At 35.2% G+C, this 72,089-nt stretch overlaps 1 protein-coding gene and 1 pseudogene across 1 annotated transcript; one reads left to right on the top strand and one right to left on the bottom strand.

Moving 5' to 3' along the window:
• Nucleotides 1-25,649: 25,649 nt before the first annotated feature.
• Nucleotides 25,650-44,499, bottom strand: LOC101262391 (hexanoyl-CoA synthase-like). Its single transcript, XM_004252196.5, has 15 exons — nt 44,316-44,499; nt 43,932-44,197; nt 43,246-43,375; nt 42,869-43,116; nt 37,004-37,208; nt 35,762-35,802; nt 35,491-35,616; nt 33,408-33,481; nt 30,089-30,309; nt 29,447-29,541; nt 28,938-29,154; nt 26,590-26,715; nt 26,414-26,512; nt 26,048-26,260; nt 25,650-25,974 (listed from the first exon to the last, which is right to left on the bottom strand). Exons 2-15 carry the CDS (start codon nt 44,192-44,194, stop codon nt 25,864-25,866), a joined length of 2,169 nt encoding a protein of 722 aa, XP_004252244.1. The 5' UTR covers nt 44,195-44,197; nt 44,316-44,499; the 3' UTR covers nt 25,650-25,863.
• Nucleotides 44,500-47,047: 2,548 nt separating this feature from the next.
• LOC101244848 (protein Dr1 homolog) lies at nt 47,048-57,108 on the top strand (annotated as a pseudogene).
• Nucleotides 57,109-72,089: the final 14,981 nt, after the last annotated feature.

Raw genomic sequence — 72,089 nt, 5'->3', positions numbered from 1 at the left:
ATGAAACTTTTTTATTATTTTGAGATTGGACTCCACCTAGACAAAAGGTTACCCTCATTTATTTGGTTTTATACAAAAACTATACATCTAAGTAAATTAGGATTAAATATCCTTAACTATATAACAAAAAAAAATCAAGAAACATTTAAGTTAAACTCAATAAAATCTAAAATAAAAAAATTTGAAGTCTAAAAAACAGGTATGTGGTTCCTATCTCCATATAAATAAGTTGTTAGCCCTTGAAATGTATGCTAACAATATGCGGTTATCCGACAAATCATTTGTTTGGATAAAACTTGATGTTTTTTTATTTTTATTTGAACTCGTGAGAAGTAAATCTTGAATTAATTATTTCAAGAAACTTTGAGTTCATATTTAAGGAATTGAACAAGTCATGAACAAAAATTGATAAGTGAAATAATTTGACAAAGTACAAAGAATTTGAAACCCACATATGAAAGCTTTACTAGAGGATCCATTCGAGTTCAACTAATAGAATTCAAATCAAATAAATATAACTGTAAACTACCTTTGCAATAAAAACAAATCTAACTAAAGTATCCAATGGAAATAATTAACTACAATGGAAAATGAAGAAATATGTTGAAGAGGGGTTATAAAAATACAGATTGGATACTCAATTTTTTTGGGGTTTTGCCCATTTAATTTGTAGCTTTAAATTTCTTGGTCTTACGCCACAGTATTTTATTTCTGATCCTTTCATAGTAGACTCAATCAAAAGAATTTGGGCCTCTACGGCCCAACAATGAAATGTCAAGGAAATATTGATTCAAGTGGAATGAATTCATGAAAAAATATGGTAAAGATGAGGCAAAGAAGGAAACTTAAATAATCATGAATTATAGATTGCACGACCCGATTTCTAATGTCATGATTGCACCTACTACACCCTGGTATTAGGTAATCCTAACCCATAGTCCGGATCTATAAGCGACGGACTACCAAGCGAAAGACAACAATAAGAAGAGAATAGAGCAATGCGGATAAAAAAAATCATCCCAAGACCCGACATCAGTTAGTAGTTTATCATCTAATCTAAAATATGAGTACAATGCTTTCACAAGTATATGTTGTCTCTAAATACAACATAAAGACTAAACCTAGCCAACATAGATGTAAATCGGTAGCTCTATATGCCAAGAGCTCACCCTAATCTTTGACATCCAAAATTCTCCGCATGACTAAAAATAAACGGAGATAACTTAACTACAATCAGCAGGGGGTAAAAGTGTAGTATGAGTACCAAAAAGAGTACTCATGAAGAAATGACCGACTGAGCTAAAAAGATAGCAAAAGCATAAGCACCAAGTAATAAGATAGAATAACACAAGTAACTAAACATGAGATAATAAAGTATGCGAGAAATAAATAATGGAAATAGGAAACAAGGGGTAAAATTAAGGGTCAATAATGCACATGGATCGAAAGCCTAATGACACAAACTCTCACCAGAAGTCTCGGGGCCAAAACAAACCATTCCCCTTGCCAAATGGTCCTTCAAGAGATTCTGAAACCGTCTTATTTGCATGTTCATACTGTACTTTTAAACTTTTGTCCGAATTCAACCGTCCAAGTACAAAGTCTCAAAAATATGTAAACTTGCACAAAAATCCAAATGAATGGCCCAATGATCAAATTGTCAGTCCAATCAAGTCACAAAAATGACTACAGGAAATCACTAATCACTAAAAAGATGGAAAAACAAAGAGAATGCCCTATAGGGTCATTACAATAGACAAACTATCAATTGGAATCTAAACCCACCTATATGAGACAAGAACTAATCTAAGATCAAACAACAGCAGAAAAAAAAACAAATCTCAAAGATGAATCAAGACACATTGCATACTCCATAACAACAAGAGAAACATAATACTCGTACTAGAAAAATAACAAGTTACTCTATAAGCTAAACGATAGAATAGAAATAACTAAAGGAAATAATTAGGACTAAATCAAATCAACAACGAAGCAAAAAATCTACTTACAAGCATAGTTTGACAAAAGAAAAACCAACAACGGAAAGAGTTTAGCTTCTTCAAAGCAACTAGCAAGAGTAATTCACCACCTTCAAAAGATGAGCTTCGGCGATCTCCTGCGAAACATCAATGAACAATAAGAGTAAAATTTCTAGTCTAAACATATGTTGTTTATTTGTGAGAACATTGTCCTCTTCCCCAAAACTAGCAACTTCGATTTGCTTAATATCTCATAATTTTTTTATAACTCTATTTATAAATACTTGAATTGCTTTTTGTCGAATTCCCGCACCCTTATCCATACAAGGATCTATATCCATGAATGTTAAATTTTTGTATTTTAGAGGATCGAACCTCTAGAACTACATATTTATTGGACATCTGCACCCGAGTCTGAGCAACATTGGATCTTACTATGGAGTGAAATATCCCATGACAGCCTCTTATATGAATACGCTCTGGAGTGGAAATCTCCTAAAAGGTGGCGATAGTTATGGGATCAACAAGAACGGAAAAACTAAAACTTCCCATTGATCTAGCCAACCATTTTCCAATAGAAGTTGTGAATAGGGGAAAAATAAACATGCACAAAATTACTTAATATATAGTAAAAAAAATAAGGAGATTGCGGATGTGATACTCTTTTCCTACAAAATGTCATATCGTGACCCTATATCAGGGCCTCTATTGAAAATGAATCAACTAATAGATCTATGGAAAGACGAGATCTTCCCGTATTGTTGGACCCATTACAGTCTTCACTTTATATTTTTGTGAAGGCATCCGTATATAGTTAAATTTCTAAGAATAACTAACAATATTAATTGTGTAAAGTGTTATTAAATATGTGAGCAAGAAGTTATACTTCAAGTTTTCAATGTGTTGTTTCATTCTTTTTTTGTAGAGGCAATGTTTTTTTTATGCATGTATATCTCTATATATTGTAAAAAAAAAATCTTTCAATTGTCCAAGACAAGCGTTTTAGAACACTTGGCAGCTTTTGATTAGATTTTATTTTACTCAGAGTTGCCACGACATTTAAACACATGGCATCTTCTTGTTGGCCTTGAATTTGCGTGAAATGTCGGGTCATTACATATGCGGCATAATTTGGGCCATATTTGGTTTAAAAAGTAAAAATGGAACTGCATAATAAATAGCAAAAATTGACGTATTTATTAATTTGTATTGTTGTCGTATAATGTACTGTATTGTTAGTTTAAATATCATGTGTATTTTGATTGTTAATTAAATTATTTTTTATCATATAATGATTCAATTAATCGTTAGATAACGACATAAATTCAATTTTAGATAATGAGCAATTTGGTAAGATCATATAATGTAATGACTAGGAACACTGCAAACCAAGTCGTCTATTTTTCTTGTAGTGTAAACATTCAATATTTTTTATATATCATATAATGTAATGACTGGGAACACTGCAAATCATCCAAATGTGGTATTCAACAAAATACAATACAATATCTCCCTCTTATTTAATTATTTTAGGTCGGTCCTTTTTTTTTATAAAGATCATACTTTTGGAGTTTGCTTCAGAAATTAAAGTAACAAAAAAAATATTTTGTTAATATATTGCGTAGTTTCCGGAATATTTTGTATTTATTACTCCAAAAAAATAAAGTAAAAAAATTCATACTCATTTGAGTTGAATCTTTCGGCAAATGTGATTTTTGTGTTATTATATTTAAAATCATGTTTTTTTAAGTTAAAAAATAGTTAAGTGACTTTGGCATAAATGAATATATAGATATTAAAATGATCACCCAAGAAATTACTTGTGCCTTTCCACTCCTTTCAAAATTGATGTTTTTTTTAATGTTTTTCATCGATTTTTGAGAAAGCTAATTTATGCTCCAACTAAATCTGAATTCACGTTGTAAAGTTTGATAGTGGGGAAAAAATACTGTATAAACATGACGAGTTCATATCTAGTGACATTTAAACACGAGATAATACTTATCACTCCACCACAATCATTAATTGTTAGTAAAATTGATTTGTGTTTTATTTAAGTGTATGCAAAAAGATTATAAATTAGAATACTGCTAATTGTCTTTATAAGTTATATAATTTCAAGACGTACAACAAGTTCCCATCTAATTTTCTAGAAAACATAGTTGCTTAAAGTCTCAAATTTAACACAATAAAGAGTCATACGTTAAGGAAATAAAATCTTCAGTTGTCTATCTAAAAATTAAAATTCATTTCCCAAATAGTCGGTCAAATATTTTAAACTGTATGCTAAAGTCATCTTCTCCCCTGTTTTTTTAAACGAAAAATATCACTTTTCTATGTTATTATATTTCACTTATCACCTAGCAAGATTTATTTCAAGTTTTGACAACTAAAAAGAAATGTAGAAACCTGATTGAAACTAAAAATAAAATAAAACTAAAATAAACTCACACCTGGAAGCCTGTTTGAAATTTAAATTAACCCTAACAACAATGTTGTTTTATAAAAGGAAAACAACAGTTTTGGCCCCAATCTGTCACTTGCTCGTCCCTCTCTGGCCCGCGAGTTTGGATGTTATCCTATACCTTTGATTCTTGTAGTATTCACATATAACTATTAATATATCCATAGTGTATATTTGGTCCTTAAATTTAACAGAAGTTGAGTGCTTAAAAAAAATTATCATAAAATAGCAAAATGGCCAAAAAGAACGTTGAACTGTTGGTAAGTTTTGGTCTAACAATACACTTGAACTATTAACAATAGGATAAAATTCCTTTCTTGTTAGCAAACTTGGCCCCAAATTAGGACCTTTACGTGTCATAATTCCCCTATGAGAAATCTTTTATTATTATTGAGATTGGACTCCACATTGACAAAAGGTTGTCCTAATTTATTTGGTTTTATGGACAAAAACCATGTATATAAGTAAATTAGGATTAAATATGCTTAGTTGTATAATAAAGGAAAATAACGGAACATTTTAATAATCTCAAAAAAATCTCAAACAGAAAAATATTTTGAAGAGGTGTCACACCCGGACCCTATACCCATGACATGGTCGGAACTCGAAGACCATTACTGGCTACAAGAAAACCCTTGGCTTGGCTTATTTAACTCAGTAGAAGACTTTTTCATCTCCGCGAATTTAAAAGCATTCTAATCAAATACCTCAAATAACTGTCTTGGATAAAATGGCACTTAAGTCTCAACGCTTAAATATATGAAGTTATAAAACAAAAGATACTCTAAAATTGACTACTAATTGTCCAACTATATATGAAGACTCTAATCACATAGATGGATGTTGGGACAGACCTCACAACATCCTAATGACTAATCTAGAAAAACAAATAAAGGGATGTCCTCCAGAACGCAAGGAGGCTCACCAAGTGACTATGTAGTGCTCAAATGGATCAACGGTGCGCTACGTGCTGATCCTGGTTACCTGCATGTGCATCATATAACGATGTGGGCAAACTGACATCACTACATTGAATGTATGATTATGCGAGTTGGAGATCTAAATGACAACTTAAGCTTGAGGGGATTAAGATGAACTTACCTTGGCTCTGCTTAACTCAAGAATATACTTTATTCAAAGTATGTATATAAAGCAATTTAAAACACATGTGATATATATAAAGCTTGTAAAACAATAAATCAACTTATTTCGTTAAATAAATGTTATAACAAACTCAACGTTAATTATATATGAAAGTAATATGACTTTTGTTGGAGATTCTCAAACCAAAAGCCATCACTTTGAGCTTAAGTGATGATACAACAGTTTATTTCACGTTGCCCAACGACCATCCTAAATATTGCCATCAGTATCGGACCTTACTTAACTTAGTGAATCCACTAGCTCAACTTACGTGATCATCTAAAAAGTATGACCCATCAACTCCCATGATGTATTCATGGTTTCCATGGAGACACGAATTAATATGAACTCTTATCCACACATTGGTGCTCAATACTACTCCCGAAATATATTTTAGCTCATACTTTTTATAGAAATTCATTCCTTTGGGTTGAGATAATTTACTGAACCCTTTATCATTAAAAAGCTTTTTTTGGAATCAATGTTCCCCTTTTAGCTCAAAACTCTATTGGAACTCTTCGTTTCCTTTTTACTTAAATGTGAAACATTTGTTAAACCTTTATGGAATACTTAGTTCCCTTATAACTATTGAGAAGTGAACTCAACTCTTACTCTTTACTTAACTTGAACTCTAAGTCTTAAATCAACCGAACACGTTTGTGAAAGACTTTAACATTTACTCTTTCTTTAATTCGAAACTTGAGCCTTAAATCGAAGTTAAAACATTTGGACAAGAATCTTGAAAACTTTAAGAAACTTTACTTTAACTTACTTCATAGCTTTAGACTTGACTCCTTAACTCCCTTGACATTGATCTTAACTTTTCTTGAACGGATAATGGGTTCAAGGTTTAGATTTGAGTTCTTTGGATGATTTCCAGATATTTAGAAATCTTTTGAAGTAATTAGAATCATTAGGAGATGTTAATGTACGTTGGAAGAACTTACAAGAGCTAAACTATGAAAACAAGACGAAAAATGTCGGGTTAGGCATACTAGTGGCGCGGTAGCAACCTCAGTTAACAGAGGCCTACTCAGGCGCACCATTGCCGGGCATTTATTGACTGAGGCCAATTTCTTGCACACTGCATGCGCACCACCGCTAACCTTATCGAGGTACGCCTGACGAATTCTTCAACACGTTTTTCATCTCCAAACACCCCAAAATTTCCTAGTTCTTTCACTAAATTATTGGGACTATTGGTACTAATAATAACCACTGAAGTCAACTCAAAATATTCTAATAAACAAGAATCAAATCAACAATCGCATCCAACAATTCAATCAACAAAAAATCACACTTCCCGTCAAGGATTTAACTTGACATGAAATCAATCCATAAAATCGATGAATTGAAACAAATTGGTGTGTGGTGAATTAACCCAACAAAAACATTCCACATACCTCGATAGGGATCACCCTTGAAGAAATCCACTCAACGATCTTGGCGTTCTTGGACAATTCTTGATCTTCCTCTTCTTTTCTCTTTTCTCCCAAGCCCTAAGCGTTCTCAACTTAGCTAAAACTGTTTGGGACTTGGTTTTACCTCTAATAAACCCTTAAAATTATTTAGGAATTACTGAGGTGAAAAGACAAATTTTCCCTTACTAAATTCCAGATTGGACTTTCCTCAATCCAAAAGACTAAATTCCAAAAACCATATCTCCCTCTTACAATGTCGGATTTTCTCAAACTTGGCGGCATTGGAAAAATATTCCAAAGATATTTCTAACCATATAAAGCACTCATTTAAACTCTTCCTGAGATGAAGTTATGGACGGTTGAAAATGACCAAACTCACTTTTGAAAGCTGGAAATTTCCAGATTTCCCTATTTATTTCAAAAAATGATTTTTCTTGGTTTCTTAGCTTATTCTTAGTTATTTCAAGTTACAAATATTACAATATATCCCCCTTGGAAACATTTTTCTTCGAATGATTATTCTTTCAATAAGCTAAGGGTAGTAACATCATTTCAGCACTCAACAACCAAAAGCAAGTAATAACATGCTTACACATAGTCTTATAAAGTGTTAAGAGTATAATTCAGTACCTTGATCTACATTCTTTCCAGATAGGAAGAGATGTGGATATATCTTCTTCATATCCTCCTCAGCTTCCCAAGTTGCTTCCTCAACGAATTGGTTCCTCCACAGGACCTTGACTAAAGCAACTTCCTTTGTCCTCATCTTGCAAACTTGACGATCCAAAATCTAAACAGAAACTTCTTCATAGGATACGTTATCCTTAATCCCAACATTATCAATTTTTACTATCAATGAAGGATCACCCAAGCACTTCTTCAGCATAAAAATGTAGAATACCGGATGAACCGCTGCTAACTCTTGGGGTAACTCCAACTCATAGGCCACATTGCCCACTCTTTTGAAGATTCAATAAGTTTAAATACACCGGGGACTATGTTTCCCCTTCTTACCAAACCTCATAACAGCTTTCATGGGTGAAACCTTAATATACACCTAATAATCTACCTCAGACTCTAATGTTCTTCTTCTAACATTGGTGTAGAACTTTTGGAAACTTTGTGTCGTCTTCAATCTTTATTAAATAACTTTCACCTTCTCCATATCTTGGTGAACCAGATATGGTCTTATCAACCCTGCTTCACTAACTTCGAACCACCCAATAGGAGATTTGCATCTTTACCCATAAAGAGCCTCATATGGAGTTATTTGGATGCTCGTATGGTAGATGTTGTGGTAAGAGAACTCAGTGAGAGGTATGTGATCATCACAATTCCCTTTGAAATTGGTGACTCAAGATATCAACATATCCTTTAATATCTGAATAGTATGTTATTCTTGTACATTCGTTCAAGGATGAAAAGCAGTACTTAGGTTCACCTTTATACCCAAACCTTTTTGGAAAGATTTTCGGAAGGGTATAGTAAATTATGCATCTCTATCTGATATAATGGAGACCAAAACTCCATGAAGTCTTACCACCTCTTGAAGGTACAACTTAGCATAATCCTCGGCCCAATAGGTACTCTTTATCGGAAAGAAATGGGTTGATTTTGTCATTCTATCAACAAACTCCCAAATAGAATCATGTTGCCTTCGAGATCTTGGCAAGCCTATGATGAAGTTTATAATAATCATCTCCCACTTCCATTCCAGAAGTTCAATATTCTAAGGTAAACCTTCAGAGCTTAGGTGTTCTACTTTCACTTGCTGAAAATTTGTGCACTTGGCGACAAACTCAACAATGTCTTTCTTCATGCCTTCCCACCAATATACCTTTATCAAATTGCGGTACATCTTGGTGGAACCCGTATGTATGGAATATATGGACCTATGAGCCTCCTCAAAGATCCTCTCTTGGAGTCCATCCACCTTAGGTACAAATAATCTGTCTTGGTACTTCAGCACACCATCTCCCCTTTGTTAGACAACACACTTTGCTTATGGAAATTTGCCTTCAAATCAAGCAAAATGGGATCTTAGTCTTGCTTTTCTTTCACCTCTCACAATAATGAAGACTTAGCTACATTGATCACCACTATTTCTCGTTCTGTAGAATCCATAAGTTTGACTCCCAAACGTGTCAGTCTATGCACATATTTTGCTAACTCCCTCTTTCCTTCTTCAACATGGGAAGTTCTTCCTATAGACAACCAGCTTAAGACATCAGCAACCATATTAGCCGTACCTGCGTGGTATAGAATACTCATGTCATAATCATTGAGTAATTCTAAGCACCTCTTTTGTCTAAGATTGAGTTCTTTCTGAGTGAACACATATTGGAGGATCTTGTGGTCATTTAATATGTCAACATGAACTCAATACAAGTAGTGGTTCCATATCTTCAAAGCAAACACTATTGCAGTCAATTCTAAGTCATGGGTCCGATAATCCTTCTCATGAATCTTCAATTGTCTACAGGCATGAGCTATAACCTTGTCATTTCGCATCAATACACAACCAAGAGAACTCTTGATGCATCAGAATACACCACAAAACCTTGAGTACCCTTTGGTAAGGTCAAAACCGGAGGTAGTCAACTCTTGAAAATTTTTCTCATAAGCTTCAGACCATTGAAACATGACTGTCTTTTGTGTTAGCTTGGTCAAAGGACAGAAAATAGATGAAAATCCTTCAACAAATATCCTACAATAGGTAGCCAAACCCAAGAACTCCTTATGTCTGTTGGAGATATGGGTCTAGGCCAACTCTGAATTGCCTCTATCTTCTGAGTGTCGACTCTAATTTCATCACCAAAAACTATGTGGACAAAGAATGCCATAGACTTAATACAAAACTCTCACTTGGAGAACTTGGCATATATCTCCTTGTCTTTCAAGGTCTGAAGAACAGTCCTTAGGTGACTAACATGATCTTATTCATTCCTTGAATTAAAAAATATGTCATCAATGAAGACGATGACAAACATATCTAAATAAGGTTTGAAAAAAATTCATAAGATCCATGAATGTTGCAGATGCATTTGTCAAACAAAAGGATATAACCAAAATTTCATAATGCCCATACCTTAATCTAAATGTTTTCTTGGAAATATCACATTCCCTTACTTTCAACTGATGATAATCTGATCTAAGCTCAATCTTGGAAAAAAGAAACACCTTCAAATTGATCAAAAAGATCATCTATTCTTGTAAGAGGATACTTATTATTAATGATCACCTTATTCAATTTGAGGTAGTCTATACACATTCTAAGGGACCCATCTTTCTTCCTTACAAACAAGACCGGAGCACCCCGAGATGAGACACTTGCCTAACAAATATTTAAATTGTTCTTTTAGCTCTTTCAACTCTGCTAGTGTGATTCTGTATGGAGGAATAGAGATAGGACGAGTATATGGGATGATGTTTATGCTGAATTCTATCTCTTTTTCGGGAAGGTTTCCAGGTAGATCATCCGGAAAGACTTCTGCAAACTCACTGATTATAGGTATTGTCTGAAGAAAATGTACATCAACACTAGAGTTATTAACTCAAACTAAGTGATACATACAACCCTTTGAAACTAACTTCCTCTCCTTAAGGTACGAAATGAAACAACCCTTAGTCAATTCCGAACTACTAGTACAGTTTATGGCTGGCTTTTCACGAATTTGAAACATGACAACTCGAGTTCTACAGTCTATGGATGCATAACAGTCATAGATCCAAACCATACAGAATGCCATCAAAATCTACTATATTTAACTCTACTAGTTCAGCCATGGTGCTCTTGTGATTGATAGAAACAGCACAATCATGGTAGACTCTTTCCGTTATAGTAGACTCCCCAACAGGTGTAGAAACACAAAAGGGTTCACAAAGTTCTTTAGGAAGAATCTCAGAATGATTTACAACATAAGGAGTAACAAAGAGTAAACTTGCTCCTGGTTCTAACAAAGCATAAACATCAAAAGTAAAGACTTAATCACAGCCATAATAACAACTGAAAAGTTCTCTATCTCTTGGCGAATAGTGAATGCATAAAGACGGTTTGCCCCTCCGCTAGTACCAGAAGTGTCTCCTCTAGGTACAGCTCTGTCTGGTGGAGCGACTGATGAAGATTGAGCTTTATTTCCTGAATTTCCACCACCTTGCTTATTCTTAGGGCACTCCCTCATGAAGTGACCCTCTTGACCACATTTGAAACAACATGTCTGGCCATCATGACATTTACCTGGGTAGGTTCTACCACATTTATCACATGCAAAAATCCTACTACTTCCTTGTGCCACACCACCTTGGTATTGGGCTGGTCTAGCCTTGAAGTTCTGTGAATTCTGGCAATTATACTCCCCTCTAATTTCGGCTGCAAGTGCACTAGCAGATGATGGTGCATGCCTAGTTGCTTTCTGAAATTATGGTCAACTTGAACCACCTTTCTGCTACACAAACTCATAACCAGTCTTTGCTTTCTTGTTTCTATATTCCTCTATGTCCCTCAGTTTATCCTTTTCAACTTGGTGCACATAAACCATAAGCCTTGATATGTCCATGTCACCAATCAACATTGCAGCCATACCTTCCTTGCTTGAAGCATGACACAAATCGGCGACAAACAAGTTGGGTGAACTTCAACCCATACCCATGAACACTCATAGAGTCCCATTTCAAACTGAGGAACTCCCGAACCTTTGCTTCCTTCAGTTCTCAAGGAAAGAACCTCCCTGACAAGTCTTCTTCAAAGCAATCCCAACTTGGATGTGGTGCGTCCTAAGCTCTTACCTCTTTCCATTGGTCAAACCAGGTTATGGCCACACCCTTTGGTTGATATGCAGCTAATTTAACCATCTCAGTATTAACCCACGCATCACCTCAAACACTTTCTTCCATTCTTCCACAAAGTTCTCTGGGTCCTCAGTAGTGCTTGATCCGGCGAAGCTAGGAGGATTCATTCTCAGAAACTCACGAACCCACAAGGTGTCAGCCCCTTTCTATCGAGCTCCTTACTATTTACCTACTTGTTTGGTTACTACTTGACTTAGCATCTATATAGTTTTACATAATTCGATGTTGGTAACCTATGCAGAAGGGAAAGGTTATAGCTTATGCCTGCACACATTTGAAAGTACATTAGAACAATTATCCAACCCGTGACTTAGAATTGGTTGTTATAGTTTTTTATTTAAATATATGGCGGCACTACTTGTATGGTGTTAAATTTGATAAACTTAATGACTACAAAACCTTACAATATGTGTTCACCTCGAAAGACCAATAACTCAAAGATTATGACTTGAGTATTCTTTACCACCCAGGTAAGGCTAATGTTGTTGCTAATGTTTTAAGTAGGTTATCTATGAAGAGTACCGCCAATGTTAAGGGAGAAAAGAGGGAGTAAGCCGAAGATGTGCACAGACATGCACGCCTGGGAGTCAGACTTATGGATTTCACAAAAAGAGGAATAGTGGTACCAAATGGGGATGAATCATCTCTAGTGTTACAGGTTAAAGTAAAACTATACCACGACCCTATTTTGCTTGAATTGTAGTAAAATGTTCATAAGCAAAGATAATTATCTTTCAATATGGTAGAGATGGTGTGATTAAGTATCAGGTTAGGTTCTGTGTACCTATGGTGGATGGGCTGCAAGAGAGGATCAGGGATGTATCTCATAGCTCTAATAATTCTATTCATCCGGGCTCCACAAACGATTTGAGAGAAATATATTAGTGGGAAGGCAACAACGGGGGCATTCCTGAGTTTGTTGCCAAGTGCCTGAATTGTGAGCAAGTGAAAGTGGAGCACTAAAGGCCTGGAGGGTTGGCTCAAAATATAAAACTTCTGGAATAGAAGTGGGAGATAATTAATATGGACTTCATCACAAGATTACTGAGGTCTCATGGGCAACATGATTCCATTTGGGAGATCATCGGTAGAATGACAAAATCAACCCATTTTTCGATAAAGACTACCCATTTGGCAGAAGATTATGCTAAGTTGTACATTCAAGAAGTGGTAAGACTTTATGGAGTTCTATTATCCATCATTTCAGATTGAGATGCACAATTTACTGCATGATTCTGGAAATTTTTCCACAAAGGTCTGGGTTCAAAGGTGAACTTATGTACTGATTTTCATTCGCAAATGGATGGGCAATCTAAGCGTACTATCCAAACCTTAGAAGATATGTTGAGGGCTTGCGTGACTGATTTTAAGGGGAATTGGTATGATCAACTACCTCTCATTGAGTTTGCTTGCAACAACAGGTATCACTATAAAATCCAAATGGCTCTATATAAAGCTCTTTATGTGAGAAGATGCAGATCTTCTATTGGATGGTTTGAGGTTGGTGAAGTAGGTTGATAGGACCAGATATTGTTCACCAAGCTATGGATAAGGTGAAGGTGATTCAAGAGAGATTGAAAATGGCACATTGTCATCAAAAATCCTACACATATGTTAGGAGAAGGCCGTTAGAGTTCAAAGTAGATGATTGGGTATATCTGAAAGTTTCACCGATAAAGGGTGTTATGAGGTTTGGTAAAAGGGAAACTTAGTCCCCGGTATAGTGGACCTTATAGAATATCCTAGAGAATTGGCAATGTAGCTTATGAGTTGGAGCTACCACAAGAGTTAGCAGCGGTTCATTCGTTTTTCATATCTCCATGTTTAAGAATTACATGGGTGATACTTCGTTGATCATTTAAACTAAGAATGTTGGGATCAAAGATAGATTGTCTAATGAGAAGATTCTAATTGAGATTCTAGATTGTCTAGTTTGCAAGTTGAGAACAAAACAGGTAGCCTCGGTCAAGTTCCTTTGGAGTAACCAATTTTTTTAACACGCTACTTGGGAATCTGAAGAGGATATGAAGAAAAGATATTCACATCTCTTTGAATTCAGAGGCAATGTGTAACACTCCGAAAGTCCAAGACCTAATATAGAGCCACAGATATTTGTGTAAGGTTGGTAACACTATTTTAGGACCTGAAATAATGGTTATAAGTCATTTAGGAAGTTTTAGATTGAAGAAGTCAAGAAATGGTTCGTGATGTCCAGAGACTAGTGAAGTAGGTGCTAGTGTGCTTTAGCCTCTTTCACGGGGTTTTAAGAGTTAGAATTTGATGAAATTTGGTGGAAAGTTGTTAAACATGTACTAGAGTGTGTTTAGGGTCGAAACATCTGGGTACGACTCCCCAAGGACCATCCTAAGGGTCCTTGGAGAGGACCCTTGCATGTGACCAAAATCTGCAAAATTAGGCAGTGTTGGCAGTGGCTACCTACGATTGTAGGTGAAGGACCATTGGATAAGTGATGGGTAATTGATTCCTACGTAGTTCTATACTTATAAATTTTCCAAAAATGTCCAAAATACATACTCTCTGAACTCACCTACGGATGTGAAGCACAAGGGTGAAGGAGGCGTCAGCTGACCTAAGGATCGTATGTCGGGGTCTCGTAGGTCAGGCTTGTAATTTCATTGTCCCATTCTAATTTAAGTAAATTTATTAGGGGTTTAATCAGGGGTTAAGGGGTGGTTAATTAAGTTAGTTAAGTGATTTTATAAGGAACCTTTAGTCTACACCCAACTTAACACCCCACAATTCCCAAACTTAAATCACTCTACTTTCTCTCTCCCAAAGAAACTCCATAGAAGACCAAGGTCAAAGGGTTCTAGGGCAGAAAGACTTCACTTTCCTGCTTCAATATTCAAGGTTTAACAAGCTATGGGAACCTTTCACCTTTGATATTTCTTTCCCCAAATGATTCTTTCAAGATTGATTTCAAATAGATGAATTGCATGTGGGTTTCTTTATATTCCAAAATTGATCTTCCAAATTGTATTGTTCTTGATTTAAAATGATTATAATGGTTATATTTTGATGTATTATTATTCAATTGTGGTAGTTACTGATGTTAAACCTAGTATGCGGAAAAGGTGATGAATTGACCCCAATTCCCTAACCTTAGGTTATGTTGATTTGATTAGAATTGATGCAATTGACTTGATGCTTGTGTTAATTACAATTATAATGATGATATCACACCTATGGATGGATGAGTTTAGTTGGTTTATTGTAATACCCTGGTTTATGGTTTTTGAAGGATAATTGGTAAGACTTTGTGATCTCCAACCTTTACTTCAATTGTGATGGCTTGGACTTGGTGATAAAGTTCAATTGAAGTGTATTTTGTGATGAGATTAAGTAGTTTTTGGTATCATGATGCAATTTAAATTTCTTTATTATGTGAATTATGAGATTATAAATAAGATGTAACAATATAAGGTTGGTTGTGAATTACCTATGTGCCTTATTATGACATTCTGTTAATCTCACATATGAGGGTTGTATTGAAAGGATAATATCATGCAATTCCTAATGAGCTAATGAATATGACTATACAAAGGCTTAGTCTCCTATGACGTAATCTAAGTTATGATTGTTAAAAGATGATCTAAAGACATTTCAAAAGGGACTCTAGCTTAGCACTGATTTTACTAGTAGTGAGAGTGTCCCTTCCCAATGTGGGAAGGTAGGTTCACTATTGTACTCATGATATGGAGACTATAATAAATGACTTAAAGAGGGTCCCAAACATATCTCCTAATTCTTGAACTATATTGTCTTCATAGGAATACTAGCTAGTGGATCCACCTAGAATGTTATGTTCAAGTTTTGGTACTACCTTAGCAAGTAGACCACCTTCTTTCGGTGTATGGTTTCATGACACCAGATTCAACATTTAGCTCATGTGGTCTATGTCGGTTAAGTCAAGTGTTCCCGAAAGTAAAATGAAGTAGTGAACACTAACTAGGGTGACTTAAGGGGTTTGACTTAGTCAAGGTAGGGGTATGGGACTCTACCTATACATTGCACTAGTTGTCCTTGAGGGGAGTCCTAGAAGGTTGTTATTATGTCTAAAGTAAATGGTATGCATATATTTACTTTACATGTTGATGATCTTATATGATGTTTGTTTCATTTATGAACATGCCATTGGTCTATATAATTAAATATGACCATGACTACTCTTAATGCTATGTTATGTGAGGTTAGGCATAGCTTATGTTCTTTTGTTTGGTTTACTTGTTTGATTAAGGTTATGGGTCTTTACTTAGTCATTTCACTTAAAGACTTGATGGCGGGTTATGAGTAAGGGTCTTTCATATGTTGTAATGTTATGAACTCTTGTACATTTTTTATTGTTATAACATCATATTGGAGTTGTTTTTATTATGTACTCAAATATGTTGTGATACATGTTCACTTGGTTATATTTGATGATGTTGGTCTTGTTTTGTATATGGTCTTGTCTTAAGGAATATGTGATTATTATCTTATATGGGTTCTTGGTTCTGCATGAGGCTTTTCAAAGTAACTTAGCATGGTTTTGAACAAATGTCTCCTTTAGAATGATTTCAAATATTTTATGTGTATGTTTCCATACTTAGTACAATTGGTGTACTAACCCATATTTCTATGTTTCTATAGTTATGTAGGTTCCAGTTTTTGAGCTTCTAAAGGTCCATTTGAAGATAACTTGGATTCTCATTCTCCAAGTTTGGTAGGTCCTCACCTTCCGAGGACGATGTCACTATCTAGGTATTTGATGTTGTTATAGCGTAAGAAATTTCATTCTTTCTCTTTCATTTAAAGACTTATTATATAAGACTATATGTGGCTATTGTTGCAATAAAGCTTGGGTTATGGCCAAATGTTGTACTTGTTCTAGATGGTTTAAATGTGAGACATTCCTATTACGCTATCTTTGTATATTGTGTATGTAGCTTAAAAGTAGAATACTATGTAAGCTCCCAATGTGAGGAGTCTATGTAAACTCCCTATGTATATTTAATGTGTAAGGGAGAGGTCTATATAAACCTCACTATATCAATCTATACTAAAAGTTTTAATTTTTCCACATTTTAACCTGTGATATGCAATGACTAATGCTAAGAGGTCAGTCTTAGTCCTCTCTGAGGATGATGACGCTGGTTACGTCTAGGGGGTGCTCTCCGGATGTGAAACGATGCAGATCAAGGTATTAATTCTCTTCATAGTACTATATAAGCTATAAGTAATCATGTTGTTACTTGTTTTTTATTGTTGAGTGTTCAACTTAAGGTTACTATTCTTCGCTTACCGAAAGAAATCTCATTCACGGATGAATTTTCCAAAGAAGAGATATTGTAACATCTTGCAACTTGAAATAGCTAAAAATATGCTAAGAAACTAAAATTATCCTTCTAAAAAGAAAAGTGAAAATCTCAAAAAGTTTCTACATTAAGAAAGTGAGTTTTGGTTATTTTAAAATGTCCATAACTTCTAGATCAGGATGAGTTAGAGTTGCTTTTGGATATAGGTGGAAAGATGTTGGAATAATATTTCCAACTCTGCATATTTTGTGCAATTTTGATATCGTATGAGTGAGTTATACCTTTTGTAAGTTGGATTGTTGGATTGAGCAAATTTCCTATCCGGATTTAGGGAAGGGCAAACTAGTCTTTTCACCAATTTATTTCCTATTTCATTTTAGGGGTAAAAACAAGTCTTAGAACAGTTTGGAAAAGTTAGAATTATGTTTTGGGCTTGGAGAAGAAATAAAAGAAGAAAGAAAGAGAGAGAAGTGAAGGATTCGGCAAGAACGTCAAGCTTTGTAAATGGAATTCATTGGAGGTGATCCCTATCAAGATATGTGAGATCATTCACCCACACATGAAAATTGTTTCGATCTATTGATTTTCGAGTTGGTTGAATGATAAAAAGTGAAGTTCTTGAAGAACATTGTTGAATTCTTATTGATTAAGTTGGTGAATGCCTAGTGTTTATTTCATTCGTATTTCCAGGTTGTTTTTGAGTTAATCTATTGGACATTGAGGGTACGAATGATCCTAAGTGTATGGGGAAAGAACCAGGGAAGTTTAGAGGGTTTAGAGATGAAAAATGAAGGATAAAAGTCAAGAGCGCTTGTCCGTAGCGACTTGGGGTACCGCACCAGCCAGTTCACCCACAATTGACCTCTGAAGTTTGGGCATGGCGCCCCACGCCTCTTAGAGTGACAAGGACGCCAGTTCACCCCATTCTTTTTCCACCTTTTCGTACTACTTCCTAATTGATGTACCCACATTTCCTAGTTGATTCCAACACTCTAAGGTACATATAAACATCATCAAATCATCCATAAACATGAGATCATGAACCTTGAATCCATAATCCAATTCAAGAAAGTTAAGATAAAATTCAAATAAGTTAAGAGTCAAGTCTACAAGTTAAGAAGCAAGTCAAGGAAAAGTTCTTAATAGTTTAGAAGGGTCTTTAACAACGTTTTTAACTTTGTTTTAAGACTCAAGTTTCAAGCTAAGTAAAAAGTAAAGAGTTGAAGTTCTTCCTTTAAAAATATACGGGGACTATATATTCCCAAAGAAGTTTAAAAGAAATGCTTTTCACATTTGAACAAGAACAGAAATTGAGATTTCAAAGAGACTTCAGGCTAGTTTTCAGAAAAGAGTAGCTTTTTTAAAATGAAACAAGTAGGGAAATTGAGATTTCCAAGATATACTTTGAGCTAATTTTTTAGTACAAATCTCAAATTACATAAGAAGTATGTTTTACAAACATAAGAGAGAGTATATTTTGGAGTAGTATTGACCATCGAATTAGGGACGAGCATGAATTTAGATAAGTCACATCTCCATAAAACTATGTAGCCACCATGGGTAGAAAAGGGTCATACCTTTTAGATGAACCCTTTTCACAGTAGACTAGTGGATTCATTAGGAAGTTCGGGTCTTATATCATTGAACAGGAATGAAATACGCAATCAGCGTGAGGTAGATCGTTGTATCATCACTATAGCTCGTAAGTGATAGATGTCAATTGGAGAAACTCCCACAAAAGTTAAATGTATTTAAATATATACATTAGCTTATTTGTACTTTCAAATACATATCAGAGTTAATTGAATCCTTGTATACTTTCAGAGTTTACATCATATTTTCAAAGAGCTTTTCTTTATATTACACTTACTTTTAAATTGCTTTATATTAAAATGAGTTAGTTATATTGATTTATGTGATTTATGAGTTGAGCAGACACAAGGTAAGTATTCCTTCATAATCTCTTCCAGATTAATTTGTTTTAGAATTCCAACTCGCATACTCGTACATTCAATTTACTGATGTCAGTTGGCCTGCTTCGTATCATAATGCAGAAGCAGGTAACTAGGTTCAGCATTTGGCATGTCGTTGATCTAGTGAGAAGCTCAGAGTCTGTTGGTGATCCTCTCGTCATGATCACTTCATTACGGAGAACATATTTATCATACATTTATTGATTTTAGTTTTCAGTTGTTAGGATAATAGGGGGTCATTTCCTAGCATCCCTCTTTATTTACAGGCTTCATAGACAGATAGTGTTAGTTTCTTTAGTCTTTTCATTTTACTTGTAAATGATTAAGACTTATATTGTCATTTTGGATAAGTATTAATTTTAAGTTATTTATTTGAGTTATCTGTTGTGTTTAAGTCTTCCGCTGAGTAGGTAAGTCAGACCAAGGGTCCGCTTGAGGCCAACAATGGTCTTCGAGTGCCAGTCCCGCCTAGGGTGTAGACTTGGGGCTTGACATAATTCTTAGATAAAGACATAAATTCAAATTCATGTAATGGACAATTTGGTATGATCATGTCATAATATTAATATTTCTTCTTATTCGTCTTTACTTATAAGTTAATAATCTTATTTTTTTTCTTTGTAGCATATGTTTATTTTATTCTTAGTATATTTTTATAGTAGCTCTACCTTGTAGCATACTTTTCTTGTAGGTTAATCATTCAATATTTGGTATGTATCACATAATGTAATAACGAAGAACAATACAATCCATCCAAATATTGTATTCAACCAAATACAATACAACATATCCCTTTTATTAATCTTTTTAATATACCACTAGACACTCTGTCTAGTGGTGTTTATTAATATAAAAAATACAAAAATCCTCAATTGGGGTAAGTACAAGCAAGGAGAGTTAAGCCTTATCTTACCAATCCTAATAAGGTTATGAGCCTCTACTTATTAACAAGCATGAAGTAAATAAAAATTAGATAGAACGAGGTATTCTACTACCATCATTGAGTTAGTTACATACTCTATGATGATATCACAAATGAGGAAACTAAAATAATGCAAAAAATAAAGAATTCAAGAAGAAAGTTGTGTTGTTAACCTCAACCTTCCTTTCACAAATGTATTAATAAGAAAAATAGGTTGCCCGTCTAATGTAACCAGGATGATTTTCTTCTTGTCTTCTTCTTCAAATCTGCCCAAAAATACTTGATAATTCATCACTTTTTGTTGGGTTTATTGTATATTTTTAAATATTTTGTCACTTTCATATGATTATTTTTTTTTGTCAGTCACATAGGTAGTTGCCTTGGAACAAACTCTCCGGTCACTTTACCATCCCAACTATGTATGTTACCTACTATGTCTTTCTTTTTCATTTGTTACTTCCACTTCTATGATGCCTAGGTGACATATCCCCATCCCTATCCACTTTATCAAAACATTCGTCTAGTATATTATTTTCCTCATCCTCATCAAAAGAATCCTTGCCCTAATAAATAGCATAAGCATTAGTGGTATAAACTTAAGATGCTAAGGCCTCTACTTCATTCTTCTTGCAATCACACTTTAAGGAAATATGGCTTGTGAATTGATTTCCATTCAAAAGAGGAGGAAAGACCTGCACTTCTTCATCAACCAAATCAGCCTACCTAGGAGCACTCCTCTCCCCCTGATTTTCCTTTCAAATTATCAAATTATTTGTGAGATTAGCTTGAGGAAGTGATGACATACCTTTCACCAAATTTTGTCATTCCCTTTGGACAAAATGAGATGTCAAGATTCACCTTGAAGTTACTTCAAATATTGGGTAGGGACCTTGTGATTTGAGGTTTCAAAGTGATTATGGGTTGCTTTATAGCTAAATTGGATTTGAGTGCCATGGAAGCCTTACGTTCTTGAATAATCTTACTTACTTCAGTATTATAAATGTGTAACATTGCAACATAATAGGGGACAGCAAGTCATGCGTAAATTATATCAAAATCAAACATATCCAAATCACCAAATTAGCCAAAGTCTCTAACCCATAAATAAGGTAGGACTAGAATGATAAACATGGCTGACTATGTCCGACTCTCCAATTGAGGAAGAAACATGGATGTGGGAACCAATTATATCAAAATTCATGTTAAACTCATAGGTAAATCGTACAGACACATAATAATAAGTAGAACTTGGATGGATAACACATTAGCCATCTCGTCACAGAGAAGAATAGTACTTGTGATCACTGCATCAGAAGACTGCCTCGTTCTTGCCCAGAAAGGCATAACACTGAGCTTTTTCTTCATGACAGGCGACTTCCCTACTTGGCTTCACTATACCTCTGCCTTCGTTACTATTTCCCCTACCTCCACAGCCTCACTGATTTCCTCCTCATCCACCTTGTTGACGCCCTCGACTATTAATACAATTTATGTGGGTACCATGCTCTAGTCTACTGCTGCGCGGAATCCATCATGCACCACCAGTGGAACAATCTCTCTTCATATGTATAGCTTCTCCACAGTCATAAAAAGTGTTATCATAAGATGACCTGCTGCCCGCCGAAGGTGCGGCTTCCTAGATTTCCTGAATCAAATTATGTGGTGGATTTCCCGAGTAATTCCCTATAAAAGCGGGCCTAGCAGACTGAATTGGCTGGTTCGGCCTCCCTGAACCTATAGAGTAAGAACCTTGAAAGTTACCTAAACTATTTGGTTTCTTAGCCAATACCTTAGCATGACCGTCTTGCCTCACTCTTTCCCCTTTCTTCACAAAATTCGTTACCTCATTGAAGCTCTTTCCTACAGAGGTCATGTGAACAAACCATACCTGCAACTTAGAATTTAGTCCCTTAAAAAATAGGCGGATCCTTTCATCCTCAGTAGTCACCAATTTCGTAGAATATCTCAACAGAGCATGAAATTTAGCCTCATAAGCAGCCACAAACATACCACCTTGCTCTAAAGTCATGAATTAATCTTTCGGGGAACATAATTTTTCAAGAACAAAGCATGAAATTAGGTCCAAGTGAGTGGGGGTGAGGTTGAAGATCTGCATTCCACATTCTCTCCACCACTGCTTAGCCTAACCTTGAAGCTAAAAAGTCACAAACTCTGTTCTTGGACAATTCCCAACTTATGAAGCCTCTCATCTTACAGTACTCTTTGCTGCAAGTTCCTCTCTATTTGTTCAAATCCTTGTCTAATTGATATTCTACACGACCTAGTAATTAACTTATTTTAATTTTTTTCTAAGTGTGAAACAAGTTTTCTAACGTATTTCAACAAAGCAGCAAGGACAGTAAGTAAAAACACAATATTTTTAAGTGGAAACACCCGGCTCAAAAGGTGTAAAAACCACGACATGTACCCTTACAGGATTTAACACTAACTTCACTAAATCAACTACGAGTCTCCTCAAAGGATAGACTACAAACTTTGCAACCTACCTTAACTTCAAGTTATGGATTTGAACTACACCTCTTGTAATCCTAGAACTAACTCTAATTCCTAACCTTCGACACAAACCTCCCAAGGTATGTGTTCCCAACTCTTCGAGTTATAATATCCCAAAGAAAACACTCCTAATTCAGTTTTATAACTCACTGAACTAAGATTACATCAAGACTCATTCACAAAAACAAAATCCTAACACATAAACTTTGTAAAAGGTCACGTTTTCCAGTGTGTTCCTTATATGTGTTCCTTCAGTTCATTGGTAGCACTTGTGAAGTCAATTTCTCAATTGTTATTTTTGCTCTGTAAGTGCACAAGTATTCTTCACTTCTATTTAAGCATAAGTTTTCATAGAGTTATTGTTCACTTCAAACTCCTTATTGACTTGAACTCTCTTGGGTTGACTTAGAGTTCTACTTCAAGTATGACTCCTTATTCAATTCAAACTCCTAGATTCTTTGGACTTCTTCTTCAAATTACATTCGTTGATTCTTTTGTATTGTAGTCGAACTCCAACACTTCAATTCAGCGGTAACTTGAAGAGTCCTACTTTAAGTGAGACTCCTTCTTCAATTAAAACTACTTGTCTCTTTAGACTCCTTCTTCAAATCAAAATCATTGATTCTTTCTCTTCGATTCATCAGATTTTTATTTTCGTGGGGTTTCTCGTGAAGCTAAAATTATTCATTCCTTTATTTTCAACGTGTTTCTTCTTTCTTTTTCAATAATTAAAACTGCATAAATCCCAACACTAGCATTATTGCTAATTAGCCATCAACGTCCTCACACGTATTCATAGCAATTGAAACTACAATTTCCTTGGCTTGATGTACAGATTTTTCGACATGTAGGGGGACCTCATTTAAAGATTTGTGATTACAATTCCCAATTCCACAAATGATGACTTGCTGCATCTAATATAGATTATTTGACCTCAGATATTGTGATACTTTTATAGGTCTCCCAAGAACTCCATCACCTTAAGTTCTGCTCGTATCTACTCGATTTCCAAGATCCAAATCATTCTGAATTGTCTGAGTAGAATTTCATTTGGTAAATTGAAGCAATTATTATTTTTATCACTAATAATAACCTTTTTTAGGTACACCAAAAAATTAACAATGATCCACTAGATTTAATAAGAAAGGTATGTGTTGATCAAATTTATGTGCAATTTTTACAAAATACAATTCAGATTCGATAACTACTTTTTGACCTATATATGATTGTGTTGCCCTACATTGTATAGTGCCAACAATTTAGGCTCATTTGTCATCGACCCGCTCAATTCGCTCATTAAATATGACTTGAGAGAGTGATTTTTAAAGGGCAACTTTCACATATAGCCAAACAAAAAATTCATATTTGTATGTTATAGCAAAGTTTGCATAATTGCGCTCCATAGCAAACATAAAACTGTATAATTCGCTATACATATACAATTGTATAATTCGCTGGCCAAAATTGTATAATTCGCTGGCCTAAATTGTATAATTCGCTGACCTATTTCGCTGCAATTGTATAATTTGCTATCTCATTTCACTGCGATTGTATAATGCACAATTGTATAATTCACTCCCTATTTCTCTGCAATATTTTTATAAAATTTGTTTTGCATACAGTTGAATCGAATTAAAATGTATGTATAATGCATAATTATAAGCGTATAGCAAGAAGATATATGTTTTTCTCTCGCTTAATATAAAAACAGAAACACAATATATAAACTTCTGTTGTATAAAGCTAGAGAAAATTATATTTCCCTGCAATTGTATAATTCGTTGGCCTTTTTCTTTGCAATATTTGAAGTAAAATGTTTGTAAATTGTATAATTAAGTGTATAACACGAAGATATATTTTTTTGCATGTGTATATACAATTTTCTCTCGCTTTATACAAAACAGAAACAAAATTATACACTTCTGTGTATAAAGCGAGAGAGGCGAGCGAGAATGGAGAGTGGAGAGCGAGATTTCTGGGAGAGAGACGCTGGCAAATTTTAGCTAACGTTTTGCTATGGAGCACAATTAAATCAAACCCTATCTATTTCATTTATTTTAGGTTATTAGTTTGCTATTATATACAATTTTCCCTACAATGTATAAGGGCATTTAATACCATATTTACTTAGACAAACGTCATGAATATTCAAACCGACCTAATTCTACCTTTTTAGAAGGTCAAATAGGTTGTTTCATCACACCATAGGTTTTCATGATCAACTCATCGACTCAATCTCATTCATGAAGTTTGTCCCATTAACCTCTCTAGAGCAGTTCATATGCTCAAGAACCCATTTTTATGGAATTTCTACTTTCTAGTTTCCCCAATATTGAAATTTAAGCTAAGGTTAACAATTTCATGCTAGAAAAATCAAATTCAATAATAATAATAATAATAATAATAATAATAATAATAATAATAATAATAATAATAATAAATATATATTAAAAAGAATGTAAATCATGCACAAATACCCTAATTTTAAATTCTGCCCCAATAATAATTAACCTGTGGTTCAACTCATAAAGTTCCACAAAGAACTCACCCTTTGATTCTATGAAGAAAATGACTTGCAGTTAAAAAGAATGGATTGAAATCACTTGAGAGAAAAACCAAGTCTTGAAAAAATTACACTTGGAGTTCTCTTGATCGAATATTCTGAGTTATGACCAAGATCAGGTGGAATACTGACTTAAGCAAAAGGTCGCTATAGAACCCATCCTATGGTATAACGAAGTTATATGACTTTGCCACCTTCTATAGTCAAACCCCATTTTGTTCATTTTTATTTGTTGAGTCAGTTCTTAACCCGCAGGGACCTAGCAATTGAATTAGGAACTTGTTATGACTGTTTTCTAAAGTTTTATTATTCTTGAAATGATTAGTTCAGAATTGTTTGCTTCTTGACTGGTTCTTTTACAAGTTGGAGTTTTCCATGGGGTAAGCGTTTAGACTAGCCCCAAGCTTATCCTGGGTTTCCATCTTCAGTAATTGCTTATTGTAGTTCTAACTTTTAGGTATTCAACTGGCTCTGAAACTCAGATGGGTAAAAGCCTATAATCCCCACTTTGGAATGCAAAAATGATTACTTCATTCAGTATAATGCTTCCAATTCACATGTAAAGTACATGTTACAATACAATACAATACAATAAATCTATGGATCAACTTCTTGAATTGCAGTTTGTACATTGTGAGATTTGTTATAGAATAAAGAAAATTTGAATCATATTACTATGTTATATTATTACATAAAGTCTCTTCATTGGGAATAATATAGATCACAGTCTGGAACCTTGATCTGCTTGAGAAAACTGCTGCCTCAATACCCTTCTCATGACTTTATTTGTTGCTGTTCTTGGAAGGGAAGGGAGAGGAACAATACTCGAAACCTGCACATATTGTTGTATTTAGATGAGACAATATATCCTAACGAACATGCAACCTTTCAGGCCTATGATATACCTTGAACAATGGGTTCAACTTCCTCTGCAAAGCTGTGTTGAAAGAAATCAACAAATTGACCAACTTTTGCTCCAAGTTATCTGAATCCTTGAACACGACTGCAATTACCAACTTCTCAGGCCCACCAGCAGCAGGTGGTACTCCAACTGCTGCTGTCTCTAGTATATTTTCATCTACTACATTGCATATGCGCTCAATCTCAAGTGAACTCACCTGACAAAACAGAATAGCAGAACTCTTAGGAAAGGAAACAATCCAGTATAAGTGGAATGCCTGGCAACTCAATGCCCATTCATATGCATAGTTTACAGGGATCTTAATACTAAACAGATACTTTCGGATTCAATTTCGAGGCTACATGCAGACCTTTATACCCCCTAGGTTCATTGTATCATCTGCACGGCCATGTGCATGGTAATATCCTTTGGACGTACGTTCAAAAACATCCCCGTGTCTTCTTAGAACCTGCGATACAAATGGTGCCAAACAAGATATTAGTAAAACTGAAATAGCTTAGACTACAGGATAATAATATGCATTACCTTTCCATTCAAAACAGGCATTCCTTTGAAGTAGATCTCATTATGGTCCGCGTTCAGCAGTGTACTTGAAGCTCCAAACATGAGAGGACCAAGGGCCAATTCACCATTCCCAGGAACATCTGATGGCTAAACAAAAGAAAAATAATATCTAAAATGTCCCAAAGAGTGGAGAGAATGAGCTACTGTCTCCCTACTGGTTATGGGAAATTCTCTCGTCATGAGCTAGACTATGGGATTGATTGAGACTCGAGTTTCATTTTTTTAACATGATATCAAAATCAGGCCTATTCCTATTCTTGGTTCACCCAGTCGACCTTATTTATACTATCCATGTCCACGCACTGGATATCCAGTCATAGGCATGCAGGCAGAGGGGATATTAAGTTCCCTGCATTTGATGAGGGAACTACGTTGTCTCCTTATATAGTCTTGGCAAAACCTGATGAGGCCAAGCTTTGTCAAGCCATTACTACAAGCCAAGAAAAGGGAGTTCACGTACCTTAAAGGCTTGTTCATGAAGATGGAATCTATGGGTCGATATGGAGAAGTGAAGCTGAAGAAAGGAAAATCTCAAATTGGATCCCAGAAAGCTTTTGGGAGTGCTGATGCAGCATCAGAATTATCTGGTGCAGAGTACCATGTCCTATAACGACTCTCACAGTCATTTTGTGATTTCTGTACATTTTAACTATTTTACTCCTTCATGTAGCTCCAATGCGCTATTTGTGGTCTTGGGGAGGGGGGGGGGGGTTCACGAGGTGGTTGAATGAATTTTTGGAAGGATGGGAAGTTTGACCGAAATCAACATTCAATGAAGATGAGGGTCAGAATGGAATTAGATATACATAGTATGGCAGCGGGTATACAGGTTCTAATTTTGGCCAGGTGGGAGGCATGTGCATATATGCAAACATCATCTCATTCATCTTTATATGGCATTGATATCGGGTGAACGTGATTGGCATTGTGAAAGTGGCTTACTTACTCTTGTCTTAACTAGACTGTGATCTCAGATTACTTGGACTTGATCTCTATGTGATTGTTGTTGGCATTAGCTTTTAAGTCCGCATGTGTTTTCCTTAAAATGAGTTGTATAGGTGAAAGATAGAGGAACAGGGCAGTTTAGGGCCGACCCTCGTCATCGCTTCAAATGTGGGTCGATCGACCATGTTCTTGAGTACTCGTGGATTTTGCACTCACCCTTTCTTTCTTCGGCACCATTGTGTGCAGGTTCTGAGCCGAGTTCCAATGGTCGGTGATTGGTAGCAGATTGAGCTTTCACCCCAAACTTTTCGGTAGTTGCTTGACTGATCTGCAACTTCTAGATCTCCTCTTCTATAATTACTTTCTTTTATGTTGTTTTTATTTCCAATATTGTCTAGATCAAGATTTTACTCCATGGTTCGCAGAGGCTTGTACTAGGACATCAGATTTTGGGTAGTCTGTATCTATTTCTGCATTTTTCTTATGAATTTTATGAGAAAGGCTGAATTATGCATTATTTCAGATTTATTTAATATTTTCTCATATTTGTGCTTCGACTTATGATTATGTGTTTTGGGTTGTTTACCTATCAATGGGTTAGATAGGTGCCATCAAATCTCCAGTATTTGGATCATGACTTGTCTGCAGATATTGTTCCCCTATTGTGGATAAACCAGTCCTAACAGAAATCTGAGATTGTGACAAGATGTCTGCTTAAGCTGAAGGTGCTGACTTTGACAAGGTCCGCAATTGCGCCTTAGAGTCCACTATCGAGAGGAAGTTGACCCAAGACTGGACCATGATTGCACCCCGACAGATGCAATCGCGAGAATAACCTCAATGTTTCCAACTTCCCTTTTTCAGTCTCATAGTATTTCTAATCACTAGTTGTAGATATTTTAGACTTCATTAGCTTCTATTGAGCCGTAGTATTAATACCCTACATTCTCAATTTAGTAGAGTTAGATTATATTGATGTATGAACTTGGTAGGGGAGTCAGCGTATCTATTGGATCAGTTCCAACTTTGCGAGGAAGCAAAGAGATTTGGCTATTATCTTCTTGATGGGTTCTTAGCTTAGGTGCTAGGATTTAGTGTAGCAGGTCGATTTTGTGGCCTTTCAATCTAGTTATTGTCTACTTGGTTGAATTTCCTTTGCCTAAATTCAATTTCTATCCTCTAAATTTCTTGTTATTGTCGATTACATCAAATGCTCAGACCTGATCACATTTGGTAAACACTCAACTCTCACTAGCTTAAGAAGAACTTAATAGGCAAGCATAAAATGTGTGACATGATATTAAATGCAGTTTGCTCTAGCAAATACTATTGATGTTCCAAATATAAGGTTGTATCGTGCTTACTATAGGAAACCCATCATCGCCAAGAATATGAAGACTACATCCCATGACTGCTGTGCTGAAAGCGGCTAAAGACTGGGGCTGCAACATTGACCCAGAGACAAAGGAGCCACCAATCTCTGTACCACCGCAATACTCCATTATCGGTTTATATTCAGCTCTTCCCATTAGCCAAAGATATTCATCCACGCTAGATGCCTCACCAGTGGAGCCAAAGCAACTAGGATCATGTATGAACTACATTAAGCCCAAGAAAGGGAAAGGAAAAATAGTCTTGAGCAGAATTCATTTTGATGTGCATATATGTAGGAAAAATATTGTTTTCATATAATATCAGTATTTGAAATATAAATTCATGAATCAAACATGTGCAAGCTTGCCACGCAATTTCAGTCAATTTGGAAGGAAATAACAGGCAAGGAGATAAAGAAATATAAGTAAAACAAGAACGAAGATACCAATAGAGCTCTTCGTGAAATAAAAACATAATGAGAGAGTTGCTTAGAAACTACCGGATGGTTGACCAATCATAGCCATCAGGAGAATTTTTTGCTTTCCAAGTCCTCACGATACTTGGAATCACCCCAAGCATAGTTACTTTAGCATCCTGGTTAATTTGCAAAGGGGAGATTTTTCATGAGCATAAATAACTAAAGGTATTCAACATTTAAACAATGTAGGTTTGCGATGAATAAAAGATTCTAAAATACCATATCTATCAGAGATTGTGATGCCTCGAATAGTTCACTTCTGTTGGGTCGGTGAGCACCACAGGCTTAGCAATAAAATTGTAAAATTGTAAAACTGTACATACAATAGAGTGTTCTCTTTCCATCCATCATTTTTTTCCTTTTCAATAAAATTTTGGAATTAAGAAACTTAGCCTGTTTAGTTTTCTGATAGTCCACCCAAAGTATAATTGCAAGGCTAATGCAAGTAGGAAGAGATAAAAGTTAAGTTCAAAAGACTAAAATAAATAGATACCTTCCCTAGCTTACAACAAGAAAATACACCAGATTAGAAGATGACAAAGCAACAAGATATTAGCTGACACAATTATCTCAAATGTATATAATTGTGATACAGAGTGATTTTACCAAGTCATTCAACACGAAAAAGGAGACCAAGGAAGAATAACAATGAAAGAAATTAACCTGTACAAACTTAGCAAAGCCAGAACCAAGGGGAGATCCATTATACAAGGCAATGGATGCCCCATTCAACAATGCAGCATAAACGAGCCAAGGTCCCATCATCCACCCAAGATTAGTGGGCCAAGCAACAACATCGCCATTTTTGATATCCATATGGCACCACCCATCAGCAGCCGCCTTGAAAGGTGTGAGGAGAGTCCATGGAATTGCCTTCGGATCTCCTGGACCATTTAGGATTTTAGTGTGACCATTTCTTCAACTGCTTCATTTGCCTTACCAATACAATGAATTCTTGAAAATCAATTGGTAAACATAACGAGGATATTGTGCACTGCCAATTCAGTTCGACAGTTGACTTGACTACTAAATTATCCATTCTTGTTTAGAAAGAGGATATCTATATGTGAATGTAAATATTGATGTGATTTCTTCAACCCTTAATTTATTATGAAAAAAAGGATTCTACACCCACTCACCCCCCTCTCAACCTTCCCTCAAAAAAGAAAGGGAAGTATCAGTACCAAAACAGAAACAAGACAGGCAATTCCCTTGGAAACCCAAGAATCACAGAAATGGAATCCAACATCATGTAAACCACCCCTGCAAGCACAATTATACAAACACTCAGATCTCACTTCCAACTTGGCACAACCACCTGCATATCACTCTTGACCCAAAATATTCTAGATTTTTAGTAGTACAAGCAGCCTTAGCAAAGAGTTGTTTTGCAGTTCTTGACTGGAGAAACATGTGGATGCTCTACAATCATGGGAGCTTTCTTGTTAGGTTAGGGTAATTTTTCAAATATAAGCGTGCATCAGGCCTTCCTTACACTATCCATTCCAAAGTACTATTTTCCCTCTTTATAGTGTTGTTCACGTGAGAGGCCCCAGTTTAATGATGCTACAGTGAGACATGAACCTTAAGTGAACTTCCTTGTTTTCTTTCTTCAAAATGATACTATTGTTAGATTCATTGTGAATATTCTAGAATATATATAAATATAGTAGGTAGCTTAATTTATTTATTTATTTTTGTTGAATCCTGTTGTAATTAGGTACTGATCTACTTATGTTTTTAGAACATGTTAACCTAATTATTTAAACTCCAATAGCTTGAGGGAAAAAACAAGTCGGGTTCTTTCTTATTTTCTCTCACTTCATATGTTATCAAAGCCTTGAAGGCTTCCAAACTCAGAAATCTTCCGGCAACTTTTCGCAAATGTCTGAAGAGAATTACGTTTTCATAGGGTTGCGGTCAAAACACCACCATCACAAGCAAAACCAAGCTAGGTCTGTTGCCGCCTTCCATCCGACAAGCCCTCGTACGCAAACCAGAGCCAGTCCAGATTCCAACGAGATCTGCTCAAGCGCCGATGCATGGACAGGACTACTTTACGAAGACCAAGAACATGAGAAATTGTTGAATATACAAATGCAGACTGCACAGGGTTACCCTCTGACAAACAGTCCACTTTTGGATACTGTGTTCTAGTTTGGAGAAGTTTGGCATCATGGAAAAGAAAAATAAAATGTTGTTGTTAGATCAAGTGCAGAAGCCTAACATCGGTCTATGGCAATGGTGACATGTGATATGGATCAAGAAACTACAGAAAGCGTCAAAATATGGGTAGCTTAAAGCAATGCAACTTGTGTGCACTAAGGAGGTTGCACTTCACATTGCACCTAATTCAGTGTTTCATGAGAGGACCAAACACAGAGATTGACTGTCAATATGTCAAAGAGACGGTACTCTCAACAGATATTGTCACAAAGTTCTTGTGGTAAAATGATCAGCTTATTGACATATTCACAGTTTTTAGCCAATCTCAGAGCAAGTTTTATACATAGCAAGCTTGAAACATACATTTTGTATGCACTGACTTAAGCGGGAGTGTTAGAATCCTAGTGAATATTCTAGAATATATGAAATATAGTAGGTTGCTTTTGTTATTCCTATCGTAATCAGGTATTGATTTTCTTTCTTTCTTAGAACACGTAAACATAGTCATCTAAACCTGATAGCAGCCACAATGGAACACCTACATTAAAGTTGATTGGTTTAATGAACACTCAAGATGTTTATCGTGGAAGAAAATTCCAAGAATGACCCAAGATAACAAGAAGTTGACTATGTGCAACATACATTTAATTGTCCAAGTTTGAGTCCAAAATCCAAATGATTGGGGCTACATTAAGGCCAAGATGAGGGTCCACATGGATCCCAAAACAGGAGCATAAAAGAGAGCTGAAATTTCATACAAAAAAATTGTTGAAGTCGTGTGGAACTTTTGTGGAATTTTGCCACTTCTTTCTCTTCTCTTGACAAGCTAATTTATAGGAAAATGTCTGACATCTTTTGACATGTTTTCCTAGTTCAATGTTTCCTATTTTAAAAAAAATTCTAGTTTGAAGTTTCCTAGTTATTATTACCATAAAAGTAGGATCTGAATCCCACGCTACTTGGGATAGATTTCTCCTTGGATTTTGTTATTTTCAAAAGCCACGATTAATACTATTTGAGACATTTCTCTTCTTTACACTTGTGTGTGGTGACTATGGATTTGATAAAGAAGATTCTTTAAGAGGTAGAATTAATGATTAACTTAATATATTTGGTTTCTGCTTAAGTAAATTAAAGAAGGTAATTAGTCTTACACTAATTGTTGTCTCTAATTTCACCGAAATAAGAGTCTAGATCACTTTTTGATCAAAGTTTTTGAATTAACTATATTAGTATCATATTTAGTTTTAATCACCTAATTTGAATATTAAGATCATTTAGGGTTCCTAGCACTTAATCTTGAAATTTGGGGATTTATCTCAAATTTCACATATCTTTCAATTAAGGTGTTTATTCTTTGTACTTTTGCTTCCGCGTAATTTTCTTGTTTATTCAAGTAACCAGATTTTTACAGGACTCCAATGCCTAGAGGGAATTCAAGTCGAGCTCTCTCTTATTTACACCTCCACTTCACATTATCATCTTAACAAGTATGCCTCAATCTCTGCACTCGTCTACCTCATTATTGTACCATCTTAAACCACAGTAGACTAGGGCAAGTAACTTCTCCAATAGTCCAATGCTATGAGTTAAGTCATTATTGCCTTCCACTTCCTTTCAGAATCTAGATTGTCCTTGCTATAGAATCTTGATCCTGTTTCTTTCTTTAAAAAAAAAAAAAAAGAATCCCGATCCTATTTTCACGAAGTGATGATATCCCCAACTTTAATATTTTGGAAGTGACATGCAGTTCAAACAAAAATCAAAATGCATATTGGCATGAAAGAATTGTACATAAGTTTTACTCTTACTACACCTGTTGTGCCAGATGAGAACAGAATGTTCGTAAATGCATCAATAGGTTGTTCAACAGCAACAAACTCAAGTCCCCTGCATTACAAACAACTAGCATTCAATGGGAAATGCGTGTAACATTATGTAAATGAACATATAGTCAGAGATGAAAAAAGTAGACTTGTTTTTTTATAATCAGGCTAAGAAGGTGGAGTATGGGTTAGGCTTTGACCCTACCCATTGTTCAAAGCAAGTTCCAAAAGATTACAAAACAAGAAGGGAGACATTTTTCTATACCTCCATAATTACAAGCTAAGAATGGACAACCCACTGTAACTCGACATAAGCATGGGCGTGGCAAAGGGTTGGCATGAATGACTTTGTCAAAGGCCAAAATGCGGGTGAAATCAATCATACGTTGTGTGAGCAGAGTGTTGGCATGGTCAAATGGGTTCAAATTATGTTGGTAGGACAGTGTCAAGACATGACATGGGCGTTGGCAAGGCAACCGCCGATGGCATGACTTGGGCGCTGGCCGACATCGGTTGTGGACGACGTTGGTATATGAAAATCATATGGTCTGGTCAAATGCGGGAAAATCGAGTTGAGCTAAATTAGAGCATAATCAAATATGAATGAAAAGCAGCAAGAAAACAATGAATGGCACGAGTGGATTAAAAGTTAGCATGGCCAAGGCAAGGCAGCGGCAGGGCGTAAGTAGTGTGGAGGCATGAAAAATGAGCGGATGGATTCGAGTGGACTTTGATGAGGTAATGACTATACAATGTTTAGACATTGTATTGGAGCCAAAAATATTGAGGAAACATGCAGCAAAGAGACGAGATCCAGTCAGCCAAGTCACATGTCAAGCACATGCGGCGGTTACATTTTTGTAACCGATTGTGTCCAGATTCATTTGTATCTTGTAATAGCGTTTTAATTCGAAATTTTAAATGCCTTATCAGTTGCGGATGTCAACTAAATTATATTTTAGTGGGCTAAGCATTTGACAAGTGTTAGACATGTGTCACAACACTATGCAATGTAAAGGTTTTAAGAACAAGTCTGGAATTTCACCAAGACACTTAGAATAAAATGTGAAGGTTTTAAGAAGTCTAAGGCAGCAATCGACTTGTGATTGTGTCTTAAGTCGAAGTCGAAGTCGAAGTCGAAATTGGACAGAATTGTTGTTCCAACGAGTGAGTCCGTTGTATTGTTTTGATTATAAATATAAAGGTTGGGTTTGCCCGTATGTTTATGTATTGATTTCCTGTTAATGTCTGAAAAATAATCTAAGGCATATAAAAGAAAAACGTCCTTGAACGTTAGCAGAATAGGCTGCGAAAGGGGCTAAGTTGAGTGGGACTTGACTGCCATCACGTCGGGCTAACCTCTTGCACGAAATTAAGGTGAAGTAATTTCCACGTGTGACACCCACCCAGTTATGTTTGAGGTTATGTAAAAGATGTAAGCCTATGGTAAATTTCCTAAACTAAGTCATGTGCGAAGATTCCACTCTCTAACACTAGAAAACAATTAGGAGGTTGCAAACGAAGATGAAACATGTGTTGAAGATTAGTATCCTTTAAGAAATCTAAACAAACCTATCTAGCCATCCAAAATGATCAAGATAGAATTCTGAGGGTACCTACTTCCTTCCTCTTGTCACGAGGCTTAACATATTCCAATTGGCCCCTCCACTAAAAATTTTAATATCCTCTTGGGGATAAATTACACCATCAATGCCACATTTTTTATTTAGTCGTGCACCGGCTCTTGTCCTTCCTACATTCTGATTGAGTTAGGCCCAAAGGTGGTAGTAATATCATGTGTTAATTTATCATGTAAGTTTCTGATTGTTCTGTTTTTATTTCCTTTCTCCGTTACTTCCCTTGTATTCTTCGCTCAGGGCAATGCGGATAAAACTCATCTTACATGCTTCTTAATGTTTAAAAGAAGAAGTTGATATAACATTCCAAACTCTGACCCAATTCATTGGTAACAATTAAGTATGACAAAAAAAAGAACAAGCACTATATTGTCCTTTTCCTAGATTAAACATGTACCAAAAAAATTATAAGAATCTCTGAGGCAGGAGTTCTTACTTGGAATCTTTCACTCTGTCTAAAAAGTCAGGCCAAGAGATGTCACCATCACGTAATTCTATGCTCAAGCTGGAGACTCTATTGGGAATCACAATTGCCATCGGTGAATGAGCTTCAACAACTCGACTGCAGTTTTCAACGAGTGAGTCAAGAAAGAGAAGACATGAAAAAAGGGGAAATGCATAATTTACTACTGCCGCTAGAGGTTAAGCTTGCATGAACCTCGATACAGTTCATAATGTCTGAAGCAGAAAGGGAGGAGAGAGATGACCTGTACAAGGGTATCTTTTTTTCTCCACGGGGAATAAAATCCTGTACACATCATTGACAGAACGAAATTAAACAAGAAAAGGACCAATAAATAGTAATAACAAACAAATGGGAAGCAAAATGAGTGCAGCTGCATATGCCAAAAGGAGTAATAAGAATGAGGAATAATGATTTGTACCGAATTTCACCATTTGAATTTTGTTGAACTTGAGGAATAAAATATAAATTAAAGTACAATTTGATCATAGGGGAGTCCATAAGAAGCAATGATCAAATAATAGAGCCATTAAATAGTGTTTCTGCAGTAGATACTTCCATGAATGTTAGTCCAACTAGATTTTTGGAAGCCTGTCCGTAAAATACTGGAACTCTTTGGAAATTCTTCAAATGCCCTTAGTAGAGAAAATTAGACAAAAAAGACCCAATGTTCATGAGTATGAAGAATTTACTTCTCCACGATCAAACTGCTTTATTTTTTCGAAGTAGTAAAAATGAAGCCATAACAAATTTGCTGGAAGCTAATATTTAAAATATTCCTACATTTCTTTATATATGTATTATTTTTTAAGAATAAAAGAAAAAGTGTTTACCAGCTTTGAGTCTCAAATGAAGTTCTTTCATCATTTCAACGCATCAACTGGACTTTACATGCTTAAAAAACTGAATTCTCCAAAAAGATTTTAAAATAATGAAACAAAATAAACTGATTAGGCAACTGCTCCATAATCTTCCTGATCATCTGTACGTAAATTGGTTATATCCAATACTATCATATCTAAATATTTTAAGAAGATATTAACCCATGACTTTACAACCATCTCCTGTCCAGCTAATATGGTCTCACATATTATCTTCATATATTGCTTAATTTAATCTAAAATAGAAACACAATATTTTTTAGAACTCATTTGTATCCACTTCTTTAATGCATACTATAGTTACATTTTTTCCTCAATTCTTTGTTAATTTTGGGTTATTATCTGATATATTGTTGAATGACTGACTATAAAACCATCCGAGACCATAAGATTTTGAATGTAGTACTATGTTATCTGATGCATTAAAATCAATGCACTAGTGTGGGTCCTACCTTTACAACCCTGTCTTTTCTTAGTGTAGAACTGCTAGCATAGGAAGGAGTTAGAAACTTGTATTCATCCAATGAAATTTTAATGACTTTAAAAGATAACATATATATGATACAATAGCTAAAAAGAATATCCTCAATCAATAAATAGAGCACCTGAGTAAAAATTGCTTTTGCTTTTGATAAGATGAGCCTTGTTGAAATTTCACTTGGGGCAAAACTATCAGCAATGGACACAACTACATAACCAGCAAGAACAATAGCCAAGTAGATCACCACAGAATTAACATCCATCGGCATATCTATAGCTATGGCAGATCCTTTCTCCAAACCCAGGCTTTCAAGAGCATATGCAACTTCCCTGTAAGTACAGTTATAACTGTGAGAAAGGTTATGATTCAGAGATTTCAATAACTTGGCTGAACGCACAGTGAAGGAAGTATGTTGTGGACGCATTTGTGGGCAAGACATGTGCAACAGAGAGTCAAATAACTTGATTCAATTATAACGCTTGTAGTTCTTATTATTCTAGAGTTAGGAAGAATTTAATTATATTAGTAGTAGTTTTCCTATTAGTTTAGAATAGGATTTATGTTTTCTAGTTTCATAAGACTTCCTATTACGGTAAGAAGACTCCTATTTAAAGGAGGATTTGAGGAATAAGAAGTACGCAGATTTTTATCAGAAAACAAGAGATAGGAGTTCTCTCTTAATGAACTCTAAGGTTTCGGCCTCCCTTTGATGAGCTGAATTCATACACAAAAAAATAGGTCAATCTAGGAATTCGAACAAAAGCAAGGGAAAATCAAAGGCAGTTGAATTTGATTTCCTTGTTCATCGTCCTGTGACTCGATCCTTCTCTAATAATTCTAACAATTTGGTATCAGAGCCTAACATAATGGATGATGAGATCACTTCCAGGTTTCAGGAAGAACGGGTGATAATAAAGACACTAATGGACTCTAAACTTGCAGCAATGGAACAACGTCTCGGAGAAAGGATTGTCCAAGCTATTCAAGAACAACTTTAAAGCTTGGGAATCGGCTCAACAAAACTAACAGCCCAAGGGACTGAGTCCAGTAGTGCTCCGACAACAAGTAGATCAACTAATCCGGCTTCTAGAGGCAATACACTGCAAATTCATCCGACTGATCAGAATCATCCAAGTAGTGGAAACTCCAATTCGACAATACCAAGATATGCAAAGATGGATTTTCCTAATGATGGCACTAACGACCCATTAATTTGGGCACATCGTTGTGAACAATTTTTTGAAAATCAACATATAGCAGATGCAGAAAAGGTTGGAGTTGGTGGGTTTCACTTGTTAGGAGAAGCGCAATTATGGTACTATCAGCTTAAACGAGCGAAGGGCACAATGAGTTGGGAAGATTTTCAAAAACGATGTGTCCAGCGATTTGGACCTCCCGAAAGCAGCAACCCGGTGGGTGAACTGGTCACGTTTCGACAAACTAGTACAGTTGAAATTTATCAACGTCAGTTTCAAGAAAAGTTGGCTAGGGCTGATGAGCTTATTCCCGAACACTTGCACGTGGGCATATTTATGGCAGGGTTGGACGATTCAATCAAATTGGACGTAAAACTGCTTAAACCACCTGACTTATCGACGGCTATGAGTATAGCCAGGGCCTTAGAGCAAAAACAGCAACTGCAAAGAGTCAGTAACACTCGTAAGGCGGCATGGCAGCCGTCTCGGACGAGTCATGGCAGCACACTGAGCTCAACTAAGTCTAATAATGGTCTAGTTGGTTCATCTACCTTGACGGATATCCAAACTAGCAACCAAACCCCTTTTTTCAAACGATTAACTCGTGTAGAAATGGCAGAGAGAAGAGCTAAGGGATTATGCTATAATTGTGACGAACAATATTCAGCCACTCACCAGTGTAAACGACTCTTTTTGTTTGAATTGGATGATTCAATTGATGACGAAATTCCGGAAGTTCCGGATGACTGCCCGAAAATTTCATGCAATTACAGGTCAAAGGCATGCACAAACATGCAATTACTCATTAACAGACATCACATGCTTAATCTTATTGATTCTGGAAGTACCCACAATTTTATAAGTTCGACAGCTACTTCTTCTTGATGTTCTTTCCTTGCACAACATCAGAATCTCTATTTCTAATGGGGAGAAAGTTCAGTGCTTGGGGGTCTGCACAGGGGTTACAATTTCGATAGGTGAACATAACTTTATTGTAGACCTTTATGTCATTCCCTTGGGTGGATTTGATCTTGTTTTGGGAGTGAAGTGGTTACAGTCTTTGGGTCCTATACTTTGGGATTTTGCAGCACTTACTATCAGTTTTTCGGTGGAAGGGAAATCAGTTTTGCTTCAGGGACAACAAGGGTATTGTGGGAAGGCTTTGCATCTGCTAGGAAAGGGAATTACTGATGAGCAGCGACTGGAATACCTTTTGACCGAGTTCGATGATCTGTTCCAAGAACCTAAGAGTTTACCACTATTGAGACAATGTGATCACCGCATTAGTTTGCTGCCCGGAACAGCCCCTGTAGTTGTTTGTCCTTATCGATACCCTCATCGGCAAAAGGATGAGATTGAGAAGCAATGTGAGCACATGTTGTAACAAGGATTGATCCGACCAAGCAAGTCCCCTTTTTCTTCACCTGTGTTATTGGTATCTAAGAGAGATGGGTCTTGGCGTCTTTGTATTGATTACCATGAACTGAATGCCAAAACAGTAAAGGACAAGTTTCCAATTCCAGTAGTGGACGAGTTACTAGATGAGTTACATGGGGCCAAGTACTTCACTAAACTAGATTTGTGTTTTGGATACCATCAAGTCCGCATGTCTTCGTATATGTGGAAAAGACGGCCTTTAGAACTCATCACGGGCACTTTGAGTTTCTTGTCGTGCCGTTTGGACTGACTAATGCCCCATCTACTTTCCAAGCTTTGATGAATGAGGTCTTTCATGAGTTCTTTCGCCTCTTTGTGTTGGTTTTCTTTGATGATATCTTACTTTATAGCAGTTGTTGGGAGGACCATTTGGTTCAAGTGCGTAAAGCTTTTTGTTATTGCGCGCACACAGGTTGTATTTGAAACAGTCCAAATGTTGCTTTGGTACAACTCAAGTCGCATATTTGGGGCATATTATTTCAGTTACAGGTGTGGAAGTAGAGAGGAGCAAAGTACAAGTTATTCTGGATTAGTCGCAACCTCAATCAATTATACCTCTTCGTGGGTTCTTGTTATTGACAGGTTACTACCGCAAATTTATTCGTGACTATGGGCAACTGGCAGCACCTCTGACTGGTCTACTTAAGAAAAACTCCTTCCAATGGAGCGATCTGACCCTTGATGCATTCCAGAAGCTTCAGCAAGCCTTATCCTCTGCTCCAGTACTCAGGCTGCCCGATTTTACTATGAATTTCACTGTAGAATGTGATGCTTCAGGAGGTGGTATAGGGGCTGTTATGCAACAGGAAGGTCAGCCCATAGCATTTTTTAGCCGACAGCTAGCGGCTCGTCACCAAAAATTAGCTGCATATGAGAGGGAGTTGATTGGCCTTGCAAAGGCAGTACAACATTGGCGGCCATACTTGTGGGAGCGCCCTTTCCTTATCAGAACAGATCAGTACAGCCTGAAATAATTGCTAGAACAATGGCTGACTACACCACCTCAACAACATTGGTTGAGTAAACTCATGGATTATGATTTTACAGTGGAGTACCGGGCTGGTTGTCTCAATAAAGCTGCGGATGCTCTATCTAGAATGACACATGAGGACCCTTCTTTGAATGCTATTAGCTCCCCTCTAGCACATTACTGGACACAATCCGGGAGGAGCTTACAGAATCATCAGAATTGTTGGCGTTGTATGATAAAGTCAAGCTAGGAGAATTAAATTTGGACTGGCAAGTTCAAGATGGGTTGCTTTTGTTTAAAGATCGCATCTACCTTTTACAGACTTCTCCCTTGTTACCTACTATACTTTCTGCTTATCATGATAGTGCCCATGAAGGGATACACCGAATTCGTGGGGATTTCTACTGGAAAGGTATGAAAACAAACATTGTTGCATATGTCGCTGCCTGCCCAGTGTGTCAACGCAGTAAATCTGAACATTTAAGTCCGGCATGATTGCTACAACCTCTCCAGCTACCAACTCAGATCTGGTCAGGCATCTCCATGGATTTTATTGATGGATTGCCCAAGTCTTGGGGGAAGTCAACCTTGTTTATAGTAGTGGATCGGTTCTCAAAATATGCTCATTTCATACCATTGGCTCACCCATACACAGCTGTTTGTGTGGCTCAGATATTTTTTGAGCAAATTGTTAGCTTGCATGGAATACCTGAAACTATTACATGTGATAGAGATGTGGTTTTTACTAGCACTTTTTGGAAGGAACTTTTTCGCTTGAATGATACTAAACTACAATTTTCATCTGCATACCACCCACAAACTGATGGGCAAACAGAGGTCGACTTTTGAAATGTATCTTCGCTGCTTTGTTGGTAATTATCCTCGAAAGTGGGTTGCTTGGGTTCCATGGAGAGAATTTTGTTATAACATGTCTTTTCATTCGGCATTACAAACCACACCCTTCAAGGTTGCTTATGGTCGTGACCCACCTCGTTTGCTTTCATATGAGTCTGGTACCACTAGGGTAGAAGCTGTTGAACATGCATTGCTGGAACGTGATCACATCTTAGGTGATATTCGAATTCGGTTACAAGCAGCACAACAACGAATGAAGGAATATTATGATAGGGGTCATTGTGACGTCGAATTTGCTCCGGGGTCACTTGTATTGCTTCGTTTACATCCTTACAGGCAGCGTACAATGCGGCTGAGCATTAACAATAAATTGTCACCTAAATTTTTTGGTCCATTTCCAATCTTACGGCGAATTGGACAGGTTGCATATGAGTTGAAATTTCCAAATGACAGTCGACTTCATAACGTTTTTCATGTTTCCCTATTGACGGCATTCAAAGGCGACCAACTCCCACCTATTACAGAGCTACCAGCACTTGAGGATGGAAGAGTAGATCCCTTGCCTTCTGCTGTCATTCGAGCTCGTCTAAACCGTGGTACAAAGGACATTCTTATACAATGGTCAGGTATGCTAGAGGAGGAAGCGACTTGGGAGGATGTAGACTGTTTTAAGCAGGCTTATCCATTGTTCGAGCTTGAGGACAAGCTCTTTCAGTATGAGGGGGGTAATGTTGTGGAAGCATTTGTGGGCAAGACATATGTGCGACAGAGAGTCAAATAACTTGATTTAATTATAACACTTGTAGTGTTCTTATTATTCTAGAATAGGAAGAATTTAATTATATTATTAGTAGTTTTCTTATTAGTTTAGAATAGGATTTATGTTTCCTAGTTTCATGAGACTTCCTATTACTGTAAGAAGACTCCTATTTAAAGGAGGATTTGAGGAATAAGACGTACGCAGATTTTTATCAGAAAACAAGAGATAGGAGTTCTCTCTTAATGAACTCTAAGGTTTCGGCTTCCCTTTGATGAGCTGAATTCATACACAAAAAAATAGGTCGATCTAGGAATTCGAACAAAAGTAAGAGAAAATCAAAGGCAGTTGAATTTGATTTCCTTGTTCATCATCCTGTGACTCGATCCTTCTCCAATAATTCTAACAAAGTAACTCATACATGAAACCACAAGGAATAGAACAATATAAAAAGATATGAAACAGGTAAGTTGGATTCATTTAGGAAGTTAGTGATTCGCTGCTAGTTCATCCTCCCCACCCCTCTTTTGACCTAGTTACTAATAGAAAATTGAACAAACAACACCTTGATGAACTTTAAATTAAATCTTATTGCTCAAAAAATTGGCGGTTTGTGGTATTTTCATGTAGTTGACTGCTTCCTAAATCTACAACTTTTATTTAGAGAAGATGTAATAATTTCATAATATCATATCAAAGCTGATCTAGCAACCCTTGTAAATTGAACTACATCAGTTCATAGACAAAATAATTAACAGTACCGATGTATCTTACCAAACTGATTCACGTAACTCCTGACAGGTCATCTTTTCAACAGGTGCTTCATCATTTCCTTCACTTCGCCATATTATGGCTACATCACTTAAAGTCCTCTTTCTTAAACTGAGGCAATTCTTCGCTGGATTCGCTCGTGCTCCAGGAAGCCACTGACCACCTGGATGAGATGGACTCTCACGTAAAATACATTCAGGGGGAACTGAAAATGAAATATTCATTTCTTCCAATATGGTTTTCCAAAATACCTAGCAAAAGAAGTGATTGAGCAGGAAACGAGAGAGTCAACAAACACATGATTCCTTATTAGCATCAAAAACAAAACATAAGTCAAATGATAATGACTTCAACCTCAAATTAGATTCAACCTAACCTACCTCTTGGTCGGAGACTGAGAATCTCTGAAAATCTGAGAAGCTAGAAATTGGGTCGTCATATTTTGATCCCAAAAACTCCATTCCACGTCTTTCCAAAAGTTGGCCAATATTCGTCAACCTTGCAGTTTTTCTGTTCCAGAAAAGATGAAATCAAAATAACATAACAAATTCAAACAAATTTAAGTTCGGGGAATTCTATGCCTCTATAATTATTTTCATACACTGCACAAAACAAATGCAAAATCTACCCAGTAGGAGCAGTTGGAAAAGGATCACTATTCACTTATCAACAGAAAATAAGAACAAAGCGAAGTGGAGATCATTATTCAAGTATACAAGTAATATGGAAAATTGGCATGATATTTTGAAATCCTACACACCTTTCGACAACCAAACCCACAATACCATGTAGCATGATGGTACACTCATCCATTAGTCCCAAATTATCACTATTTTTCAGTTAGATGTCTTTCTATCATCCAGTTAAGCATCTTTAATTCAAATTCTTAAACATAACACCATCTTTCATATGTACATTGATAAAACTTAGCCTATGTGAGCTCCACAAGCATAGTCGGTCACAAATTCAGATAAAGCACAGGCAATCATGAAGTGTAAACATAGTCAAATTAATATTCCATAAAAATGATCAAATCAAAACTCAAAGAAAGGTTAGAGGGACTAACGGGTCGGGTAACCAGGCAGGCGGGTCAGGCCCAAAATCCTTGTAGCAGCCATAGTACATCATCTGATGGAAAGAGAAAGGAAGGTTTGGGGTGAGTAGTTCTTTGGAGATATGGTGCCATGTTTGTGGAGTAACAGACCCGTAATTACGAACAATCCGTGTCAGTTCTTCGTGAAGTTTCCCGGCGAGTTCAGTGGGTATTCCGAGAGCTTCGACGTCGGCGACGGTGACGGAATCTAAGGTTCTGTAATTCTGATTAGCCATAACCTACACACGGAGATTGATTACACATAGATTAGAGCAAATGGCGAGTCAAACAGCTTGTCGATGAATGATGAAGAGTTGTTAGATGAAGAGAAACCAAACTACTTCTATTACTGTATACCTGTAAAGCTTTATTTTAATTTGAATGATTGGAAACGTCTTGGTTGCTGCCGAATATTTACCAGCAATTAAAGAGAATAATGATTGATATTATTTAATTTGTTGATTATTTTTTCCTTTTCTAACGGAGAGGGTTAAAATTATTTTTGAATTATGAAAAATACATCACTTATATTTTTTATTATATTTTGGAATCAGAAATATTTCACCTATATTTCAAGAGATTACAAATACCTTTAAGAATTGACTCCTCAAATTTTAGTAACATGACAAATCACATGGGACTAATTCCTCCGCCTAAAAAAATTGACCATTAGACGCGACAAAGCCACCACAAAATCTTAAATATTATCACTAAAGATTATAAGTGATTTTTAGTGGTGACTAAAAGCTCCAACAACCATTCGCTAATAAAACATATTTCCTCAACACAAAAGTATGATATTTAATATTCTACTACAACCTAATTTTCTAAAATAAATAACTTGTAATATCAATATTAAAAACATTTAATATTATTACAAAAAATTATCAAATATACTTTTTAATTCAAATCTCCTACTATATAACGCATCATTGTACATTTTATAATTTATACATGACATAAAAATAAAGCATAATGTGTCTTCAAACTCCTACTTAAATTGATATAATTTTTATTTTTTAAAAAAATAATGAAGAAAAAACACAAAATTAGAATTTAAATGCTAAAAATTCTTAGTGACAATTTTCTGGGCTTTGGGGGCCACTGTTGTCGCCACTAAAAATCTAGTTCTTTTATAGAGAATTTTAGTTGACAATGCTTAGGTGGAAGGATTAGTCCGGCGTGGCTTGCCACATCAATAAAAATTTGGAGTGCTAACTCTTGAGGACATTTGTGGTCTCTTAAAATAACAACAGAGACATTTTTTATTCCAAAATATAATGAAGAGTATAAGTGGTTTATTTTACATAGTTCAGAAGTGATTTTAATTTTAGCCTTTTTCCATTTTTCAAACAATAGTTGTGTATTATTGAGTTTACGTATTCTTAAATAATTATAATCAGAAAATATAATTTTATTATATCATACTTTGAATATAATAAATACCGTATCTTGAAAAATGTATTTTGAAAATGACTATAATTAATGATGAGGTTAATAGAAATAAATAGTAAAATTATTAATTGATTTCATTAAACGGACAAGTACTGTTAGAAATTTCAAAATGATACAGTGACAGAGAAAGCAACATTAAGTTTATAAATAAACTAAGGATATAATAGACACAAAAATATTGTTTTTTCTTGATTTTTCAAAAATGACAAGAAAAAGGGATAAAGATCCAATCAAGTATAATTAGGTCAAGTAATATTCAATAGCCTTATAAATTTATGTCATGCGTACTATATAATAATTTATAGTTGAGATCTATTTAAATTATATACTCATTATAATAATAAAATAACAAAGTTGTCAATTTTCTATTTGTTAAAACCATCAAATAAAAAATTAAATGTATCTAAGCTAAAATTTTCAAGAAAATTATGTGAATTTCTTGATCTTTTTACTTGCCAAACTTCTTCGGGAGTAATTTTACACATGTTTTCTCTAAAAATCGATCAGACTTAAAAAAGTCATTGAGTTCTAAATAATAATGATCATACATTAAAATAGAAAACTTATTTGGAGGTTTTCAAATAATTACAAAAATATATTTATTCAGATTCTTCAAAAGTGTTGCGCTCTTTAAAAATAATTATAATTTAAAAAATTCAATACAAGTATGAGATTTGACAGGTAAAAAAGTCAAAAAGTCTGCTTATTTCCTCCATTCTTATTTTTTTTCTTGAAAATATTAGATACTGTACACTTAATTATTTTATTTGATAGTTTTAATAAATAAAAATAATTGTCGGCTATGTTATTTTTATTATTAAAATTAGTATATAATTTAAATGAATCTCAACCATAAATTATTATTTAGTACACATAACATAAATATATAAAATTATTTAAACACTATTTGACTTAATTGTATTTAATCGAACCTTTATCTAGAAAAAAAGAATAAATAAAAAATTAAAATTAGATAAGTATAAAAGTAGAGAAAGTATAATCATTTGTTTAGTCTATTCTGTTAGAAGAAGTTTGACCATTTTAAGACAATTTGATGGCGATAAAGATTGAGGCAACTTTATGTAACGTGATTAGATAAATTTAAAAAGACATTTTAGGCAGTATTTTTTTGTAAAATAAATAAATATAACAATTAGTTGTTGGGAAATATTACATATTTTTATTTCAAAATAATTAAATAATTTCTCTATTTTTGTTCTCAATTATTTCGCCGAAATAATGATGAAGTTTTTTTTTTTCACCCAATAAAAATTTGGATAGCAAGCAGCAAGGCTTATTCGGGCTACGCTTCCAGCGTGATCTTTTTTCATATTTAGGATTTAGATCTGAGACGTCTGATTAAGGGTGAAAGAGTCTTATCACTGCACCACAACTCATGTTGATAATGACGAATCGATTATTACGGGTACAAAATAAAACTAAATCAAACAAAATATTACTTAATTCAAAGTTACTGTTATTTTCTAAGAAAATATCTTATCAAATGCATATTTTTAAGACTAATAACTCTAACATGTAAAAATACGTTTTATCGAATGCATATTTTTAAGACTAATAACTCTAACATGTAAAAATACTGGGCTATCATTTTCATAGATGTTTTGACTGGTAGCATGTCTCTGCTGCTTGAAAGGATTAAAGTCTTTTTTCCTTCTGGTTCTTCCCTCTATAGATAATTGCATGATAACTGAGTGTTATCTATACACAAACCATGAATAGATAACAAAAAAAATTGATTCAATGAGTATATTGATCATCTTTGTACTATGGTGCTCTTTTTAATTTGCAATAATTTTTGGTATGTTCTGTTCTTCTGCAGAGTTCATTAATCTAATCTCATCAAAATCAAATGAATTTGTAATAGAGAAGAGAGACGGACAATTGCACTGTAACGACCTGTTTAGTCGTTTGAGCAGCAGACTTCAATTTTGGAGAAACTGGCAGAAACGACAGACCCCACGACGGACCGTCATGGGCACGACGGACCGTCGCAGGGTCTCGTTTCAAAACACTTAGAAAATCTGAAATTGGGTACTAAAAATCGACTCTCTGAACTTCGTGACGGAATGGCAGGACGGACCGTCACAGGTGTAACGGACCGTCACAGATCCTTCAGAGAAATTGAGTCTCTGAACTCTGTGACGGGCAGCAGGACGGACCGTCGCAGGCACGACGGGCCGTCACAGACTGCGCAATCCCAGTCTAGGTCGGATTTCTTGATACGTTTTAAGGGACGTTTTTTACTATTCTTGCCTTAATTATAAAGTTAGTGGGTTAATGTTAATAAGTCTAATTACTTGGGGGTTAAAAGAGGTAACCTTAAGTTAATTAGTGGGGCATTATTGCCATCTTTTATTCTTAATTATATACTAATTAGGGTAAAAGAAAGAGGGTTGGAATAAGAAAAAGAAAAGAACAGAAAGAGAGAGAAGGGAATCGATAGAGAGAGAGACGATCGAGAAGGGGAAACACAAAGCTTTGGAGAAAATTTGCTTTCTTGATCACTAATCTTCGGTGGATGTAGGTTATGGTTTTCATGCTATTCGTAGTAAACTCTTAATAGCGAATGATATGTGTTAGTAGTATTGTAAACCTTCCATATGCTTAATTGTATGCTTGCATGAATGATGTGATTATGTAATTATGAATAAATAAGCATGATGAAGCTATTGAATCCCAAATCTTGAAAAGAAACCCTAATCTACTTTGTTAATGATAATGTCTTGGTACAAAAGAAGGCTTGATGAATGAAAGTAGTGAGATTAGGGGATCGGGTGCCACGTTTCGATACCAGGATAGTATATGGATCGGGTGTCACGTTCCGGCACCAGGATAGAATATGGATCGGGTGCCACGTTCCGGTACCAGGATAGTATATGAGGATCGGAGTGTCACGTTCCGACACCAGGATAGTATATTGAGGAGCGGAGTGTCACGTACCGACACGAGGGGAATAAGGATAATGAATTTTGAAAGATGTTAATATATTCAATCTAATGAACCTAATTCCCAAATGAGTATGATGAGGAGGCGTGAGTCCTCATTGATGTGCTTGGTGATGTAACCAAGGGTTATAGTAACTGTAAATGCTGCATGCTAAGGATATTAGTTGATTTATGATATTGCTTAATATATATTGTTTTCTATTTTGAGTTGGCCGATGATACCTACCAGTACTTGTGTTTGTACTGACCCCCTACTTTTATGTTTTCTTCTTGTTTAATTGTGGAGTGCAGCAAACGTGCCGTCGTCTTCAACTCAACAGTAATTCTAGCCAGTCTTCGTCACACCGGATCTTCAGGGTGAGCTAACGCTTCTAGCTTGGACTGGATCTTCTCCTTCATGTCTTGATGCCTTGAACTTCCAGCATGGACTAGCTTTTATTTGTTTTAGCTTCTTAGAATACTCTTAGTTTAGTAATTTGATTATAGATGTTCTTGTGATGATGACTTCCAGATTTTGGGGAATGATAAGTTTTGAGTTATAGAAGTTGATTATTGATTTTTATTAATGAGTTTAAGTCTTCCGCATTACTTTATGTTGATATTATATTGAAATGTTAAGGTTTAGATTGGTTGGTTTGCTCACACAGGAGGGTAAGTGTGGGTGCCAGTCGCGGCCCGGTTTTGGGTCGTGACAAACTTGGTATCAGAGCATTAGGTTTGTTGGTCTCATCACACAAGAACGAGTCTAGTAGTGTCTTAAGGAACAGTAGGGGGACACCTTTACTTTTCTTTGAGAGGCTATAGGACTTTAGGAAAATTTCATTCTTTCTTTCTTTCTTTCGTGCTACTACTTGAATCCAATTGGTATCTAGGTGATACAAATTGGTATCTGACCATCTTCACTCTCTTTCGCAGATGGTTAGAACTAGAGCAACGACTACGCCAACACCAACACCAGCACCGGCGGGACATGGTGCGTCTGAGCTAACCACTGGGGCTGTAGCTCGAGGAAGAGCAGCGGCAAGAGGTCGTGGTAGAGGTCGTGGGAGGACGTCCTCTAGGGGAAGAGGACGAGCACTTAGCCCATCTGATACTAGGGCAATGACTCCTCCACCGACTGAGGAAGTAATAAGAGAAGGGGAGGATGGGGAAAATGAACAAGTGCAGAATGAGGGATTGCCACCCCAACCTACCCCAGAGATGATCAATCAGGTTCTCGCCTATCTCGGTGGGTTGTCTGATCAAGGTCAGGTACCTCCAGTGTTTTCTGCGCCAACACCTCCGGTTTCAGAAGTACAACATGCAGCCACCATGGCTCCTCGTATGGATGCCTCATTGGACATAGGCACATTTCCACGTCTGACTACTGGGCCTATAATGACAAATGATCAGCATGAACTTTTCAGTAAGTTCTTGAAATTGAAACCTCCGGTCTTCAAGGGTGCTGAATCGGAGGATGCTTATGATTTTCTGGTTGACTGTCACGAGCTACTACACAAGATGGGTATAGTAGAACGGTTTGGTGTGGAGTTTGTGACTTATCAGTTTCAAGGGAACGCCAAAATGTGGTGGCGGTCGCATATTGAGTGTCAACCAACGGAGGCACCACCTATGACTTGGGCCTCATTCTCTAACTTGTTTATGGAGAAGTATATCCCCCGGACGTTGAGGGATAGGAAAAGGGATGAGTTCTTGAGCCTAGAGCAAGGTAGGATGTCGGTCAATGCATATGAGGCTAAGTTCCGTGCACTATCCAGATATGCCACCCAACTTTGCTTCAGTCCACAAGAGAGGATTCGTCGTTTTGTGAAGGGGTTGAGGTCAGAGTTGCGGATTTCAGCCTTACAGGTAGCGGCTACGGCAAAATCCTTCCAAGAAGTGGTAGATTTCGTGGTAGAGGTGGAAGGTGTGAAGCCAGATGAATTCACCATGGCATCGACATCAAAGAGGTTTCGAAAGGGAGGTGAGTTTAATGGTTCTTACTCTAGAGGACAGGGTTCCAGAGGTTACGCAGTTCGACCCATTCAGTCTTCACTACAGACTGTAGTTGGGGGTCCACCTCCGACCGGTCAACACTTCTCTGAGAGACCTATGCATGAACCCAGAGAGTGCTATGGATGTGGGGAGATTGGACATATTAAGAGATATTGTCCAAAACAGAGTTACAGACCTCTAAATGTTAGAGGTAGAGGTGGTCATGGTAGAGGCCGTTATTCTGGAGGACGTGGTGGCCGAGGTAATGGTGGACACCAGAACGGCCGAGGTGATGGGCAACCTGTAGCCACTACATCACAACATGGTAGGGGCAACGGACAGACGGGTGAGAGGGCCCATTGCTATGCTTTCCCTGGGAGATCTGAAGCGGAGGCATCTGATGCTGTCATCACAGGTAATCTTCTGGTTTGTGATTGCATGGCTTCTGTATTGTTTGATCCTGGATCCACTTTTTCTTATGTATCTTCCTCATTTGCTAATGGTCTAAATTTACATTGTGAATTACTTGATATGCCTATTCGTGTTTCTACTCCGGTGGGTGAGTCTGTGGTAGTTGAAAAGGTATATAGGTCCTGTTTGGTGAACTTTGTGGGGAGCAACACTTATGTAGATTTGGTTATCTTAGAAATGGATGATTTTGATGTAATTCTGGGTATGACTTGGCTTTCTCCGCAATTTGCGATCTTGGATTGTAATGCTAAAACGGTGACGTTAGCCAAGCCTGGGACAGATCCGTTAGTGTGGGAGGGTGACTACACTTCCAATCCGGTGCGTATCATCTCCCTTATTCGTGCTAAGAAAATGGTTAGTAAAGGGTGTTTAGCTTTCTTGGCACATCTCAAGGATGACACTACCCAAGTACCTTCGATTGAGTCGGTTTCGGTGGTCCGTGAGTTTCGGGATGTGTTCCCTGCAGATCTTCCTGGTATGCCACCAGATAGGGATATTGATTTCTGTATTGACCTTGAACCGGGTACTCGCCCCATTTCTATACCCCCTTATAGAATGGCTCCCGCGGAGTTAAGAGAGTTAAAAGCACAACTTCAAGAGTTGTTGAGCAAAGGCTTCATTAGACCAAGTGCATCTCCTTGGGGTGCTCCAGTTTTGTTTGTGAAGAAGAAGGATGGGAGTTTTCGGATGTGCATAGACTACCGGCAGTTGAACAAGGTAACCATAAAGAACAAGTATCCTCTTCCTCGCATTGATGACTTGTTCGATCAGTTACAAGGTGCTTGTGTCTTCTCTAAGATTGACTTGAGATCCGGTTATTATTAATTGAAAATACAGGCAACGGATGTGCCAAAGACTACTTTTCGAACAAGGTATGGGCATTACGAATTTGTAGTGATGTCTTTTGGTCTTACGAATGCCCCTGCTGTGTTCATGAGTTTGATGAACGGGATTTTTAAACCATATTTGGATCTCTTTGTGATCGTATTTATTGATGATATACTGATATACTCTAAAAGTAAGGAGGAACATGAGGAGCATTTGAGAATGGTATTGGAAATGTTGAGGGAGAAAAAGCTTTATGCCAAGTTCTCTAAGTGTGAGTTTTGGCTAGATACAGTGTCCTTCTTGGGGCACGTGGTTTCCAAGGATGGAGTGATGGTGGATTCTTCTAAGATTGAGACAGTAAAGAATTGGGTAAGACCTACTAACGTGTCAGAATAAGGAGCTTTGTTGGGTTAGCTAGCTACTACCGCCGATTTGTCAAGGGATTCTCTTCTATTGCTTCCCAACTGACGAACTTGACTAAGCAAAATGTTCCATTTGTATGGTCGGATGAGTGTGAGGAAAGCTTTCAGAAGCTCAAGACTTTGTTGACTACCGCACCAATTCTCACCTTGCCAGTGGAGGGTAAGAATTTCATTGTTTATTGTGATGCATCCTATTCTGGTTTGGATGCAGTGCTAATGCAAGAGAAGAATGTGATTGCTTATGCTTCAAGGCAATTAAAAGTGCATGAACGTAACTATCCAACTCATGATTTGGAATTGGCTGCGGTAGTGTTTGCACTAAAGCAATGGAGACACTATTTATATGGGGTTAAGTGTGAGGTCTATACGGATCATCGTAGCCTACAGTATGTCTTTACTCAGAAAGATTTGAACTTGAGATAGAGGAGATGGATGGAACTACTGAAGGACTACGACATCACTATTTTGTATCATCCGGGGAAGGCGAATGTTGTAGCGGATGCTTTAAGTAGAAAGGTGGGAAGCATGGGAAGTCTAGCTCACTTGCAAGCTTCTAGACGCCCATTGGATAGAGAGGTTCAGACTCTATCTAATGACTTGATGAGATTAGAAGTAAATGAGAAGGGAGGATTGTTGGCTTCTGTGGAGGCAAGATCTTCCTTTCTTGACAAGATTAAGGGAAGACAGTCGGATGATGAGAAACTGCGCAGAATTCAAGATAAGGTATTGCGAGGAGAGGCTAAGGAAGCACAAATCGATGAGGAAGGTGTTTTGAGGATCAAGGGAAGGGTATGTGTACCCCGCGTCGATGATTTGATCAACACTATTCTGACAGAGGCTCATAGTTCAAGGTATTCGATACATCTGGGTGCAACCAAGATGTACCGTGACCTAAAGCAACACTTTTGGTGGAGTAGAATGAAGCGTGACATTGTGGACTTTATTGCCAAATATCCAAACTGTCAACAAGTAAAGTATGAACACCAAAGGCCCGGAGGAACACTTCAGAGAATGCCCATTCTGGAATGGAAATGGGAGAAAATCGCAATGGACTTCGTGGTTGGTCTTCCAAAGACGATGGGTAAGTACGATTCCATCTGGGTGATTGTTGATAGGTTAACTAAGTCTGCTCATTTCATTCCGGTCAAGGTGACTTACAATGCAGAGAAGTTAGCCAAACTTTACATCTCGGAAGTGGTGCGATTGCATGGGGTTCCACTCTCCATTATATCAGATAGAGGTACGCAGTTTACTTCTAAGTTTTGAAAAACACTGCATGCGCAATTGGGTACTAGGTTGGACCTTAGTACCGCGTTCCATCCTCAGACCGATGGTTAGTCTGAGCGAACGATTCAAGTGTTGGAGAATATGCTTCGCGCATGTATGATAGAGTTTGGTGGCCATTGGGATAGCTTCTTACCCTTAGCGGAATTTTCATAGAATAATAGCTATCACTCAAGCATCGATATGGCTCCATTTGAAGCATTGTATGGTAGGAGATGTAGGTCCCCCATTGGTTGGTTTGATGCATTTGAGGTTAGACCTTGGGGTACTGATCTTTTGAGGGATTCGATGGAGAAGGTGAAATCTATTCAAGAAAAGCTTCTAGCGGCGCAAAGTAGACAAAAAGAATATGCAGATCGAAGGGTTAGAGACTTAGAGTTCATGGAGGGAGAACGAGTCTTGCTGAAGGTTTCGCCCATGAAAGGGCTGATGCGGTTTGGTAAAAGAGGTAAGCTAAGTCCAAGGTACATTGGACCATTTGAAGTACTTAAGCGAGTAGGGGAGGTGGCTTATGAGTTAGCCTTGCCTCCAGGGCTGTCCGGAGTACATCCGGTATTCCATGTGTCGATGTTGAAAAGATACCATGGGGATGGAAACTACATTATCCGTTGGGATTCAGTTCTGCTTGACGAGAATTTGTCTTATGAGGAGGAACCTCTTGCCATTCTGGATAGGGGAATTCGCAAGTTGAGATCAAGGGAGATTGCATCCATCAAGGTGCAATGGAAGAATCGACCGGTTGAAGAAGAAACTTGGGAGAAGGAGGTCGATATGCGAGAAAGATACCCACACCTGTTTACAGATTCAGGTACTCCTCTTCGCCCTTGTTTTCCTTCTTATGATCGTTCGGGGACGAACGATGGATAAATTGGTATCTATTGTAACGAACTGTTTAGTCGTTTTGAGCAGCAGACTTCAATTTTGGAGAAACTGGCAGAAACGACAGACCCCACGACGGACCGTCATGGGCACGACGGACCGTCGCAGGGTCTCATTTCAAAACACTTAGAAAATCTGAAATTGGATACTAAAAATCGACTCTCTGAACTTTGTGACGGAATGGCAGGACGGACCGTCACAGGTGTAACGGACCATCACAGACCCTTCAGAGAAATTGAGTCTCTAAACTCTGTGACGGGCAGCAGGACGGACCGTCACAGGCGCGATGGGCCGTCACAGACTGCGCAATCCTAGTCTAGGTCGGATTTCTTGATACGTTTTAAGGGACGTTTTTGACTATTCTTGCCTTAATTATAAAGTTAGTGGGTTAATGTTAATAAGTCTAATTACTTGGGGGTTAAAAGAGGTAACCTTAAGTTAATTAGTGGGGCATTATTGCCATCTTTTATTCTTAATTATATACTAATTAGGGTAAAAGAAAGAGGGTTGGAATAAGAAAAAGAAAAGAACAGAAAGAGAGAGAAGGGAATCGATAGAGAGAGAGACGATCGAGAAGGGGAAACACAAAGCTTTGGAGAAAATTTGCTTTCTTGATCACTAATCTTCGGTGGATGTAGGTTATGGTTTTCATGCTATTCGTAGTAAACTCTTAATAGCGAATGATATGTGTTAGTAGTATTGTAAACCTTCCATATGCTTAATTGTATGCTTGCATGAATGATGTGATTATGTAATTATGAATAAATAAGCATGATGAAGCTATTGAATCCCAAATCTTGAAAAGAAACCCTAATCTACTTTGTTAATGATAATGTCTTGGTACAAAAGAAGGCTTGATGAATGAAAGTAGTGAGATTAGGGGATCGGGTGCCACGTTCCGATACCAGGATAGTATATGGATCGGGTGTCACGTTCCGGCACCAGGATAGAATATGGATCGGGTGCCACGTTCCGGTACCAGGATAGTATATGAGGATCGGAGTGTCACGTTCCGACACCAGGATAGTATATTGAGGAGCGGAGTGTCACGTACCGACACGAGGGGAATAAGGATAATGAATTTTGAAAGATGTTAATATATTCAATCTAATGAACCTAATTCCCAAATGAGTATGATGAGAAGGCGTGAGTCCTCATTGATGTGCTTGGTGATGTAACCAAGGGTTATAGTAACTGTAAATGCTGCATGCTAAGGATATTAGTTGATTTATGATATTGCTTAATATATATTGTTTTCTATTTTGAGTTGGCCGATGATACCTACCAGTACTTGTGTTTGTACTGACCCCCTACTTTTATGTTTTCTTCTTGTTTAATTGTGGAGTGCAGCAAACGTGCCGTCGTCTTCAACTCAACAGTAATTCTAGCCAGTCTTCGTCACACCGGATCTTCAGGGTGAGCTAACGCTTCTAGCTTGGACTGGATCTTCTCCTTCATGTCTTGATGCCTTGAACTTCCAGCATGGACTAGCTTTTATTTGTTTTAGCTTCTTAGAATACTCTTAGTTTAGTAATTTGATTATAGATGTTCTTGTGATGATGACTTCCAGATTTTGGGGAATGATAAGTTTTGAGTTATAGAAGTTGATTATTGATTTTTATTAATGAGTTTAAGTCTTCCGCATTACTTTATGTTGATATTATATTGAAATGTTAAGGTTTAGATTGGTTGGTTTGCTCACACAGGAGGGTAAGTGTGGGTGCCAGTCGCGGCCCGGTTTTGGGTCGTGACATGCACACATGTACTAAAGGCTTTGGAGGTACTAATCTTACAATTTTTTCTAATGTTTATCTTTTTCATGTTGGTGATGTCTTACAGTTTTCTGTAGCCTATCACTTTTATAGTTTGTTATGTAAGAGTTTACTTTGAGGAGATGATACAAGGCATTTGAAACCTAGTAGTACCTTTGAGGTGACAATAGTGTGGGGAGGACACAAAATCTGGTTTTCCTTTGAGGTGTGATATTAGGGTACATAAATGATCAACAAATGCAAATGGTCTTCATAATTTAGACTGATATCCACATTTATGTAATCTATAGTTCTCAAGGAATGAATACCAACCATGGAGATCAACTGAAACAGTTTTTAAGTTGTATAGTATTTTCACTGTTATTTTTATCAACAACCAAGAACTTTTAATCAATTAATATTTTTTAGGTATTCTTTTAATATCTAAGCATGTGAAAGCTTTTAATATCTTTAGATTGAGAGTGACTGAACTGATTTGCTAATCATAACATTCTGATAATTATTTGCAATTGACATTCACAACTTATATTAATTGATGATTTCTCAGGTTCTTGGCTTTGGGCAATATATTGAAGAAGTTTATGCTGCATACGAACAACACAGACTAGAGACTGCGGTAACTGCTCATTTCGTGTCTTTCTCTCATTAGTTTAACCTGTTCCGTAGGTTGTTTCAACGACTTCCTGTCGAATAGCCAGGCTTATTCATTCACGAAAAGAGCTAGATTTATCCATATATTGAGCTGCAGTCTCTTTTTATTCCATGGAGTGACCATTTGGTGTTATCTTTTTTTTTTTGTATTCTCCAAATCAGTTTCTCATTTTCACCACCACATTGTACCCATGCATAAAGCTTGTCCGAGTAAAGTAGTTTTTCAAGAAAAGCAAATAGTTTCATTAATGTGTTACCTTCTGGTGTGTTTCACCGACAGGACACAGTGAGAGTAGGTAAGTGCAGCAATGTAGCTGAAATGACTGAAGAAGAAGCACCAGCTGAGCAACAGAGGATGTTTGTTGAGGCTCGTGCTAGGATGAATGGCGGTGTTACAATTCCCACAAAACAGCCTGATTCAGAAGTGGACCAAAACTTGAATAACTAATTTTAGGACTTGCTTGTGTGTTCTATAGGTAAAACACATTTGACTCTTTTTTTAAAAGTAGTTTTGCTTTTGTGTTTTGTACAAAAAGTTCCTGGTCGTGCTAGTTATGTAGACTCTCCTTTAATTTGTACTCGTCTTCATACATTGTGTAATTAATGAGAAGAATTATCTACATTCTTCAAGGGTTCGTCACTGTGGGCCTGTTCTGGATGGAGTTATTAAAAGTAGAAAACTTTCGCATATAGCTATTCAAAAGTAGCTTAACTTGAGTAAGCGAAAAAATTTTCAAAACAACAATATTTTAGTATTTAATAGGATTTCATGTCAACACTTTCAATATTTATTTAAAATGACAATATATTGATTTGCTATAAGATTGACTTTTGTATTTATTTAATTAGAAAGAATAAAAATTTTTAACATCAGAATGAAGAAAGTCATGGAAGAAAATATTTCAAAAAAAAGATAAAAATTGCTTAATTCTCTAATTAATATTATAATGAAAAAATATGATGTGTCATCTCTCTCTTGTTCTTTCAAACACCTTTCACCATTGTTCTACATATTTTCAATATCCATTTTTGAGTAACTACATTGAAATTGAATTTAAATTTCCGTTGATTTGCCCCATTTTTCGTTGGGTTATTTTTTTTTTTGAATTATTCAATTATTATTTAAACCCCCTTATCGCTTTTTGATTCTCCATTGACAATCCTCATTCTTTGTAGAAGTCAAGTCGTTTGATCATCATTTATGGACAAATCTCATGTAAGAATTTTTATTTTTATTTGTCAAGAGTCAAGGGTCAGTTGTAAAAAAAGTTCACCACCCTTCTCTCCTAAAAAATACAAAATTGCATAATGATCAAAATTACGTGCATCATCGTTAAAATTCAAAATTGTATCTTCTCATCATCGTTTTTCTTGGAACATTCAAATTGTTGATTAAAATACAAAATTGAAGCAATATATCATCGGTGATCCTACAAAACTCGAAACGATGATTGATCAAAGAAATTAATTAAAATATACAATAAAAAATCACATTTATTTTTCAAGATTTGACCGATTTCGTATTATCTCAATGAATTCATCAAAATTAATGGTGATGTACCATGAGAGTAGAGTTTTGAAATTTTATTCAAATACAATTATTGTTATGATATTATATATTGAATAATCGGAATACATATTAGTTTGATTACAAATTTGATGATATTATGTATTGGGATTATTAGAATATAAATGTATTTTGAATATAATTTTGATAATGTATTCCTATTCTATATTGAATTATTATGATTTTATATATTGAATGATTAGAGTATAAATTTGATTGGAATACAAATTTGTTCAACAATTATAGACAACAACTTATAGAATACAAGTTTTAAAATACAAATCAAGTTAGAATACATTTTTTTCTTAAATAGAAAGTTACAAATAAAGTTGTATAATGAATTTAATCAACAGTTAGGAAACGACTTTTTGAATATAATTTTTGAAAAACAACTTTTAAAATATAAATCAGTTTAGAATATATTTTTTTGTTTAATCAAAAGCTAAAAATAAAATAACATGAGTACAAATAATTGATATATAACATACAAAATACATACAAATACAGTTGATAACTGAATTTAAACATAGCAAACAAAATGATTAATTTGAATGCACATGGATACAATATGCTTAAATAAATAGAATATTGCAAAAAAAATTAAAATATAATAAGACAACATATATACTAATATGAATACAACTTAAGTAAGAATACATATCATTTTAGTCGTATATAATTTCATTTAAATAAATACAATATTCTGAAAATACAATTGACATATAAAAAATACATCTGACAATACTTATATAAACATAAATCAAGTATGAAATTAAATAAATTAAATATGAACTAAAATTGAAAAAATGTAAATACTAAAATACAAAACCTACCCTAAATAATAACGAGATAACTTAAAAAATCAGACTCAAAAGAAAATTACCAAATAAATAATTCTGAAGTTGAATAAATTTGGATACAAAAATACATAAATGGTCAAGGAAAATACATTCAAAACTAAAAATTTATCATATTAACCGAATAAATATAAATCAAAAGAAAGTTATCCAATTAAATGAGAATATGATGCAAATGTTTTATTTGATCTTTTTCAATTTTAATAAAAAAGAAGAAGAAATAATTATAAATCACAAGAAGGGAAATACAATTAATGAATAGAGAGAAAGTGAAATTGACGAGGAGTGACAATATAACGTATTTTAGGAGGATAATTATAAATATATAATTTGCTATAAAAACAATATATGGGAGAGAACATGTGATTAATATGAAATAAATTAGGAACTAAACTAGGATACATTATATTTTTGAAATATTGACATAATGATATTTTTAATAATTATTTTAAAGTGTTTTTGTTTTTAACAATTATGTTGAAATTTTGGTTTGTTAATTACGATTTATAGTTACATGTTATAAAGAGGAGAGTGGCGAGCAAGATTGGGAGAGGGAGAAGAGAGGGCAGAGAAGTGAATTGTATATGTATATCAGTTAGATATTTTATAAGTGTAATTGGTATACATATATATTTGTATATGTGCCGGTGGAGATTGGGAGAGGAAGGAGAGAGGTGAGCGAGAGCTCAATCATTTGTATAATTCACATCTCTTTTGTATAATCCGACTACATTTGTATAATTCACGAGTTTTTTAAATAATTGAGCAATACCAAATCTGGAATTTTACAAATATTGTAAAACTCGAAATAATGAATTGATACAAACATGAACATATGAACTTTAAGCAATTATACAAATTTATATTATACAAATTGCATTATATAAATTATATTATAATTTTTTTGAACGCTACAGGTTTTACAATTTTTAAAAAGTTATACACAAAAAGATTGAATGTATATGGTGATAAAACTGAAAAACAAAAGGAAATCATCGTTATATACAAATGCAAACCATCATATACAGAAACTAATCAAACGAAGAATTGTTAGTTGTGAATTATACAAACGTGATTAATTATACAAACTCGAAGCCAGTTCATGTAATTAATGGTTAATGTTAATCGCGAGTACATAATTATATCAAATAATAGTTATGATGACTTATTAAGTAGTATAAGTTTGATTAACTGGGTAATTTTTCTAAAAAGTAACTTATAAGTCATAAGTAGATGATACCTATTTTTGTGGAAAAGGGGTCAAATGCCCCCTCAAGCTATCGCCATATTTTCAACTACACACTTAACCTTGGCGGGGTCCTACTACCCCTCTCCCCCCCCCCCACCCTCCGAACCTTTTTTTTATATTAGTTCACCCTCACATGTTGACGTGTCCACATAAATCAGATTTATAAAATATGTGTATCTACATGCGTTGTCCACGTATATATTAGTGGACTCCACGACTTTACATGACTTACAAATTGACACGTATCACAGAACTGTACCTTTACCTTTTAGGAACCTAATCGACCCTTATTCTTCCGTTCCCTCCTAATCTCCTAATAAAATTCTTTCTTCTTCAATTCGCGCTGATCTTTCATTATTATTGCTCATAAATCATTCTTACTATTTCTTCTGAGAAAAAGGGTAGATCTTTGCTAGTTGAATATTATTTTGATGGTAGTGTTTGATTAGGGTTTTGTTTTTTATGCGCATTCAAATGTTATTTTGACTATTGTGTTATAATATGTAGTTTATTAGGGCCTTTTAAGGTTTATTAGGATTAATTCTAATTGAAGGTTATTCTTTACCAGCTGAATGTTATCTTGAAATTTGATTTTAATTTTGATGGTATAGTGTTTGATTAGGTTTTGTTGTTTTGGGCATTCAAATGTCATTTTGATATGTGTGTCATAGTAATAGGGGTTTTCAATGTTGATTAGGGTTAGTTTTAATTGAAGTTTATTCAGTTCAAACAATAGTGTTCGATTAGATATTTTTTTTCTTTTTCTCCCTTGTTCTGTTGCTTCAGAATTTTGTAAGCAACTAAATAGTTATTTACATGTTTTCGTGAACTTATACAGTCTAGTAGTTTAGATAAAGTAGAACCTTAGAAAACAGAGTTTCTCATTTTCTTACTAGTCTTACCTTGTTCAGGTAGGAGATGAGTGAATTTACTTTGGTTACTTTAAGATGGTATCATGGCGGAGTCTCAAATTTGGGTAGTGGACAACCAATTTACAGTGGTGGGCAAGTTACATAGTTTTTGGATGTTGATGTGGATAGATTGTCCTATTTTTAATTAAGAGGCCACATAGAAGAATTGAGATATACAACAACTTGTACCTTTAGTATCAAACATCCTAACATCGGCATTCTGAAAGATATTCATAATGATATGGATATTTTAGACTTAAGTTGTTTCTTTGGAAAATGGAGATATTGTTGAGGTATATGTAAAGCACTTGATTGATGATGCATTTATGGAAACCACATCTATTCTATTAGAAAATGTCCCTCGTGAGCATATGGAGGAATTTGGTTAAGCTTTTAATAAAGTAAATGACCAAAGTGGGGTAGGTGAAGACCATTTACTACTAATGCTACTAGATCTCAATCTACCACAACTCCTTTAACTACTCATGCTGCTACTGCTTCTACCCCAACTCCTCCCACTACAACTACTACTCCTAGATCTCTTTTCACTATAACTCATTCCACTATAATCCTCCCACTACAACTGCTTCTCCTAGATCTCCATGCACTTCAACTCCTGGGAATGCTGCAAATCCTAGTACATAAAATGTTGATGATCTAGTTTTATGCCCTGTTGAATCTGATCTCTTAGAGAAAAAGGGTTCTGATTACTCAACTGAAGATAGTGTTGAGTTTGAATGTGGATTGGTGAGAGATGAGGAAGAGGATTATGGTAGTGATGTACATGAAAAAATTTAGGAAATTGAGGGCTGAAAGGAGATCCTTTCAAAGAAAAAAAAAGAGAGTAATAGTTGATACTGAAGAGGTACCAGTAGGTGAAGCTGGATCAGATATAGATTTTTAATGAAATATAAACAGGTAAAATAAGTGTTGAAGGAAGATTAGGAGATGATGAGCCTTATTTTGCAAGTTCTGATGATGGAGGTTTTGAATAGTGATCAATGTATTGAATTTGAAAGAGTAAATTTACCAAGAACTGTAAATTTATCAAAGGAAGAGGACAAATAATCAGAAAATTATACATGATCATACTACCAAGAAAGTTGGATGACAATTGGATATGTTTTTTGCAGATGAATTCAGAAGTGAAGTAAGTTATGTTGTCAAAAAAAAGTTCAAATAGAGAAGTGTGTGAATAAGTCAAAAAGAGTAAGATGTAGGTGCACGATAGATTGTCCATGACTTTTGTTTGCATGTCTTGACAAAACAACAAATGATTTCATGATATAGTAATAAGAATATAACTAAAAATTATTTGTGTAATGCAAAGTTCATATCTACACATTTTAGAGAAAAGATTAACAAGCAGCAAAATATAAGACTTTTCAAGTTGCAAGAGTTGATAAGGGAAAAATATAAAATTCATGTTGGAAAGACTATTATTAGGAGAGAAAGAGCCATAGTTTTGAAAGAGATCATAGGTGATCATATTGTGCAATTTGGAAAAATTCTTGACTATAAAGATGAACTGTAGAGGACCAATCTAGGGAACACTTGTGTTGTTAAACATGGTAAATTCGATGCTCTTGGTTGGTCGGTAGGTCAGTATTTTAGATCTTTTACATATGCTTAGATCCATTGAAAAAGACATTCCAAAATTCCAGAAAGTTCATAGGTTTAAATGGTTGTTTTCTTAAAGGAGTTTGTAAAGAACAATTGTTAGTTGTTCTGGCCAAATATGGTAATAGCCAAATGTTACCACTTTCTTGGGCAATAATTGAGTATGAAAAGAAAAATAAATGGACATGGTTTATCATACTGTTGAAGGAAGATCTAGGACTAGGAGATGATGAAGATCTCATCTTGATTACATATAAGCAAAAGGTATGTGTACTATTTTATTTTGTATTTGACTTTATCAATTTTCATGTATTTTTTTATAATAACAAATCTATATCTATTACAGGAATAAATTGGATCAATTCTAAATATTTTATCTGTTGCTAAACATAGAATGTACGTTAAAAATATCTTAGCTAATTGGGCTAAGCATTGGAGAAGTCTCAAAAGAAGACAAGGATTTTGGTCTATTTCAAAGAGTACCTTTGAATCTCAATTAAGGAAAAATGTTGCAAAGATGATGTTGCTTGGTATATACAAAATGATGGATGATCTTATGTATTACAACATAGAGTTCTGGTGCAAGTTTTACTTTGATAGTCAAGTAAAATGTGATTCTGTAGACAACCATATGTCTGAGTGCTTTAATTGATGGATCCTGGTTTCTAGACATAAGACTATTATCACTATGCTTGAAGAGATAAAGGGTAAATATGATGGAAAGAATAACCAAGTTAAGAGAGTTCACAAAGACTTGGATGTGTGATTTTTTCCCAATGTCTTTGAAGGTACTACAGTAGAATATTGATAGGTCAATGAATTATAATATTGAATTTAATGGAGTTGATAGGTTGGAAGTGAGAGAAGGATCATTTCAACACTGTGTGGATCTTGGTAGGTGGACTTGTAATTGTAGGGTATGACAGTTAAAAGGCATACCATGTGCACATGTTGTGGCTGGCATTTACTTTAAGAAATGTGAACCTTTTGACTACATTGACAACTGCTATAATAAGGTATCTTACTTGAGGAATTATGCGATGTCCTTCAACTTGTCACAAACATGGAGATATGTTCTGAATCTACTAACCTCATAATTGCACCACCAGAAATAAAAGGCATGTCTGGCAGGATTTTTAAACTAAGAAAGATTGAAGTTAGTGAGAGTGAAAAATCTGAAAGGTTGCCTAGAACTGGACTTGTCATGACATGTATTAATTGTAATGTTAGAGGCCACAACAAGAGAGGATGTCCACAAAGGGTTGAGTCATCAGTAATGGAAGAACCATTAAATATAGACAAGAAAAAGGGAAAAACTTCATGTTTAGGAAGACCAAAAGTAAAATCTTTAACTTTAATTTGGTTTGTGACAGAGAACTCATAATAACTACAATTATTTTGAATTATAGTTATAGAAAGCACAAACAGAAGGTGAGCATTCTACAAAGAAGTCCAGAGAAAGACCACTTGCAGTACCTAGTGCATTTTCAGGAACTGCAATAAGATCAAGAGGATGACTATCTGCTACAGTACCTAGTGCATCTCCAGTTTCTACAAAGAGGTAAAGAGGAAGACCATCTACAACACCTAGTGCATCTGCAACACCAACAAAAGGTGTAAAAGGAAAACCACATGTAGCACCAAGTGCACCTAATGCATTTGCAGCACCTGCAAAGAGTGCAAGAGGAGGACAACCTGAAACACCTAGTGCAACTCCTACATGTCCATTACCTGCTAATAGTAACAAAGGGAGAGAAAGGGGTAGGGAAAGCATATCCTCATACAAAAGGCAAGTAGTCATTGAAATGGGTATGTTTCAAGCTGAAAGTGGATTCAAAGCTCTTAATGTAAATGTTTTCTATTGATTCAATTACACTATTTTTTATTGTTTGACTACAAACTCACTTAGTAATTGTTTCATACTTTGAATAAAACGTGGGATGTCAAGTTGTAATATCTTCTCTACTGGTACAACAAAAGTGATAAAATCTGTTGAAGTTACTAGTGATATTGGTTATAAACCAAATACTGCAATCAAGTTCAAATGGAATGGAAAAGCTGCAATCTCAACAAGAAAACTTTAAGAAATGAGAGAGGAACAAAGAAAAAAATCAAGATGAAGTAGTTCAAACAATCCAATCTAGGAAGTAATGTAAGTAGGTATTAAAACATTTCCCATTTTGAATGATGATGTATTAGTATTGAACATAAAATTCTATTTTTGTTGTTGGATTTTGATTTTTGATTGTAATTTGACCTTATGTGAGGCTTGTTCTACAATCGATTATCTCTATTAAAGGTCTTTTCTCTTATAAATGGTATTATGTTTATTCAATTTCTCCCTTATTTGTTGTAATATAGACATTAATATATCAACCACTTTATACGAAAAGGTTCATGATATTAATATACAAAATTTCTCATATTACATATGACAACCAAACGAGAGTTTCAACTCTTTTAACTAGTCACTACTCACTACTCACATATGTTATGACAATTCAATTAGTTTAATACTTGAATGAACCCTACTTTGAAATAGGTTATTGATGAACAAGGCAACAACAGAAATTCATACACAAAACAATTTTCCAATCAAGCGTAAATGATACGCTCAAACTTACTTCTCAAATGAGAAGTAAAGCGGTCGCGTCAAGTAAATAACCCAACTAGTGGTTGGGATCATTCCCACGAGGAAAATAGTCTAGACTCAACTCCAACTTGTTATTACTATTGTTCGGTTGATGACTTTCTTAAAAAGTAAAAGCATAAAAGGGGTTTTGTACTTCCTACTAAAATAAAAATAACTAACGAACTTGACAGAGACACTTAACAGCTTTTAATGTTGAGTTTTAATCAAGTAATCAAAGTAACTAGGGTTTACGTGTTCCCCACAGGTTCATAACTTGATAATTCTAGCTATAACAATTCTTTCCTAGTATCTTGCATGCAAAGTGATAAGTTATGTATTTCTAAATCCTTGGTCCGGCATCTAGAAAATCTCACTCCGCACCTTGGTCCGGCTACGTGTGTTGCTTTCCTAACCCTTATCCTTACCTCATATTAAGCATCATATTCGATATTTGACTCAATTATTACCTCGTACCAATCAATACTAGCCTATTAGATAGTATACACTAAATCTATGTTAATAGTTCTTTTCCTATTATCTACCTCCTTGGTCCGGCAAGTAGCATTAAGGCGAGTTCTAACGTTGATCATCCGTTAAAATGACTTCTAAGCGAAAGAATTATTAATACATGCAAGACACTATTCTAGACTTGTTATTTTAGCTAGGGTTTATCTCATTATTTGCCTATGGTTCCCACAACCCTAGTTATAGAGTTTAGTTCCTCATATCCATAAACACAATATTCAAATATATTAAACAAGAAGTCATGTACTTACTTTGATGAGAAAGAATAAAGTCTGAAAATTTGCTTGATTAATCAACAAGAGTTACTTGTAAGAATCTCCAACAATCAAAAACTCAGAAAAACAAAGTCTAATAATCTAATGTTAAATCTCCCAGAGTCTAACCTCAAAAACGAGGTTTTTTGAACTATTTATAAAAAAATAAAAACCTAATTAAACAAGGATTCTAATTACTGGAAATCTGCCAAAACGCGGCTGGGTCGACGGACCACGCGACGGAACGTCGTGGTCATGACGGACCGTCGTGGGCTCCGTCGCCCCATACTTGGGTGCAATTCTTCTGCTGCTTTCTTCATTCCCCTCGACGGCAAGTGTGACGGACCGTCACAGGCACGACGGTCCGTCGAGGGTATTCATTTCAAAATACTTCAACTCTTGGAATTTGGGTACTGGGATCACTTCTCTGATCTTCGCGACGAACCTGCAGGACGGACCGTCATATCCATGACGGACCGTCACAAGCTTCGTAATCCCACACTTGGTCAGACTTCCCCATCTTCCTTCAGCAGCTTCTCTACGCTGCCACCTACGGACCGTCACAAGCACGAAGGACCGTCATAAGCTCCGTAGGTGGTCTCTTCTGCATTTTTCGCTCAAAATCTCCGCATTCAGCTTTAGACAGATTTCCTGCAAAACAAAGAAAAACTTATATCAAAATTAGCACAAAAAGGGCTTTCGGACACACTAAACTTAAGGAAAAAGTATTAATTATACCGTGAAACCACGGTATATCAGTAAACCATTTAAAATTTCTTCGTTTGAACCTCTTCTCTTCTATAAAATTATCAATCAGAACTTGTTGATCATTGATTTGAATCTGTCTCTTCCAAACTTTATCTTTCAACTCTTTGATTTTGTTTACCTTTTGGGAGGATAAATTGGGATCTTGGATTGATTTCTTTTCTATCTCTCCATCGAAAAAAAATTATAATTGTTTGACTGAAAAAATAAAAACATCAGTTAAACCGAACAAAATCAAACAACTAAAGAAAAGTTACATACACCATAGTAGGGGTAAGACCAAAACCGCCTTTCAAAATTTGACTTTGATCTAGAAGTCTGCACATGCAACAAACTTCCGTGTTTACATTGTACTATGATTTTGATCATCGGGTCTGATTCTTCCATGCATAGATTATTCAATTTTACGTTTGGCATTACTAACCCTAAAAACACAAAGCAAAAAAAATCAAGTATTCGAATTGGGAGAAGATTTCGATTGTTCAATGTGAAATTCAAGAAAATTGCAAACCCTAATTTCAATTTTAGTTGAAGAAGATACACCAACTTTTGTTAATAAGAGCAAATGGTATATAAAGAAGAGAACTTTTTTTCAAGAACAAAAGAGATGGAGATAAATGAATTGGAAAATGAATAAAAAATAAACGTATGGTTAAAAAAAGAGTAAAGTTATCGTTAGGAGTCTTTTTTGGACTCCACATGGACATTTTATTACGTTCTTACGCGCCTCACGGAGGTGCGTTCAAGTATGTGGACACAACAACGTCTGACAGTGAACTAATATATTAAAAAAATTCAGGGGTAATAGGACCCTGCAAAGGTTAAGTGTGTAGTTGAAAATATGACAAACTTGAAGGAGCATTTGACCCTTTTCTCTATTTTTTGCTCTAGATTTACTTTAGAATTTTTTTTGGCCTAAAAATGAGTGATTAAAATCACTTTTATAACTTTTTCATATACCTTCACAATTTAAAAAGATATATATTTGAAAATCAAAAACACCTACAAACAAGTTAATTCAAACAAACACAATGGCTAGAGTCTACTTTGTGACAGATCGTTGGTTATCTTTCTTTGTGATTATCCCGACCACTTGTTCATTATATTTATTGTAAAAATCAAATCAATACTAATATTAAAAAAGCATTACTAAGAATGATAATAATGTTTAATATTTGTTTAACAGAAAAGGACCAAATACATTATCTTCTATTTGAAATAGTTTAGTAAAAACTAGGCAAATCACATAATATAAGAAAGAAATTACTTCCTATCCCTACTCTTTCATTAATTAATAAAAATTCCCTTTTTTAGTGTTTTTCGGATATATAATATTGTAAGCATATACTTTAATTAATAATGACTGATCCTTAGATATTAAGTTGTTGTTATCAGTTAAAGCATTGAATAAGAGATTAAAAGCATTAATTAATGGATTCCTACAAATCACGCGTACGTTTCTTCCTTCAACCAAATAATCATAAACCTTTAACTAAGTTATAATTTTAAAATTTCAAAATGTGAAATCTTCTTTCTGTTCTTCGAAAAAATATTAAAAGTTTGATTCAAACAACTTCGAAACGCAATTTTATGAAGATTCAAAATGAATATTTTGTATATGTTAAGACATTTTGGATCATGGAAAAGTGATGTTAGATACGAGCGATATAGAAGTGATGTGATAGTGATTGGAGAAAATATTTCGTTCGTAAATCTTATTTCAACAATTGCAGCTGAATTGGGTATTGATGAATTAAAAAAATTGAGATCAGATACATTGTTGAAGGTAATTTGTCTCCATTGTGTATGCAGAACGATATGGGGGTGAAATTGTACATAGAAATGATGAAACATGAGGCATAGGATTCGGTATGTATTCACTATGCATTGATACATCGGTAAAAGTGATGAAGAGATACAAAATTTTGATGCAATAACAAGTGAAATTGTGTGTGTTGAAGGTGAATAAAAAGACGCAAACATGTACTTTCTTCCTGAAAGATTTTTGATGCTTGCTTTTTAGAAGTACTTTTCTGCTTCATGTTTAATAATTCTCAAATTAGATACTTTATGAAGTACTTTTAGGTTACTATTTTATGATGTGATAAATGAAAAATGTTATGTTTTCAATTCTAGTTACATTTTTTGATTCCTAATTTTTGATAAAGTTGGTTTGGTATACCTTGTTGTGTGTCTGATACTTAATTGTTTGTAAATTTTGTATTAGATAGAATAATAGTATCAATAGTTGTGATGTGTTCCAAAGTTAAAAAAGACGACATATAAAGAAGATATCATTTGAAGCAACGATATATCATATACATAATATCTTTTTTCTAAATTTTGTATCTACTAATGATAAAGTATCGGGTATGCTGCAATTGAAAAAATGATGATGATATTTAATATAAATAATAAGCTTTAATATGATCCATAAAAATGTAAAATTGTACATGATACATAATTCTAACTATTATAAATCAGTCAAACTGATACTTAATAGATATAATAAACTTTAATATGATACATAAAAATGTAAAATTGTACTTGATACATAATTTTAACTACAGATTGTAAATCAGTCAAATTGATACTTAATAGAAACAATAAGCCAACTGATGAAATATTATGGTGTTTACTTTGAAAGGTAAATAAGTAATTTTGAAAGATTCACTGGTTCTATTATGAGATAAGAAATTGTCTTGGCATCTCGATACAAAAGAATGCTTGGACGATCACAAAAAGAAAGAAAAAGAACTCAAGTGATAAGCCACTTACGAACAGAAATCGTTGTGAATGTTATAGACATGAAAGTCACAACACACGATCTTCTATTTTCTTACCCAAAGAAAAGTGATACATTTTTTTAGAAAAATACATTCAACTTCCAATATAATTAAGTGTTACTGTTAGATATTAATAATTAGAAATTTCTTCAACTTTGAGTATATTTCTGCTAGAAAATAATTTAATGACACTCTTAAACTATTAAATTTTATAAATCTGGTAAAATATTTATAATAATATATATTTTTTTATTTTAATAATAATGTATATGATACATCATGATTGTGAATGACCGTATTTACTGTAACTTTATGTTAAATATCACATATAAAAGGAAAGATAAAATGACAAATTTTATACATTAATTTATGTTATTGGTACATGTTAAAATATACATTGTCGTGGTTAGATGTAAAGAGTATTTTTAACTTAACAAACAACCTCTTGAATGATATTATTGTGTGATACTTAAATTTATAAAACTTATTTGTATCAGATAATTTATAAAACTTACTTGTATCAGATAATTTTTAAAAGTATCATATTTTGTATTCTAAACCACAAGTATTATAATTATAACCAAAAAATAAAAAGAAAAATATACATACTGAGATCAAAATTAAAATACATTAAAATTTATATTCAAAATATTAATTTTTCTTAGAGAAATAACCATTTATTCTAAAAATCAACCTCCTAAGATTGTTAATCCTAGATCATTTTCTTCAAAGATAACACACCATATAGTAGATGCAACAATTCTATCCTTTTTGGGGGATTCTTCCACATTCGTTTTAAAAGATGAAGTTTCATCCTTCTTCCACTCCGTCTTCTAAATATTATCATTCTTCATTATTGTTAATGGATCCTACAAGCTTTTGGATCTATTTTCAGCCCAACCATTATCGTCGGAATCATAATGAGTTGATTAGATCTATTTTTTATGAAAGTTGTCATCATCAAAATAAAATACACAACGTACCATATTAAAAAGACAAAGCAGAATTCATATGTATAAGAAAATTGTAAATTAAAAACATTACGTATTTTTAAAAAAAAATAAAATTTGAAGACTGAAAATAAAAAATTGATGAAGAAATAGTTCTATCTCTTTAGGAACTTGAAATTGATGAACTTGAGAGAGAATAAATTTGAAATTAAAAAATTGAGTGATTGATGTAACTGTTGATATATGGAAGTGATTTTAGGCGTAAAAATAGGAACAAAAATGTTGGATTGGAAGGGAGGTAAATAATATATCTGAAAAATGAGAGAAAAAGAGGAAAAGAGGAATTTTTTGTTATAAATTCATTGAATGAGTGAATAGTCCATAAGGTTGGTACATGAACAACCATCCATATTCACTAGATTCATGAACCATTTTGGATAAGAATGTATCTATTTATTATGATACTTAATATGGTGACTTTTGGAGTGATTTCTCACTCTATAAATAGGATTGTTCATTCACTATTGTATGACATGCAGATGAGACTTACATACACTTGAATAAGAAGAAAATTCCCCTTCTTCTCTACTTCTCTTGTCTTCTTCTCTTGATGATTATATTCTTATGAGCTTGATTTTATAACACGTTATCAGCACGAGTCTCTATCTAATTGAGAGTGAGTTCTTGTTTTTCTTTAGCTCATCTTTTGGTTGATCTCGTTATGAAGAACAAAGTATTATATGCATAAAATCAGGTATGTATTTTTTAAAATATTTTATGATTTAGAATAAAATAGTATTCAGTCACTAACAAGTATCAGGAACCGAAGACATATACTACTATTGGTTGAATATGACATGCTATACAAAACTTCTTAAATGGAAGAAGGTATAAAATTTTAATAGCATGAGTTTGAATATTATTTTGATTGTTTTGAAAGACTCAAAGAATAAATCATGGTGTACTTCGATTTATTATACTGTTGGTTAAGGGTAAGACGATGGATTCAAGTTTCATCGCACCAAAAGGGTAAGACATCAGGTTAAAGCCCGGATGCACCATAATGAAAAATATTTGAGGATAAGACGGTAGATTCAAGTTCTATCGCAACAAAAGGGTAAGACATCAATTAGAGTTTTGATGCACCGTGATTGGGTTCAAGTCCCATAAAATTATGGCGTAACACGCCTTATATGGGTAAGACATTGAGTTCTAGTCAATGCACCACAACGATGATAAAATGATGACTAAGAAAAATAATATATTTTTGATGAAATATCTTGAAATTCATCATATTGAATTTGCTCCATTCC

This window comes from Solanum lycopersicum, chromosome 12, assembly GCF_036512215.1.
Source record: "Solanum lycopersicum chromosome 12, SLM_r2.1".
Taxonomy (NCBI): domain Eukaryota; kingdom Viridiplantae; phylum Streptophyta; class Magnoliopsida; order Solanales; family Solanaceae; genus Solanum; species Solanum lycopersicum.
The sequence above is the reverse complement of the archived record's forward strand: the minus strand, read 5'-3'. Positions and strand labels throughout refer to the sequence as shown.

What these genes read in the sequence shown, in the direction of transcription:
- LOC101262391 (XM_004252196.5), bottom strand. Translation starts at nt 44,194, where the DNA reads ATGGCTAATCAGAATTACAGAACCTTAGATTCCGTCACCGTCGCCGAC. An exon ending in CAAAAGCAATTTTTACTCAG is followed by an intron (nt 35,803 to 37,003) that starts GTGCTCTATTTA and finishes TGATGTGTACAG; the next exon opens with GATTTTATTCCCCGTGGAGA. An exon ending in GACAGAGTGAAAGATTCCAA is followed by an intron (nt 33,482 to 35,490) that starts GTAAGAACTCCT and finishes TTTGTAATGCAG; the next exon opens with GGGACTTGAGTTTGTTGCTG.